The sequence below is a fragment of the Protopterus annectens genome, chromosome 10.part0, assembly GCF_019279795.1.
Source record: "Protopterus annectens isolate FY-2018-M chromosome 10.part0, PAN1.0, whole genome shotgun sequence".
Lineage (NCBI taxonomy): Eukaryota > Metazoa > Chordata > Ceratodontiformes > Protopteridae > Protopterus > Protopterus annectens.
In genome coordinates, this window is record NC_056744.1 from 76,913,872 (window position 1) to 76,985,960 (window position 72,089).

The window sequence follows — 72,089 nt, forward strand, 5'->3', positions numbered from 1 at the left end:
CTTGAGAAAGAAATACTGAAGAAGCGGAGGGATGAACACAGAAGGTATTACAAAGCAGTAAGATATACATAATCCTTTTGGAGGTGATACCACAGACCAAGGAAGGGTATGATTTATGATTACAATGCCTGAAAGTAGGTTGATATATCAGGATTTGGACTCATGGTTGACTGCTGCCTGCATGACAAAGAAAATCTCTGTGCCATTGCTGGAGTTCTTCATTATCTGGTTGGGACGTTACAGCTCAGAATGCAAAGATGTATGTCAGAATAATTATATTGTTAAACTGTAGAGAAAGGTAGTTGGAGAACACCAAAATAGGAAAAGAGGAAAGCTCAATGACAAGGCCTAGATAACAGACAAATACAACATGACACTATTCCCCACTTGGGCATAATAGATAAACTCTGTCAACTAGGCATAAATCTATATGTTATCAGATGAGCAACAAACTGGCTCACTGATAGAACCCACCTAATCAAAATAGGGGAAGCCACCTCAAGCAGTAGACCCCCAATGAGCGGCATATCCCAGGGATCAGTCTTGGGGCCTCTGTTATTCAGTATATATTTCTCTGAGGTGCAGGCCAAAACGAGTGGGCTATAGCTGACCAGGTTTGCAGATGACTGCAAGCTGGGCATGGCCATCAATTCCCCAAGTGATGTGGACATCCTTCAAGAGTGTCTCACCCAAACAAATTACTGATGCCAGAAACATGGCCTCAAGCTGAATGTCAAAAAATGCATCATTATCCTCTTTGAGGAGAGTGATGTCCCCACATATTATCACATTAATAACAATGTCTTAAGCATGCAATCAGTCATGATGGATTTTGGGCACCCAGGTTTATAGCAACCTGACTTTTGACCACCATGTTGCTTCCTTTGTACAGAAAGCTTTCTACATGGCCTACCTCATAAGTAAGGGTATCTCATCCAGGGATAAGGAGGTCATGACATCCCTGTATTCTTCCCTTATAGGTTCATAGGTTCATAGGTTCATACTAGGCTATCTGCCCTGGGGCAATTATAAGCCTAGCCCGATTCTGTATGGCTTACGCCACCCCTTGATTTGAGTATACTGTGCCCTTTTTAAGGTTTAGTTTACTGTGCCTCTGTCTAATAGTGACACGGGAGTAATCCCTGGGACAAACCTACAATCCCCCATCCACCTATCGAGATTCTTCTTGAAGAGATTCAGTGAGGTGCTCTGCCTCACATGAACTGGAATTCTATTCCAGAGCGAAGGGAGCCTCTGGGTTATGAACCTGTCCCTCCAGCAAGTTCTATTTATTTCTATGCTGAGGTTCAAGTCCCTCGAGCATGTGGCTCTAAGGGATTTAGATTTACTGAGGTGGAGCATGTCCATTAATTCTGGATTTGACATAGCTTTGTATGTCAGGCATAGATCGCCTCGAAGTAGGTGGTATGCAATTGAGTAGAGCTGGAGTTTTTTTAACCGAGCAGCATATGGCATCTGTTTGAGACCCTTGATCCTCTTGGTTGGATACTTTTGGGGTCTCTCTAATTGCTGCAGGTGTCGGGTAAGGTACATCCCAAAAGGGGCATTGTATTCTATGATGGGCCTGATGAGGGATGAATAAAGGGGCACGATTACCTCTCTTGATCTAGATGTGAAACCCTTCGTGATGAGGTGGGCTATGTAGAAGGTCTTTCTAACCACTTTGGCAATGTGGTTTTCAAAGGAGAGATTGATATCAACTTATAAGGCCAATTATTGAGCAGAATGTCCCCTTCGGTGTGTACCTGGCAAAGCACATGCAGCAGCTGGAGAGACCACAGAGGTTCCTCAGCAGAAGAATCCAGGGTCTTAAACATCTACCCTACACAGATATGCTAAAATCCCTGTCCTTTTACTCAGTTTCATATAGACTCCTCAGAGGCAACCTCTGTCTGGCATATAATGCTATCTCAGACCCCGCCTTGATGGGACTGCTGCATATCTGCAAGTCAAGCTCCACTCAAGTAACCCACACGTGCAATATCAACCTGGTCTGTGACATCAATAGGACTTGTTGGCAGGACAGATTTGTGTCCCAGAGACTCCCCCATCTGTGGAATAGACTCCCTCTCTACATCAAGCAGGGTACCTCATTATCCCTTTTAAGCGCAACCTGGACAACTGGATGGGAGACAGAAAATACACCCTGGGATTCCACTTGTGTCCCTGCTGGACAGAGGCTTTGGGTGCTGACTTGTGTAAACATGGGCTAAACTCTTGGTTAGGCTTATAAGGGCCTCAGGGCCAATAGCCTAGTAACTTTCATTAATCCTATGATCCTATGATGCTATGATGGGTTAAGAGAAGACAAATGATAAGGAAAAGTATTTTTGTAGATAATTGTAGTAAAAAGGAATGAAGTTTAAATAGTAACTGAAAGGGCATTGATAGAAAGAAATAAACCTTGGTGGTGTGACCAAGGATGAGAGAGATTAATAAAAATTAGTACATTTAGTTATGGCTTTCTGTAGGAGGCTGCAGTGTTTTTTAGAGTTAGCTAAAACATTTAGAGGAAGTCAGTGTTTTATTGTTAGGATAAGAATGTTTGTGGAAATACAATACCTGACATTAGCAGAAAGAAGATGACTAATTATGTACAACAGCTTAAACTGGGGAAGAACTCTAGAGACAACACCTTCAGTGTGTTCCAAGAAACTGAAGCTAGGATCACCTTAGTATTTAAAAATGAAAACTTGTCCAATGATCTTATTGATGGAGTCAATAATATTTAAAATGTGACAGATGTTTGTCTATAGTTTTAGAAGAAGCTGTTATATGTGATTTGTATCCCTATATCTATTCTAAATACCTGTCCTACTGTTTGTTGTTACATTATACTCTGTATTGTTACAAAAAATGCAATACTGAAATCATGCAAAATCGTATATGTGATTCTTATCTCTATAGCTAATCTAACACCTTGCCCTTTTGTCTAACGAAACTTTGTAATACCATTGTAAGTGTTTCTGTCATGTTTTTTGTGGAGCTTATCTCCCCGGTCCTCTGCTGAAAAAGGACAAAATGACAACTTGTCCAGTCGGACTTTGCCAGTAAATAATAATAATAATAATAATAATAATAATAATAATAATAATAAATAAAAACTTTATTGAGGTCATCCTGAATATTATTCTGATGAGTTTTAAAATCCTTGGAGGAGTTGGTTAAAAGGATTTCATCAATAGAAAATGTCATATTGATTTATGAAACAATGTATGTAAAGAATCAACAAATAAAGAAAATAAAATGGGCCAAGAACTGAATCTTAGGGGACAGCAGACGTAAAAAGAGCTCTTGAAAATGCAACTTAGGAAATTTGACTTGGAAAGATCTGTTATGAAGATAGTTCTTAGCTAAAGCCAGCAGTTATATCTTAATTCAGGTTAAGGTGGATTGAGAATCAGAAGGGGAGGACTGGCAGCATCAAAGTTTTTTTATTAAATCAACAGACTGTAGCAGTAAGATGTCCAAGGAGCCATTCATTCACATTCTCTCTGACTGCCATTCGGTCAAATATTAATTGCAAAAAATACATTCAATGATCACTGAGGTTGTACTTTTCCCCACTGTTGTATGACTAAGGAGCTAATATGCATAAGATGTGGAAGCCTCATGGGGGTTGCAGGGGTGCTTGCTCCTGCAAAAACTTAAACCTTGTTCTTTGTTCTTTAAAAGTGGTTTTCAAATATTAGTGTTCAACTGAATGACATTTAGAGAATATATATTTAATAGCCTGACATGATTCTGAAGTCATTTGACTAAATTAAAACGTTAGCAGCAAAGATACTGCAAATGGAGAAAAAAAATCATGCTGTCTGAGAGACATAATATATTTTTCTTGAACAAACTGCAAAAACTCTTTATACAAAATGTTTTGCAAAATGTTTGTAGTAGCTGAAACTTCGTCAGGTTGAGTCAGGTTAGCGGATTTAGGAACAAGAATAATAGATGAATTTTTCAGCTCTGTTGGAATAATACCTATAGAAGGACCAATGGATTGCAGGTATTATATCCTGATCTAGCCCATGTTAAGTGTACTGTGGAGTGGGTGTTGTCAGTATTGTGTATTGTGTATTGTTATTGTACCATGGTGACATTGCATTCTAAATATACTATACAAATACTCAGTGGTATTTGCTATATGCTAAGGTTTTCTTCATTGTATTCAGCTTCTGCTAAGTTATATGGAGTTTTTGCAAACTGTCCCTGTATGATTTTGAATCATTAACTTAAGCAAATCATACTTCAGTGTTGCCTCTGAAAAGAGACATTTGTGCAAAGTGAGAATATCCAGTTATCAAAAAAATAAATAAAACAAATGATTTAAGTGTAATATTGCAAAAAGAAAACTAGGGCAATGTTGCAAATCTTTTTGGTAAGTGTGTTAGTATGGTCATGCTTGCTTCTGCTTGTTCTGTTTTAACAATCTCACATTCATCTTTTTCATGTATGTATGAAAAACAGTGAAACACAGAGGTTTTATAAGAGGGCTACTTGAGTTTTTGGACTAAAAGGAACCTTTTTTCAGAAGAATAACTGCAACTAACTAGAACCAACCAACTCAAATACTTTAGTACTGAAAGACCCCTTAAATTCCAGCCTTAGATACAAATATTCTTTAATAACTATATAGCACACATCAAAAATATTAATATAGAGCATCTTATCAAGTTGCTCAGGTCAAATATAAGCTACCATTTTTATGTAGAATACATCATTACTGAACTTTATTCATCAACATTGTGCATAACTGCATAGGACAGGTACTCCTTAGAATAAATATACCAGACCCATATGCATTTCACAATCTCCCAGTGAATACAGAGTATTGCTGACAGTCACATATAAGATACGTACTGTTTGGCGTACATGTGTTAATAGGAGCAGGCATGATTCATTAACATTACTAACACTGTTGCACAAGTATCTCCTACTGGACATACTTGCAGTCATGCAAATGCATACTGACCACATTTAAGAACAAACTACAGCAAGTAATCAGTCATCAAAAATTATGTGTGGCCCAGAATAATGCAGCCAAGTAACATTGACAGCTTTTGAAGGACTGGTAATACATGTATGACATATCATAATCCATACCTAACTGAAGCACATCACTGCCATAATACAGTGAAGATAAGCGCTCTACTATAAGCACAACCAAGCCACATATCAAAAGGGGGCATCCAGGAGACCCAATAATAAGATGTAACATAGGACTAGTTTTTCCTGTGTGCTTCAGCTGCTCTATTCTGTTTACATGAGCGATAATGAAATGTCTGAAAGCCACATCTGCTCATTCCTGCACAGCATCAGTACTACAAAGAGCACAGTACTATTCACAGGAGGTTGTCTCTGTTTTACATATGATTGAGCATTACTGTCTTTAGTCTCCTTATTGCGTTTTGTCTGTTGCTATGTTTGTTTAAAAAATCATAGTGCTTTCTCATATGATTCCATTCTGAACAGCAGTTAAATGTTCTCTGCAGCTGGGTAAAAGATAGAAAGTATGTTTATTAGAAGCTTCCACAGAGGTCATGAACATGACTTCTTACAAACAATGAAGCTATCAACATCATCACATTATCGTGTGTGTGTGTGTGTCTGTGTGTATCATGTGAGTTTATCCTGTGTGTGTGTGTGTTTATTTTGTGTGTGTGTGTGTGTGTGTGTGTGTGTGTGTGTGTGTGTGTGTGTGTGTGTGTGTGTGTGTGTGTGTGTGTGTGTGTGTGTGCATGTGTGTGTGTGTGTGTGTGTGTGTGTGCGCATGTGTGTGCGTGTGTGTGTGTGTGTGTGTCATCGTGCACACATTTGCATGTATGTGTGTGTGTGTGTGTGTGTGTGTGTGTGTGTGTGTGTGCATGTGTACATGTATGCATATGTGTGTGTGTGTGTGTGTGTGTATATGTGTGTGCATGCACATATGTGTGCATATGTGTGTGCACGTGTGTGTATGTATGTATATGTTTGTGTATGTGTATAGTTGAGGGTGTGCCTGTACATGTGTATGTGTGTCCTGAGAGGAAAGGGGTGGACAGTTGCATTGTATAAGCTTAATACTGACCTTCAGAACTGTCTAGTACAGAAAACCTGCAGGAACAATTGTATTTGTCTATGGGATTTGCTGGTGCAGTGGATTGGCCTGCATTTTTAAGCAGTTGTTTTTCCTGTGAATTTGTTCAGTATATAAACTTTGTCATATTTGCATGCATATTATCTGATTCAATTACTTGCTGTGAAGGTAGACATTTGGTTGAAGCTGATGTGACCTCTTCTGGTCACATTGATTAATTCAAATTTTAAGTAGAAATGCTTGATATTTGATCTACATATTGACAAGTAATGGAAACCTAGCCTGTCAGCATGAAAAGGTTTAAGATCATGAAACAAAATAAAGAAAGATTCCAGCTTGATAAACATTTCTTCTGTAATATATACAGTAGATTATGGCAAACCGTATGTGAATATAAAATAAGATACTAAGACATAAATACCTGAATGGATTGGGGAGTGTGTCATTTCCATAGGTATACGCAGACTATATGCTGTCTGTACAAACAGGCTCCTGGCACTTGTGGAGAAGGGATGGATATGCATGAGCAGGCATTAGAAGGATACTAATGACCAGGTCAGGTACTATCCATATTTTGTACTTCACCTGTATACCATGGCACTATGTTTATGAATAGCCTGGCTTTGTCTATCAGAAATGCAGAACAAAACAGCTTTAGCAGGACTGCCTGGGACTGCACTTTTTTAAAATTGCCCATTTCTATTGCATTTAATAGTATTCTGAAGTTTCATAGCTGCTATACAAATTAGTTGCAGTTATATGGAAAGAAGATGGCATCATGCATTACTGCTGCACATGCATATGTTAGAGGTTCTTTTGTAAATTTCACAAGCTACAAAAGTTTTTGCCCTCATGATATCACCAAAAAGAGGACTAGAGGCCCAGTGTGACTTTAAATGGCCAGCAAAAATAAAATAAATTGTCAAATAAATTTACAGTGAATAGTTCCTCCTGTTTTCCCCGCTATAGAACATGACTGGCTTACTCAAACTGCAAGCATGAAAGCTATTTAAAACTATGTGCCTTTCTTTAATTTCCCCGATATTTCTGCATATAAAATCTGCAGACTTATTTCTGTATGACTACTCACAGACTCTTTGAATTATTAAAGGGACAGCATCTTCAAAGAGGTCTACAAGGTCTGATACAAGCCCTGCTTCAAAAAATAACTTTGCTGCAAATGTTTTATTTCTTGTTATCAAAACAGTGCTTGAGTTGACAATGTGGGATATAGTTACAGTAGTACCTCTACCTTAAAACTACTCTTGCTCTATCTCCAAAGGCAGTCAACCATCAGAGAGGGAAAGCCTTAGTCTATGGCAGCAATAATCCTGGCTCAATATGTGACCTAGGAATCACACAGACATCTAAATGGAGGAGGATTCGAACAGCCCTAGGTGAGTTTTCCTTCATCAGAGACAGTGTAAATTTTATCCAGAGAAGCAACTTCCAGTGGAAACAAGAAGCTTTACTTAAAAGACAAAACAAAAGGGCTGTGGGGGATGTTTTGCAGAATGCTTTGGTTTGCTGCTTGGTATAATGTCCCAAAATGCACTGAATGCACACAAATACTTTCAGTCCAGGTTGTGGGAGCCAGTGTGCAAGAAAATATCCTGTAAACTGCTGCAGTGTGATGGCTACAGATTTATTTCTTACCATTGGATAGACCGATCAAAAGAGATAAAATAAGCTGACAGTGATCTATAGTCAGCAGACATTCTGGGGTCTACCATATATACACACTTGCACACGTGTGTGTGTGTGTGTGTGTGTGTGTGTGTGTGTGTGTGTGTGTGTGTGTGTGTGTGTGTGTGTGTGTGCCTAAATCATTTACCATCTCATATTTAACCATGCCCAATCTATGTGGCTGTAATTCTCATCAAACAGATACTCTCAAAAAGGAAAAAAAGGTATATAAGAGAAAATAAGATATAAAGAAAATGTAATTTTATGAGATCACCACAAATCCCAGTACTCTAAACTTAAACTGCGAGTAGAATAAATATTTCCATTTCAAACTGGTTATAAAATATTTTTCCTATATTGCATTATAATTTGTGACAGTGAAAAAAAATATGCAACTGAAAGATAATACCTGCTATTAACATTTCAGGAATACAAATAAGGGCAGATGAGTACAGCAGATACCCTTATTTAGCTGCATTGTGCCTACTGAATTTCGAAAACATTATTTTTATTTTTTGCACTCCTGTAAACAACTGAAACATGCGAAGATTAACATTTTGAAGCTTATACTTCTGTCTCTCCTTACAATGACTTCAGTTCTAATTACTAAACTGCTAGGTAGAAAGTTTACAGTATATTCAAATCACCATGGAAAGCAAAACAAAAGCCAATAAAGCTTTTATGTGCTAAAAGTTTACTTCTAGTCTTTTGATGTCAATAAGTCAACAGGGAAAGTGAAAATTTAAATCTCTCATTTGTCATCCATCAAGAATACTAAAACAAAATTAGGAAGGTATTTGTCAAGTAGTAACCCAATACAATGAAAATCAGTTTCCGCCAACTCCTTTTTGGCTAACTCAATCAATGTACTTCGTGATGCTGGCAAAAACATTAAGAAAAACAAATTAAATAATAACACATCTTAGAATTCATTGCCGTGTGACAACCTTTTCAAATCCATTTCATACAATGACAAATTCTATCAAACGTAATTCTGGGGAATCCTTATATGAAGAGAATATAAAAAGAATTGAAAATATCTACCTGTAAATAATAGTTTAACTATACTTGTCTGTCCGTGGAATAATGTGGATTTTCATGGAAACAAGCAAGAGTGACAATATAAAATATTAAATGATACTTAGAAGTGTAAGGTTTCAAATAAACTACATTATATTACAATAAACACTGACACTAGTGACAGGTTTCATCGACAGTATACAAATCAGTCTTAAAGTAAGTTTTACTATAAGATTGAAAAACTTTGACATTTTACCAGCAATGTGAAATGTGCATCCATAAGATGTGATTCTATCCAATTATGTATTATCCAGAAATAACTTCAGGCTGTAGGAAAACATGATTTACATAAAGTTCAGATGCAATTAAACTTTGTGGATCTTATATTCATACATACTTAATTATATATTCATACATACTTAACAATTGTCATAAAATGTTAAGCATCTGACAATACCAAATGATGCCTGGTATTATTAGTGGAGATCAACAATAAAGTGATAGGGGGATTCAATAAAGCCTATGCAATAAATTTGACCATGTGCTCATCACAGTGCAATGCATACACGGCTGTGAAAAGTTTTAGATTCAGTAAACTCCACATAGTGGCACACACTCACACGCAAACATGCAAATTACAACAAGTAGCTGAATTGTATGCTAATGAAGTAAATCTACATGGTGGAGTGATTCAACAAGTGGTAAGTAACCATGTAGACTCCATGCTTGTGTTGGCCATGTATTCAAAAATTTTCCAAATACAGCAACGCAAAGGAGTCTGCACAGAAACTAGAGTACGTAATCGTGCATACATTTGTACAGAACAGACCCCAACATGTAACCCCACACACATCATGTCATTCCCAGACATGTTGAATGCTAGAAAATTATATTAACAATAGGAACAACTCCTTATTAAGTGCCATGACATAAATACAGCTTTGGATCCCACCTCCAATGAACAGTGTAATCATAACTAATGTAGACAGCTAAAAGTGTAAACCCCATGAAACATAGATTTCAAAACCTTCATTCCTCTGTACAGATATATACCCAAGTAATATCCTCCATTGATCATTGGGCTCCCCTTCAGTTTCTTGCCTATATGGTTAGCAACCATGTAGATTCAGGGCAGTCAGCACAGTGAATATGCAAATGAGGCCAAACTCATTAGAACTGCTAAATCCCAAAACTTGTAACCGTGTAGGGATGTTCACTTCATGCAGGCACTTTCACAGTGTTCATGTTGAATGCATGGCAACAGTGAATGATGACATCAGGGGTGTGTGCCAGGTTACAATTAGAGGTGTACATGTAGGTCTGTGAAGTGTACAAGTGCATGTAAGCAGTGCTCAGTTCACTAGTTCTGTGTCATTCTCTTATCTGTCTGCATTAAGTTAAAATTTATTTTTTAATTTTCCTCCTTGTTTGCATGATGCAGTGCTTAGCACAACCTTAGGGAATGGAGCAAGGAATGGCAGGTCTCTTGGTGCTTGTCACATAATTATTGCTGTGGCAGCATGTGTATGTGTAGGACTAGAGTATAGAAGGTATTGGATTCTACTACAGGGTCTGCAACCTTTCCTCAACATTTTGAGATGCATGTTTGCACAACATCACAGGCATGGACAAAAGTAATAAGATCCCCTGTGTTCACCTTATGTCAGTATATGTAGTAGCATGTAGGTGTGCATCATGCACTAATGGGCACCAACACAGTTCATATATTCAGTAAAGTAGCAGATGTTTTTCAAAGGTGCTAATTACAGCATAAGTAGGTTATTTTCAGTATGGTGAACCTATTTGACAAGCTATAAAGCATCCACAAAGCCTACATTCTGTATTTCCTGCATACTTCAATACCATGGGAGTAAAGACAAGGACATTTTAGGCCTGAAATAAAATTGTCTTAACAGCTGCATTTGCAAGGTAAGTCCTGCACCCAGTATGTATTCTGCAATAATATTATGGCATATCCTTGTATAGCTTAACTTCGTGCAGTGATGAAGTAAATAGTCGTAGATTTGTACAGAAAGTACCTTAACATGTGGCAGCAGACACTTATTTAACTTATGTGTCCATTACTAAGGCTTTCTTTCTTATTCCTCTCATTTTCAGTTCCACTTTTTGCATGATGCGCCGCATAGCGCAAATAGCATAAGCAGGTAATAGCTGTGTTTATCTGGTTTGCGTGAAGTGCAGGAGACCACCTATGAAGTAGACATCCAGAAATAGTAAATGGATACATTCAATTAATTTCCTTGGCCATTGTGAAAATCCAGCCTGGAGTACAGATGGCACTGGGTTCTTGGTCAGACTGTGCAACCTTTGTTTTACTACTGTGATATTGGAGTTTATAGCAATGAAATGTAACATAGGCAAGTGTTTCAACATTCTTGTGGCAACAGGTGTAATTGTAGGACTGCCATACACATGGTCCTGGGTTCAAATATGCTATATGCTATATAGTATTAGTTTTACTGACATTAGCAATGCAGCTCATGTTTGCACATCACTTACCAAAGTGCAAACAGGTGCAAGCTGCATGTGTGTACACTTTGTTCACCATCGCACAAATCTGATGTTCACTATGCTATGGAACTGTATATACAATGCTTTCCTATTGGTGTTTATTGTCCATTTCTTTTGTATAACATAAAACTACATGTAGAAACAATGCAAATTCATGGCAAATTCTAATTATATGTCATATATTCCCAAGACATATATGTGTTGTCCCCCACCCCCTACAACTAGTACAACTCTGGGGGCTCAGTATTTTTCCACACATATATCAACCACACTACAAAGTGTAATATGTAATGTTGTGAGCTCCCACATGGACAGGGCCAGTTGCTGGTGCTGACAACCTTATTCTGCTAAACTCAAACATAGAACTATGCTCAGTATAAGGGTGCTTGTGTTTTTATACAGCTTGGCCACACTCTACAGCTTGGCTACTGGCCTCCTATAAACCTATGAATGTATATGCCTATGCAAGCCTCCCAAACTGCTGTGCCCCACGTGGCCTGCTGATGTCATCTACCATACATTAACCTGCAGCCATATAAAAGTCAGACTTGTGTTGTGGTGCTTGTGTAAAGTACAGAGTTCTGTAGTCTGTATTCTTAGGTAGGAGTTCTGTTCTCAAAGCAGTCAAATGTGTATGTGTGTGTGTGTGTGTGTGTGTGTGTGTGTGTGTGTGTGTGTGTGTGTCTAGCCAGAAGACCAAGTGCCCAACCCCATAAATTGACAGTATTTTGATACTTGCACCTGCCTAAACTCCATTTCAGACAGGCCTCCCACCTTCTTCTCACCAACATGCACTGCTGATGTCATCCACTATAAGTTGACCTGCAGATGTGTAAAAGTCAGACTTGTGCCATGGTGCTTGTGTAGAGTGCTGTGTTCTATAGTCTGTGTACTTAGGTAGAGGGTCTGTTCTAAATGCAGTTAACTGTGTGTGTGTGGGTGTGTGTGGGTGTGTGTGGGTGCATGTGGGTACATGTGGGTGTGTGTGGTTGTGTGTGTGTGTGTGTGTGTGTGTGTGTGTGTGTGTGTGTGTGTGTGTGTGTGTGTGTGTGTGTGTGTGTGTATGTGTATGTGTGTCTTTACTCAGCAGAGTAGATGTGCTATCCTACAGTTACTTCTCCAATGGCATGGCTTGCTAGTCTTTTGATACTTGCACAAGTGTACATATTCATTTCATACAGTCCTACCAACCTCTTCTTTTCCGCATGGCCTACTGATGTAATCCATTATAAGTTGACTTGTAGACATGTAAAAGTCAGACTTGTGCTGTGGCACTTGCATATAGTGCTGTGTTATGCAGTCTGTGTACTTAGGTAGGGATTTTGTTCTCACTGCAGTCAATTGTGTGTGTGTGTGTGTGTGTGTGTGTGTGTGTGTGTGTGTGTGTGTGTGTGTGTGTGTGTGTGTGTGTGTGTGTGTGTGTGTGTGTGTGTGTGTGTGTGTGTGTTACCTGACATTACAGAGAGCCTTTTATACTAGCATGTGGGACACAGTTATCACCATATGCTCAACAGACAATGCTGATATACCACAATATGCTCAACAGACAATGCTAATATAATCAGCTATATCAGATTATTGCATATGCAACCATCCCACCAGAACAGGATCAGAAACTGGCCTAGACCCCAGGCAGACATCACCGTAGGTTCATAGGAGTTTACTAGGCTATTAGCCCTAGGGCTTTTATAAGCCTGGCCATGTTATACTATTGTTGTCTTATTGACCAAATTGCATGTTCTATACTTCCAGTGCAAGTGTATGATCAGCTCCAACTGCCTTATCCAAGAGGGACATGGGTGACACATCTGGGGTATGGTCTCCCATCCAGCTGTCTAAATTATGTTTATATAGAGTCATTGAGGAGCTCTGTTTTATGTGAATTGGAAGTTTGTTTCAGAAGAGTGGCAATCTCTGGGAGACATATCAGTTCCTCCAGCATGTCCTGTTAAAGTTCACAGTCTAGGTTAAGATTCCTAGAGTGAGTGAATCTTGTCCCATATGACTTGTGGATGCGCAGCAATTCCATTAGGCCAGGGTCTGTGACTACTCTGTAGGCCAGACACAAGTTGCCTTTTAGTAGTCTATAACATACAGACTACAGTGACGGGGCCTTCAGTCTGTCCACAGAGGTCATGTGTTGCAGGCCCTGAATTGTGTTGGTGAGAAGCCTCTGAGATCTCTCCAGCTGCTGCAGGTGTTTGATGAGGTACATACAGAAGGGAACATTGTACTCTGTTAGCGGTCTGATGAGGGATGAATACATGGAGTTGTAATATCCTTAGCTCTGGATATGATGTTCTAACTTATGAGATGTGCAACATAGGAGACCTTCTTTACCACTGTGGACACAGGATGATCAAAGTCAACATTGCTATTAACCTGTGTTCTAAAATCTCTCACCACAGGGTTTCAGCTAAGGGGGTACTGTTAATATTGTAATGTACAGGTACTTCCCCTTTGCAGAAAGGGATTATATATCATTATTTTGTGTTTATTTTGACCCCATGGCTTTGGCACCAATCATTTGCTTGTGTAAGGCCTTTTGTAGTATGTCATAATTGTTTGGGGAACTCAATGATTGCATCCAGTTTGCAATCATTGGTGACATGGTAAGCCACAGGCCATTTCTTTTCCCCTGGACTTCTGAGAAATACATTCTAAACAGTAGAGGGACCAGCACAGGTCCTTGTGGTACACCAGTGGTAACTGATCTGCTGCTAGAGGTGGGATCCCCAACTTTGACTGTATGTGTTGTGATGGTGATCCAGTTGGCTAACCATCTAGTGACGTATGGGTTAATTCCCAACTGTGAGAGTTTCTCAATGATGCATGAGTGGGAGATTGTGTCAAAAGCCTTGGCTAAGTCAAGATAGGCTGTATGTAGTGTTTTACCTTCATCCAGGGCTTAGGTGACATCCCCGAAGAAGTCCACAAGGTTTAATAAGCATGATTTACCCATAACAAAGCCAAATTGTGTTGTGTCAAGAGTATGAAAGTCACCTATGTCTTTGTTGCTCAGGTCATGATTATTCTTTCCATGACTTGGCAAATAAGGCTGGTTAGGCTTATGGGTCTATAGTTCTCAGGTCAGTTGATGGACCCCTTTTACACAAGGAAATTAATGTTGCTGTATTCCAGTCTGTTGGGACAAAGCCAGTACTTAGACTGTTGTTGAAGAAAGTGCCAACTGCCCTCTAGGCCCTGTTTCAGACCATTTAGTAGGCCTGAGATGTTATCCGGTCCCATAGAGGCTGTGTTTTTGGCCATGGAGAGTGCTGTTATGACCTGCTCTTTGGAGATACTAGGTAGAGAGCTGGTGACAGGTATGCTTTGGGGTATGTCTAGTGGGGAAATGGAGGGGTGAAGTTTGGCCAAATTTGTCTGTAGCAGGTTAGCAATGGCCTCTGGGTCAGTATGAGTGGTACCGTCCACTACTAGTTCTCACAAAGCTGGTCCTTCCCTTTTAGATTTTTGATGTAGCTAAAACATATCTCCTGACTATCTTAGCTAGAGGTGCTAGTTTAGCTTCTTACTTGGCGTTAGAGGACTTTACAAGAGAGCTAATTTACTTATTCAATCATTGGCGGATGTCCTTCCTCTGTAGAGCCAATTCCCTCTTTTTTTTAGACATTACTTTCTTCCACTTGTTTTATAACCTATTCATGCTTGATGCCCACCAAGGTGGCTTGTTTTTCTGTGAGGACTTTGTTTTGACCATTACAGGTTCAGACAACTTGATACATTTGGATAGGTGTTTATACAGGTCATCTGTGTACACCTTTGTATAGCAGTCATTGCTGACAGTGGTAGCAGGGAGATTGAAAATATTTATAGTATTGCTTAGGAGACTATAGTTTCCTTTGGAGAAATATTTCATCCTTCCTGCTCTTGAGGGGGGTGTCAGGTATAGTCATTAATTCAAATTCTGATACAACCTGATACAACCTGACCAGGGAGGGCAACACACAGGGGTTAGTGCAGAGACCCCCTATGCCAGTGACTACTAAGTCCAGGACATTTGAGCCCCTTGTCGGGGTCCAGACTATTAATTACAGAGCATGTGTATTAACAAAGTCCAGTAACCTTAGGGCAAGACTGTCTGTGCTCATGTATGACTCCCAATTAATGGAAGCATAGTTGAAATCACACATGACCAAGATGTTTGGCTGTATAGTGAGTAACTCAAGTATGTCCATGTAGGCATAGTGGTTCTTGAGGTTCATGGTGGGCGACCTATAGCTAACAATGATATGGAAGGGGGGGTTACCTACAGTTAGTTGGATTTCTAGTAGCACCACGCGCTAATACAGTTTGACTAGTCTTGAGGTGTATTTGTCTTTAATGAAGACATATACACCTCCACCTTTGGTTCTTTCATGCTTATTTTGCTGTCTAAATGTGTGGAAGGCATTGTAACATTGCAAGGCCATGGGTTGTCTGTGGCCTTGAACCATGTCTCTGTGACTGCACAGACATGGACATCTTCCAAGGTAAGGAGTGCATCTAGTGAGTGCAGTTTCTGATTTACACTCCTTGCATTAAGCAGCATGACCTTAAATTTGTCTATAGTGGATATTTTATGCTGCAAATGTAATTGTTCTGACATTGCCTAAAAAGGCCACTATGGAAAGGCAAGTACTTTTTTCCAGTAACTGAAAGTCAAGAAGTGACAGGTGAAGACCATCTGTGGCAATGCAGAGTGGTCTGTTGACCATATCTTCCTAGGCTGACAGATACTGGATCCCCCTGGATTGACAACAGAAGCTAAGCCAATTGTTGAAGTCAATCATGTTTTGTTTATAATGAGGCATCATCCTGGGTAAAGGTGGTATGCTGCTTAGGTTTAGGGACATACTTGCCAGGGAGAGAGAATCTCAGAGCTCAGTCATGCTTCTTTTCATATAGTACAGTGAAGCAAGTTTCCAGTCATTCACTGCAACATGGACTATGACAGAGTCATAATGGTACTTATTGAGAGACTTGAGTGCGTGTATGATCTGACAGACCCTAGTATCTGACAGGCAGATGATTGTGACCCTCTCCTTCTCAGCCTGGTGAGATGGATATCTATGTGTTTCACTATGGAGTCACTTATGACCAAGACATTTGGTTTTGATGTGTTTTGCTTTAGGGGCTTATTGGCTGAGACACTGTTGTGTGTATTTTTATGTGTAGTGGATTTTGTTGGGTCTATAATGTGTGCAGTAGGTTTGTGCTTGTGAGGTCTCTGATCTTTAGATAGGCTTGCAGTGAGTGCCTCCACATATGTGGGTTTATGTATTATGAGCTTGTTATGTGCAAGAGGTGAAGTGTGTGTGCTGGCAACATTTTTGATATCTAGTTTGTTGTTATGTGAGAGAATTGATTCCAGATTCATAGCATAGATACACCTCTCTCATGTTTTATTTGTTTTAGCAGTAAGTGGTTATCAGTATAAATCAGGCAATTACAACATTGCCTCAGGATGCCCATGTCAATCAGGCTGCTTAGAGAAATTGTGGGAAAGAGTCCATCCATTATGGAATGCCTATACATCCATATTGTAGTAACTAGTGGGGAGTGGGCTAAATGGGCCAGCTTTTGCTGTAAGACTAACAAAAAGTGTCTCTTCTATGGAGAGCTAGAGGTAGAAAAATGTGTCAATATTTCACATGCACAACCAAGTTGCTCGCAGTGCAACAGTGCACGCTCTGAGCAGCTCCAATAAACTGAGTGCAAACCCAGGCAAACATGTTGCTGAAACACAAGCAGCATTAAATGATTTTAAACAATTAAACAAAGGGAAAGGCCAAGACTAAGCCATGGCAACCCCAACTCAGATGGGTCCTTGGCTGCACATTTCTGCCACAAGGGTGCAAGGGGGCTTTCTTATGTAAGAGGGCTCGTTTTTGTGTTCAAATGATGCCAAACAATGTAGATTCAGTAAGTCTGAACTAAGCCTATGGTATAAAATGCAGAAGTACTAGAAATTCAAAATGTCGACAATTGCAATCACAACAGCAGAAAAATAGTTTATAGAATACTCCAACAAGAGTGAAGGCAGCAAACGTTCCTAGTGTGAAATAAGTGGTCTGGAACCCAAATGCTTAAACCAGAACTAAGATACTTTCAGAATAACAGTAACAGACACAATAAGCCTTCAACCAGCAATTCCCAGCTTGAAGGGTGTAGGTTACCCTCTCCTGCCACAAGAGTCTACATTACAAACCTTTCTAATATAAAATAACTGTTTTGGAGGCCAAGTGCTTAAAATATAACAAAGACACTTAGAACAACAGGCACAAAAGGCATGTGACCAGTAATTCCCAGCTCAGAAGGGTAGAGGCTACCATCTCCTTCCACAAGAGTATAGACTACAAACCTTCTTAATGTAAGACAACTGGCCTGAATCCCAAGTGCTTAAACCAAAAGTAAGAGGCTTACAATAACAGCTACAATTTAATGTGACACCAGAGAGATGACAGTGACATGTCTTTTAATCTACCTACATACATCATGTCATGGTTAGCAGGCCCTGCGTTATCTTAATGAGAAAGCCCCGTGGTCTGTCCAGCTGCTGCATGTATTTGGTGAGTTTCATACAAAAGAGACCATTATACTGTATTACTGTTCTGATGAGTCTGACTACAGTGTTGTCTTACAATCCTGAGAAGATCTGCATGTGATGGGATGTCTTATGATGTGCACCATACATATGTACTGGAAAACATTAAAGAGAAAAGTTAATAAAGTAAGAAGACACATTGCAGTTCTTGACTTCACAACCCTCACAAGATAATACAGTAGAAAGTACTGACATGATGATGCTATCCACTGTATAATTTGGCAAGGCAAATATGTGGCATGTACAATTATCAGTTCAACAGCATGAATGCAGATATACTACACACTAATGTAGCTATACACCCTGTGCATCAGACACAAAGCTTTTGTATCTCTGAATGCAAAAGAGAGAAAACAGGGATATGGCACAGTTATCATCAATTGCACAGTGTGCTGGGTGGGCAGGAAGCCTAGGTTTACATAAAAGGTCAGTGAGTGTGTGTGAGGGGAAAAAGGAAAGCAGGCAGGCTGTGTATGTGTGTCTGTGGGGGTCCTCCGTGTGAACGTGGTGTGTGAGAGTCTGCATGAACACAGCCAAGCTCTTTGCTAGCTCTACATCTTGGTATGTTGGGCAGGTTTGAGCTGTGCATGGTAGAGGTGGAAGTTCATCATTGTCACCCCCAACCATGGGAACTGGCTCTGCCAGGAGTTGCACTGGCACCTCCGCGCCCAAGGTCAGACGCAGTGCTGCTACCTGAGCTTGACCAATGTATGCTGGATCTGGATCACAGGAATGCCCAGGACCATGACCCCAGCCTACCATGTCCAGGTGTGGACAGCACACTCACTGATGCACCAGAGGAGATGCTGCCATTATAGGATCAATGTTAGGGCATGACCACATTGACTATCAGCAGATGTTGTGGCTAACCTACGCCTACAAGGACGCCATTCCCCTCCCAGCAGACATTCTATCACAGACCCTGCTTGTTCCATGACAGAATCCCCTCATTCCATCACAGACACACCTTATTCCAATGTGTTCATTCATCCACTCCAGTAAATCAGTGACACGGTGGAGGCAGTCACGCATGTCAGACTGGGCAACATCCACAATCCTGAGCATTAGTCTGGAACACCTTTCTGAATGTGCCAGTGCCTCCATGATAACCTTAAACATATGTTGTGTGACATGGGAAGAGACACCTGCACCAGGTGAAGGAGAGACAACAGGCCACCTCAGAGCACCCCTATCAACCCTCCTGCATGGTACCTCACCAACACTTTGGCTATGGCCTGACTCAAAAGGCACTGAAGCCATAGTAGTCACACTTCTCTGCTCAATGTCCTCACCCTCCACCTGTCCTATATCTGTGGGCTCAGTGGACTGGGTAGGTGTAGGCCTACTGGCTGTGTCCAGGGAAAAAGAATGGGGTGGCTGGATGTCAACCTCTGTGTCAGATTCAAACTCTGCACCCCACAGACTGTGCCTCAGTTTCACTACTATTGTCATCAGTGTCTGATGAGGCACTGACATCAGCTGTCACAGAGCCCACACTCCCCCTGATATAATCACCTGTGATGAAAAGGGAGAAACACAGGCATACATTTATACCTGCACTACTATGGTGCAATATATGCTAAACAACTAACAGTGCTACCACTATTACAGACAGTACAGCAATACACACAACAGACCTAAAATAATATTTTTATAAATTGATCTGCAGTAGTGAAATAACTTTATTTGGCTTATCATCTACAGGAAGCATACATCTCTGGATTCTTGGTCTTGAAATAAGTTAAGCAAAAGATAAGGACAACATCATCACATTTATCAGTAAGAAGGGAAGTGAGAATATATCTGCATTAATTTTACATTCAATGAGAATATCCCTGACAACTCCAAACTGAGGCTTATCACTGTACTAATCTTCAACCCCACCCAAAAAATACATGTTTTACTATACAACAGTATTCAACTGGTCATATAGAAAAGCCTACCTGGAAGCTGTTCCTGGGACTAAGAAGGAGTGGCACACATGTCAATGACATGTTGTGGGACACTCTGCTGTGAGTTGTCCCGTTGTAGAAGAGTTGTCAGGAAATACTTATTGGGAGTGAGAGGGGGTTCTGCAGCAGGCCCACCCACAGATACTCTTTGCTCTTGGGCAACAGCAGCTACACGCCATTGTGCAGAGGTGATTATGTCAGTAGACCTGTGGTGCAGCTGCTCATATGTCCAGCTGTGGCTGCACATGGAATTTAAGTTGGTAATGATCTGCTGCCATAGTCTCAGCCTCTCTGGCATGTTGGATGACCCCTTCCCAGAAGATAAGTCCCATGTTGATGAAGCACATCAACAATTATATTATTCTTGGCCTCACTGAAGGGGGGTTTGCACCTCAATGAGATTTTCTGCCCCAAAAGACAACAGAATGATAATATGCATAAGTATCACATGACTCCTAAGTAACTGCGACCAGATAAAACAATTAAGGTAGGAAGTCAGTAGTACCCACTGAAAAAAGCATAAAACATTCTAGAGATGTGAAATACTAACAACAGGCCGTATGCAAAACAAGGAGAGTAGCAAGAGCAGCATATCCTTGTATGTGCCATAGCAGTAACTCAACTGTGCTCCCTCTCAAACTAACACTCCATTTTAGTTTGTGACATACCAGTAACTCTTCTAGGCTACCCCCACCCACAAAAGAACAGGCACATGAACCATTTTGCTAATAAAATGCATTTGAAATGCTAAACATGCATTCAAAGGACCTGACCCTGAAAATGTGTGCATATGTATCACACAGCTTACTATTTTCATGTATGTCAACCACTTGTACCTCTGAAATGCTTGACAAACATGGCCATGCCATCAGTACACTTCTAACGAATGCATATAGATAACAGTGTAAAAGATTTTTCTTCACATTATTCATTAATACATGCCAGCGTATGCATTATGTAGGTAACAAAATAACAGCATACCTACTACTCCTCTGTAAAGATAGCTTTGGAAATATTTTGCTTTTCTGAACATGTAGCACGTATTCTCACCATCAGTTTGGCTAGCTGCACATTTGCCTTATTTTAATGTAGTAGATTATTAATGGGTTGCATCTCTCTATGCTGTTTCAGAGATGCTAATTACAGCATAAGCAGCAAAACTGCATGATGATAAACCTATCTAGTGGAGTTATTCAACAAGTTATAAAGCAACCATGTAGATTTCTTGCTGTTTTTTCCTGTGGATTTCAAAAGTAATGGAGTACAGACACAGAAAGTCTACACAGACAGAATGTTAGGAGCTGCTGTGCTTAACTCCATTTGTATGTGCTACAGGCTGAAGCCAATGCTGCTGCTGCTTCCAGTAGGCCTAGGCTGAGGCAGAGAAGAGTTTTCAGGCCACATTTAACTTATCACAACTTACACTACATGACATTGACATTGTAGAGTACCACAGAGTGGACAGAGACTCAGTAGAAGAATGCTGCAACCTTTGCCAGCCTCAACTCAGAATCACAGGGCTTTATCTCCCCATATCTTGGCTGTGTACTGTTTGCATCACAGTCAACCCTGAACTAACACTATGGCAACTGCTGTATTTACAAGGTAAGCCCTGAACATGTACTGTATTTATAATAATATTATGACATGCCCTTGTATTTCATCACTTGGTACAGTAAGCAACTACAAGGTGGGAGATTTGTACAGAAATTAATTTAACATGTGACAACAGAGAGTTATTTGACTTGTGTGTCCATTGGCAAGTAGTAGGCCTCAGGTCTAAAAGATTAACACATTGATACCTCCCTAAAGTAATAATGATCACTGCGAGCCCTCAGTTTAGCACCATACATTTGTAATGGGAAATCATAACAGAGAGAAGTTAGAAAGTAATGAGACACATAGTAGTTTCCAGCTTCACCGCTGTCACAAGATCAAAGAGGCAGTATGCAAAACATGGAGAGTAACAAGAGCAAGATATCCTTGTTTGTGCCAGCATAACAGAAGCTCAGTTTCCGTCTATCCCCTCAAAAGAAAATTATACCTTTGCATGTGTCATGTCAAGAACCCACCTTTGCTCCCCACCTCCAAAACAGCAGTCTATGGTTATTTATGCCATCCAACCTTCCATTAATTTGATGGCAACTGCATATCATAGTGTTCACAGTTAATATCCTCACACATTTTAAGGTAAATGACATAGGCTGGTTTATACACTGCATGTCTCTGAGAACTAATCAGATAACTGATGAATGACCAAGAAACACAGAAAGGTAGGACACAGCTGTATATATTTTGAACAAATACATTACTTATGTGATATCAATGTGTTTTATCCTTCTCTGTTTTATGTCACATTGGATTATGATTCCCAAGCCTACAAATCCACAAAAAAGCTCATTTTAATGATGCTGATAATAAGGTAATCATCCAGGCTCTGAAATGCCATGGAGCCTTCCTACTTGAGATAGACTGGGGATATGGCTCTCAGAAAGAAGATTTGGAACCAGTTAGTCGCTGATGAAAATGCAGTTGGTGGTTGCAACTGCAATTATGATCAGATGCAGCATAGGGCTACTGATATGATTTCATCAGCATGGAGGAGTGCAGCTGCAGTTGCCCAAGAACAGCTGGCTATGGGGTGTTGTCCTGTTACTGAACCACCACTGACAGCAAATGAGGAGTTCCTGTCCACTGTCAGAGATCCTGACAGCTCAGGGGAACCTTTGCACCATATGACTGATGTCAGTGCTGATTTGGTTGGGAGGCCAAGTGTGTACCAGGAGCAGATGGCAACATGATATTGGCTTTTAGATTAATACATAATTTGGCTGCCACTGTTGTGATACATGTTTTTTTCTATCTGTACCTATTGACAAGTCATAGTTATACAACACAGTTGCTCAATAGAAGTGGGTGTGGGTGATAGCTCAGACAAGTTTAGAGTTATTTCTTGCAGGGTATATAGCCAATTGTGTATTCACTGTCCCTGTGATATTCCCATTGTGATGTCTAATTGCTGTCCTTTCATGGTTTCTTCCAGGCCCATCCTCCCTGCTAAGTGTTGAGACATATGCACATGGTAAGCAATTTTTTTGTTTTTGTTTTTGTTTTTGTTCTTACTAAGCATTATTTAAGGGTGTAGTAAGTGTTTACATTGCTGTAGCATCTGCAAATGTGTGACCAGTGTTACTTTTTGTTCACATATTTTAGGTTTATATTGAGGGGTGTAGTAATTTCATTCCTTTGTTTGTAGCTTATTATCACAGGTGATTCTAACAGTGGAAGTGTAGGACTCCTACCACTTGATGTTGGAGTACCAGTAGGTACTGATGATGATGGTGGCAAAATGGAGGCACAGTCAGAGGGTGCAGAGGTTAAACCTGACACTGAGACTGTGACTCACACATACTCCGGATTTTGTTCAGACTTAGTTGGTATGCCTACTTATACCCATTCCACTAAGCCGTCACATAATGGACAGACTGAGGGTGACACTGTTAATAAGTGTAGTATGTTTTTTGTGATTTCAGAGCTGGTTGACTCTGGCTGTATACAAAGTGGGGTTGAGGTACTTTGCAGGAGGATTGGTAGAGGTGCTCCCAAGAGACAAGGTGTCTGCCCTCCACCTCATGCTGGTGTGTCATTTCATGCCACTCGATGTATGCTTAGGGCCATTTTGGAGGCACAGACATGTTCCACTACCACCTCTGAGGACATGCTTGGAGTTCTAGGTGTGGCACAAGCTGATGAGTATGACTGCCTCCACTGTGTGGCTGATTCAATAGATTGGAAGAATACCGCAATGGAATGGGTAGTGTCTGTGATGTAAAATCTCCTGGGAAGGGGGCAGCATCCACATGGCTGTATGGCTGCAACATCATTTGGTGTTAGCAAATGTGGCTGTTCCTGATACCACTTCTGTAGTGGCAGCACTTCCACTGCTCCATCAGTGGCTGCAGTTCCGACACTTAGACATGGTAGGCCATGGGATCGTAGACCTGGGCACAGTTGTGATGAGAGCTCATCCAGCAGAAATCTCTCATGTTCAGGTAGCACTAGCATATCTGACCATGGCCATGGAAATGTCAGTGCAGCTCCTAGCAGAGCCAGTTCTCAGGGTTGGGGGGGTGATGACGATGAACTGATATCTCAACCATGCACAGCTCACACCTGTCCAACATGCCAGGATGCAGTGCTTGCACAGAGCTTGGCTGTGTTCATGCAGACGCTCACACACACATTTCACAGTGAATGCCCATATGCACACCCACTCACACAAGCTAAATGAATGTCTCAGTGGCAATTTGCTGTTATCTACATTTCTGCCTGCCTGTGTTTCTTACTCATACACACTCACTACTTTGGTGTCAGCCTAGGTGCCCTACACCCCCAACTCTCACCATGTGCAAATGATGATAACTGGACCATCACCTTGTTTCTATCTTTTGGATTCAGGGTTATATATGTATAGTGTCTGATGCACAGGGTGGATAGCTAACTGAGTGCTTAGGATATGTATTGGTGACGTTATTTGGGATTTTTTACTGATTTTTACAGCATTTTAGTGTTGTGATTCCTACCTTGAAATCATTGATATAACAATCATACTTATTGCTCCACTTGTGAGAATGGAGGGATAGTTAGAGTTTGGACTGATTTTTCTATACTGGGTATTTGAAATGCATGAGTCATGTTAGTTGATAAACTGCATAAATATATATATTACATAAGCCAGTCATGTCATGAACTGCTGTCATTGCTAGACAAGTCACACATTCTGCTTAGGTACATTTGCAAGTAAAAGTATGCGGGTATCTGCTATTCATTTATGTTCTTACACAATTTTTTTCTATTACAGGTTCAAATGTTACCTTGATAGGCCTGCAGTTGCAAATGTCATTCGGGGCTGACTCTGTCTGATGTTAGCAGTGCACAGCCATTACATTGGTAAGTAAAGGTTTTGAATGTTGCCTGGTATCAATTTTACTCTATGTATGTGCATATGATGAAAGTTGTACCCTTTAGGTGGTGAGCAAGTGTACTATCTGTTGTCTCTTGGCTAGGGTGAGAGCACATTGTGCATGCCTATGTCAACCTACAGCCATGGCAGCTGGGGGTTCCCCCTCTGAGTCCTCACCTAAGTGTGGATGTGGTGACCTGGCCAGTGGTGGTGGAATGTTTGGTCCTAGCTCTTGGTGTTCCTGCTGCAGCTGTTTTCACAGGATGGTATTGTGTAGGATAGCACAGACTGTGATAAGTTGAGAACAAGTACTGGGATCATACTGCAGAGCCCCACTGATTTATCTAGGCACCAAAACCATGACTTGAACAGCTCAAATACCTGCTCTATGATATTTCTTGTTTGAGCATGTGACTCATTATAGCATTCCTCTGTGAATGTGTATGCATTCCTAACAGGCATCATCAGCCATCATTCAAGTGCATACCATACACCCCCAATAAATGGCCTTGTGGGACATCACCCCTGGAAATCCTGTGGTAGGACTGTGAGGTGTGCCAGATATGGGAGTCATGGTAACTTCCAGGGCTGCCAGCTCATACATTCATACAATGAATTCCCTAGAATTACACATGACCTGGCAGTTAATGGAGTGGAAGCTGTTTCTGTTGATGTAAACCCTTCCCTGTGGTGCATTGATCTCAATCTGTGTGCAGTCAATGGCAATAAATATTTCAGGGAAGTATGCTATGGGTTAGAAATCTTGCATAGTTCTAGCTCTATCCTTGAGTGTATGGCAGAAATTTTATTTATTTTATTTATTTATCTTACATTTGTTGACCGGGATAGTCCGACTGGATGCATGTCCATTTTCAGCGGAGGCCAGGGGAGAAAAGCTCCAAGGGTAAGCAGATACAGCATTACATAATACCAGCATTACATATTACAAACAGACTATTTACAGAGATTACATAAGTAAGCAGGTTAAACAAGTTCCACAGGTTAGAGTTAATCCTGAGCGCAAGTCAGGATTAAATTAAAATACACAGTTAACTGGTTAAAAGATTTTTACACATTCTATAGAGAGTTAGCCAAGCTTGATACATTGACATAGCCAGTTAAGTGACAAATGTTGTTTGAGTCTAGTTTTAAATTGACCAAAGGTGGAAAGTAAGCTAATATCAGCTGGAAGAGAGTTCCAGGATCTACTTACAGAGTTTGCAAAGAGAGCGGCACCGGCTGTGTTATTAATTTTGCTAGTCTGAATTAGTAGTTTGATAGAGGATCGAAGCAGTCTAGGATTGTTATAGGGGGTGATAATATTTTTAAGTGCAGGAGTATTGTCCAGATTATAGATGATTTTATAGGCCATAATCAGTTGGTTATACTGGATTAGGCTGGGTAGTACAAGCCACCCAAGCTGATTTAGATTGATGCAATGATGTGTCCTAAAAGGCAGCCCAGTGGCAAACCTGGCAATGTGGTTGTAGCAAATTGAGAGTTTTTTAAGGACAGTCTTGTAATAAATAAAACATGAAATATATGTAGTCACTGGCATGTTGTAGCATAGCATTCAGGAATTGATATAGGATTCTGGATACTGATGCATGTGACATCCACAGCATGTCCCATGTGGGTCATTGAAAGGTTCCTGTAGATATTATTTTAAGTGCTTCATATACCTACGTTGTAGAGTTCCCGGAGTGTGTCTCTATCCACCCTATAGACATTTATTTTTATTTATTTTACATTTGTTTACGGGCAAAGTCCGACAGGGCCAATAGCTCATTTTCAGCTGAGGTCAGGGGAGAAAAACTCAAATATAATAAACATTACAAGAAGATAATATACATCTAAGAAATAGAAACACATTATAAAAAAATAGCAACAATGCAATTACAGTTATTCAGTAGCATTACATAGATCAAGTAAGTAGAATGTTATTATCATAGGAAGTATGTGTGTAAATGAGCATTCTTTGCAGAGCAAGACAAGCTGTACAGATTGGTAGCATGTCTAATAAGAACACTGATTAAATGACATGGCAGATCAATAGTTAGATATTTTTTACATCGGTGGTAAAAATACAAAAAATAACAGCTGATTATTAATCATGTACGGCTGATTATTAGTCCTGTTTAGGCAAAAAATAAAGGACTTATTTGTGAGTTATTATGTAGAGAATATATAGCCTGGTGCATGAAGGGAGAGATGGACAGCAGAGGAGGAAGCTGAGAAATAATTATATATACATTGGATTATAAGATGGTAGAGATAGCAAGGTTATTAGGCCAAGGAGGTAAGAAAAATGTAAGATATGTACAATGAGAATATTGTCAATGGGCTGAGGAAAATAGTGACAGTATCCAAGGGGGTAAGAAAAGGTATAACATGTACTATAAGAATATAAAAAGTGTGGGGGGGGCATGGCCAAGATGGTGACTTGGTAACAGCTTACTTCTCTAGCTCTCTGACCTGAAATTTATTTCTGACAGGAATTTTATGTCATAAATGATTTTAGACTGGTTATTTTAGCTTCATTCTACTACTAAACTGCCCAGAGTCTTACAGAAGAATGTTTTATTGTCAAAATTCAAAACACTCCTGTCATATTAAACTGAATAAGAAAAATTCTCTCAGCTCTTCAGAATGAGTAATATGAAGACTTCAACACAGGAATCTTCTCTTAAAAAGGAACTGCATGCTTTCCTGTCAAATATGAAGGATTTATCATTGAAAATCAATAAAGGTGACAATAAGCTGGATTATTTTGAAGATAAACGGTCTAAACAAATTGAACAATTACAGGAAATTATTATGCAGCATCTTCTTCTGGCTTTTCCCGGTTAGGGGACACCACAGTAGATCACCTGTCCGCTCATGATTGGCAGTGGAGTTTTACAGTGTTGAGTTGCCAACCCAGTGCCCAACCTTCCACAGGACGTGCACACTCACACCTAGGGCCAATTTGGAGTGTCCAGTCCACCTACAGCATGTCTTTGGGATGAGGGAGGAAACCGGAGCACCCAGAGGAAATCCACACGACCACATGGAGGACATACAGACTCCACACAGAAGGCACCCCAGCCTAGGATCTAACCGGAGAACCTCTTGCTGTGAGGCGGCAACACTGACCGCTGCACCACCGTGGCCAACCAAAATTATTATGCAGCATAAGTCTTAGATTTCAGTCATAGAACAATCCCTTTATGACATGGAGAGCAGACTTGCCAAGGAGGAACATCAGACAGAATTTTTATCTAAGGGGCAAGCGTCTAACCAGACAATTATATTTTCATTCATATTCCAAATTCTTAACAAAATGTGGCTCTCTAAGGTTTCTAACTACCAGCTACTAATGTTTCATAAAGAGCAATAAAAGCATCCTAAGAACATCTAGAGCAAAATATATGCATTTAATGTTTTCATATGTTGAAATGTATCTTGTTACATTATTATATTGAAAACATATTGAAACTACTCTTTGTCAAATATACATATGACTTTCAATATAATTGATTATTAATAGAATGAAAGTAAAGTACTTGAAAGGTTATATTTATAGAACTTTCAGTATTATGCTTTCTATCAATGTTCTGGTTGCATACGAGTTGTTTTTGTAATGGTTCCATTTCTTTCCTTTGTTATGTATCTTTGTAAGACATAAGCCTACTCTTTGAAATATATAAGTATTGTTTAATTCACTTTTTCACCTGACTTGATCTATAATTTAAATACCATTTAACTTCTATCATAAGCTTAATTTTCAGTTTTTAAAAACTATAATCTTTTATATACACATAACCTTTAGGCAGAGAGCTCTTAACTGTATATACTAGTTATGGATAGAGGGATTGCTTGGGTGGTTTCTGCATACAGGCAAGAGGTTATAGGTGCATAGGTAGGTACTAGGCTATTGGCCCTAGGGCCTATATAAGCTTAGCCAAAAGGGTACCCTGGCTTTCGCCACCCAAGAAAATTATTTTCCTGTGCCCCTGTTGAGCAGAGCCACAGAAGTAATCCCCAGGGTGAATTTCCTATCTCCCATCCAATCATCCAGATTTTTATTGAAGAGTGCTAATGAGGAGCTTTGTTTGATATAGGTAGGTAGTTTGTTCCAGAGTATGGGAAGTCTCTAGGACAGGAATCTATCCCTCCAGCATATTCTGTTTATTGTGGCGACAAGGTTTAGGTCCATAGAGCATGTAGCTTGGAGAGATTGGGATTTCTTTAAGTGGAGCATGTCCAACAGCTCTGGGTTTGACAAAGCTTTGTATGTTAGGCAGAGATCGCCTCTGAGTAGGTGATATGTGACGGAGTAAAGCTGGAGTTATTTGAGACGGTCTGCTTGGGCATCTGTTTGAGGCCAGTAATCCTCTTTGTGAGGTATTTCTGCAGCCTTTCCAGTTGTTGTAGATGTCTTGTGAGGTACATAACAAAAGGGGTGCTGTACTCTATTATGGTTCGAATGAGTGATGAGTAGAGGGGAACAATGACCTTTGTTTTCCTGGATAAGAAACCTTTTGTGATGAGATCTGCAACGTAGAAGCATTTCCTGACTACTGTGGTGATGTGATTATCAAAGGAGAGACTACTGTCCACCCAAGGTCTCTTATCACACTTTCAGTGTTAAGTAGACTACCACCTATGTTGTTGTTCATGGGGACAGAGTTTTTACCAAAAGGGATGACAATGCAGTTTTTGGCATTGAGCTTGAGGCTGTGGCTTTGACACCAGGCATCTGTCTCAGTGAGGCCCTTTTGTAGGATGTCCACATCGTTAGGAGTTTCAATTATGGCACCTAGTTTGCAGTCATCTGTAAACTTCATTAGCCAAAGAACTTCTGTGTTAGCCTGTACTTCAGAGAAGTAGATACCAAACAGGAGGGGACCCAGGACTGAACCCTTTGGTACTCCACTTGTCACTGGTCTGAAGTCAGATTTGGTGTCTGCTACTTTCACAGTGTGGGTTCTGTCAGTGAGTTGGCAACCCATCTTGTGACATAGGGATTTATAGCTAGTTTAATGAGTTTATCTATAATTCCAGAGTGGGGAATGTTGTCAAAAGCCTTGTCGAGATCTAGATAGGCTGTGTGAACCACCTTACCCTCATCTACGGCTTTGGTGACTGCTTCAAAGAAGTCTATCAGGTTTAGGAGACATGATCTACCTTTACAATCCTGAACTGGGTGTGGTCCAAAGCTTGGAGATTACCAGTGTCATTGTTTATAAGTTCTATGATGATACATTCCATAACCTTGCAGACCAGGCTCATCAGTCTAATTGGGTGGTAGATCCTTGGGTCCATGGTGTCTCCCCATTTGTGGAGTGGAATAACCGTCACTGTGCTCCATTCAGTGGGCATAGAGCCTGAGGTGAGGCTATGATTGAACATGGTACTTAGATGGGGTGCCAGTTCATTCTGTAGTTCATGTAGAATACAGCCTGGGATGTTGTCAGGTCCCATGGGTGCTGTGTTCTTGACTTTGGAGAGTGTGGTGTTTACCTGTGCAGCTGTGATTATAGAAACTTTGCATTCTTTTGGTATAGAGATGGGCTCTTTAGGGGGTGAGAGTGAGGTAAAGTTAGCACTGAACCTATCTGTCAGGATGTTTGCATTATTATTTGGTTCTGTATATTTAGTGCCAATGTGCTGTACCTCAGAGCAGATCTGAGTGTTACCATTGAAATTATTGGCATAGCTATAGAATGCTTTGTGGTTGTCTTTAGAATCAGTGACAATTTTGTTTTCGTAACTGGCTTTGGAGGATTTTATGAGGGATTTCAGCTTCTTACTGAGGTTGACCAGGAAATTCCTCCAATCATGGGATTTTACTCTTTTTTGCAACAGTTTCTTTCTTCTGTTGTAGAGTTTGTTTATGTCAGGGGACCACCAGATTGGCTTCCTTTTTTGGAGGATAGCATCTTGGTTCTGTTAGGGTTTGCACGATCCATGCACTCATGTAAGTGCTTATAAAGTGCATGTGTGTAGGATTCAGCAATCGTACCTCTATTGTCCATCTACATGGGTGTCATGAAGTTTGCCACTTCTGTCTTAAGAAGTGTGAAGTTGGCTTTGGAGAATTATTTTAAGGTGGCTTTCCTAATGAGGGGTGGGGTTGGAATGTGGATGCCTAGGGTGATTAGCTTGTGGTCAGATCTGACCACTTAGGAATTGACCTCTGGTGTGGAACACTGGGTGCCCATGTTAGTATGACCAGTTCTAGGATATTGCTGCCCCTGGTGGGGGTGTGGATATGTTGATCCAAGGAATTAGAATTTATGAATTCTAGAAAAAGTTGAGTAAAAGAGTTGGTACACGAGTAGTTTTCCCAGTTAATGGTGGGGTAATTGAAATTGCCAATTATTAGGGTAATAGGCTGTACCCTAATATTTTCCAGTGTATCAAGAAATGAGGAGTGGGAATCCTGGGGCATGGTGGGGGATCTGTAGAAAGCTACAAATTGGATTGCAGTCTTGCCCAGAGTTAGTTGCATTTGGATAGTCTCAGATGCATTATGCTGAGCAACTAGCCTGGAGGTGTGGATATCCTTAATGAATATGGACACGCCTCTGCCTTTAGTGTTTCAGTCCAGGTTAGGTGACCGAAAAGTGTGGTATGAATTACAGCCTGGTAATGCAGGAGAGTTCTCTGTAGCCTTGAACCAGGTCTCTGTCACTGCACAGATGTCGATGTTCTCCATTTTAAGGAGTGCCTCGAGTGAGTGCATTTTGAGGTTTAGACTTCTAGCATTGAGTAGCATTACCCTCAGATTTTGCTTCCTTGTACCTGTTACGGTGGTGAATTTGTCATTTGAACCTTACCTAAACAAGGCACTATAGGGGTGGCAAGAGCCTTAGCCAGTATCCAGAATCCCAAGAACGATAGGTGCAGGCCATCTCTGGCAAAGCGTTGTGGTTTGTTGATCATGTCATCCCAGGCAGACAGATACTGGATTCCCTTAGAATGACACCAGAAGCTTAGCCAATTGTTGAATTCAATCATTTTGTCCTTGTACTGTGGTATCATTGTGTGTGATGGAAGGATGCTACTCAGGGCTAGGGTAATACGTGCCTAGGCTACAAGATCGGACAGCTCCTCCATGTCTCTTTTCATGTAGTCCAGGGAGGTATGTCTCAGGTCATTCACACCAACATGGACAATGACAGAGTCATATTTGTACTTGGTGTGGCGTGACCTGAGTGAGTGCATTATGTGGTGGATCGGCACCCAACAGGCAGCTGACAGAAACTTTCTCCTTGTTTAGATTGGTGAGTGGAACATCAGTGTGCCTGACTGAAATCACCTATGACTAGAGTGTTGGGTACGTTGTTATGCCTTATTGGCTGCGGTTGAGTGGCACACTGAGTTTGTGGGCTATGTGTCATTTGGGTTGTGTTCGGGGGGTGGAGGTCGCTTGCGTTTCTGCTTTGGAGGTCTCTGTTGCTTGGGCAGGTTTTTATTGAGAGCATCCACGAATATAGGTGTGTGCTTTGTGTTTCTATGTGTGTGTTTTGGTGGTGTAGATTTTGAGGAACTATGTGATGAGTGTGGTGTGGTGCAAGCATTTACCTTCTCCTCTTGACTGTCTAGTCCAGACTTGGGTGAAGAGAGCTTTGCTTCCAGTTTGCCTATATAAGTGCATCTCTTACATGTTGTAGTGTGGGTGGTAGGAGGAGAGGGTTGGCTGTTTACATGAGGCAATTTTTGCATTGCCAGGAGAAAACACCGGGAGTTGTCCCTTGGATGTGCCTGGATAGGTGCTTATTTATTAAGTGCTAAAAACTGTTTTCCTCTAGACAAGTGAGGACATTTGAGTGTTGTAGTAATTTGTAGCTTATTTAGTGCTTACAATGAGTTCTTAACAAGTGCTGGGTCAAAGAAAGAGATTTGAGTGCTAAAACTAAAAACTGGCTAGTTTTGATAATGAGGATAATATTCAAGGTATACAGATTACCAATGCTTTAAACTTGAAACTTCAACTGTATGCAGATATATTTCTGACTTTGTCCAATACAAATCATTCCCTACAAGCATTATTTACCTCCATAATTAACATCAAAAACATTTCTGGCCTACCCTTTAATGAAGATAAAACAAAAAAATTGTATTATATTCTAAAAAAAAAAATATCTTAAGTAACAAATTTTCCAAATATAAAGTAATTGATGGCAGAGTTCACTATTTAGGTGTTTATTTAACAGAAGATCTAAATGACACACTCCTACTTAATTATAATAATATATTAAATAAAAATGAATTAATGATGTCTAATTGGAACAAACATCTATTTATAATGGAGGATAAATTATATTTGATCAAATTGATTATATTTCCCAAGATATTGTATCGTACACAAGTCTTTTCTCTTCCCCCACCTAAACATATTTTTCAAAAATATAATACATTGATATTAACTTTCTTATGGTTTCCAAGTAAACCTCAAATTGCTCTAAACAATCACTTGGCAAGCTGGGAAGATGGAGGAATCAATCTTTCAGATATAGAGACATATGCCCTATCTGCCATTATTAAAAACATTACATTCTGGCTTAACTCATCTTATTCTTCTATATGGAAACAATTACATGAACAGATTTGTTTAGAATCTATACAGAATCAAATCCATGATAATTTATCTTTTCTATCAAACACCTTTTATTGGATCCTAAAAATATATATCTTAGAAAATAAAAATATTAAACTTCTATCACACTACATACATTTTGCAGTATCTATATTTAAACAATTTGTGAACATCAATTCTACTACTAAGTCTTGGATATTTTTAGTTTTTCCTTTTGCCTTTACCTCTAATAATTTTGAAACTTTTTAAATTAATAAGGTGGATACCCTAAAAAAGGGAATTTGTTATACTGGCATCAACTAATGGAACTTGGTAAGCTCCTTTCTATTAACTATCTTATAGACACATATAATATATACAATGATATGTGGCTAACATTTCAATCTCTGAGACAATTTTTCATAAATAAAGTAGAAATAAATAAATTATCATGGATTTGATAATTGTTATGGCTAGGCTTGTATAGGCCCTAGGGCTGATAGCCTAGTACCAACCTATGAACCTATGAACCTATGAAGAAGTAATGCAAATCTTAATCAGACATGCCATTCCCAAATTCATTGAATATATTATATTTATCACAAATCAATTTTTTCAGGGAAACAGATATTTGTCTAGCATCTATAAAATTATTAAGAAAACAAATATATCATAAAGAATCTTTTTGGGACTATTTTACATCAGTAAATGGACATCCCCCAATAGATGATGAGAAATGCATTCTTAAATCTTCAAAACACACTACATTGACACTTCCTTGGCAACTGTTCTCATGGAGATTTTTACACAGAAGTTTTCTTACTCCTCATAATCTAACACTGATGTTTGCCACTGAAGATGTGTGTTGAAGATGTAGGGAAAAATTAAAAGCAGATTGCATACATGTCTTTTATGATTTCAAAAATCTTGAAGTTAACTGGAGTAATATTAATTATTTTTTTCAGACTTTCTTTAACAACAATTTCAAATTAACCAAATTGCTGGTTTTCTTTAACTCCCCTATTCCCTAATGTATTTCAAAAAGAAAATTATAAATTCTTTGGACTTTACTAAAAATAGCATGAAATATTATTACCATCAATTGGAAAAAGGCATCTTCTCCTTCTTTTAATGAATTCAAGAAACTTACTCTGTTGGTCAATTGGGCATCAATAATTTAAAGAACAGAACCAATAGAATAGCATCATACTACAATACCTGGATGACAGTAATGGAAATACTGGAGAAAATGGACAATATTATTTGTTAATGTGATTTATTTACAATTTAAAAATAAATGATTTACTCATGTTGGTTGGACACCTATGTAAATAGTTTTATTGTATTTGATATGTTATTATTCATACTGTTTTATGTTTCATTTCTTTCATTTTCCTTTTCTGTACATATGATTCACGACATTATATATTTTTGTAATTTTTATTACTTGTTTTAAAATTGTATCTTCATTTGAAAATTAATAAAAAATTTAAAGGAAGAATATTAAGACTAGGTTGAGGGAAAATAAAAGAGTGACTGTATCCACTAAGAATACCTAGGAGGATACAGTTAGGTTAATTTAGATTGAGTTAGGTTGCTAGGTAATTGAGATGGATTGCTTAACCTAGGTTAAGCAATCCAATTAAATATGCACTATTAAATATGTACTTAGCATAAGAATAATATGAATGGGTGAGGGAAAATAAAAGTGACAGTTCCCATTAAGAATTGATAGGAAAACTGAGTTAAGTTGCTAGTTATTTAGGTATTTGACATGAGATGCTTAACCATGGTCAGAGCATGCGCAAATCGATGAACTAGTAAAATGGGATTTGAGTAGCTTTTTGAAGATTATTTTGTTGGTTGTAGACCTAATGTTAAGAGGAAAATTGTTCTACATTTTAGCAATGTAGTTTGAAAATAGGGAGTCACCTGCACTGTTCTTACTTCTGGTTATGTTGAATAGTGATTTGTTGCTGGATCTTAGTGTATGATTGTTTGAATAGTCATTTATTAGGACATTTAGGGATGGTGTTTTTTTCAGGCTGGTGAAGTATGTGGTGGGCCATTGTAAGTTAGTTAAGGGTGACTAGATTTGGTAGTTCAAACCAAGATAGTTGGTTAAGGGCATGGCAGTGATGAGATCTATAAGCTGAATCATTTGCTATTTTGTTATAATAGCTATTCAGTTTAGCTAAGCCTGATTTGTTAAGGTTTGTGAATATGACTGTTGCATAGAGAAGTGTAGGTTCTAGCAATAATGGTCTTAGTATTACTGGCAAGGTATTTTTTACATCTGTGTAGGGTTCCAAGTTTTGTATGTACTTTCTTTATAGTTTGGGGAATTTGTAGGTCAAATTTCATGTTTTGATCAATGATAACTTCTAGAAGTTTGGTTTGGGTGTCTGGTGTAAAGGAGGTATTGTCACTTGCTACTTGAAGTAATTACGAATAGGGTGGTGGGAATAGTGGCTTTGGTGGGTTAAGTATGAGCTGAGCATTGGATAGCCAGGCTTCTACTGCAGTAAAGGATTCTTGTGTTATTTTTTTAAGCTGCTGGAATGATGGGGCAGAACAGATTAGGGCTGAATCATCTGCATATTATTCTATAGTGGCATGTAAGGTGACAGTGTGAAGGTTGTTAGTAAATATGGTAAAAAGTATAGACCCTTGTGGAACTCCTAAGGTAATGGGCAGCAGGGTAGATAGGTTGTTTTGCCTTTTATCTGCCTGATTGTGACCTGATAGTGTTGGAACCATGAAATAGTGGAGAAGCTTAGATTAAGTTCAAAGAGTGCAAATAAGAGTTTATTGTGGGGAAACTGTGTTGAAACCTTTTGAAAGATCCAGAAGTATAGAAGAAACAAAGTTACTTTCTTTACGATGATGATTAATGGTATTAGTAAGCTGATATGGGCTGTGTTAATGCTGTGATAAGGGCAAAAACCATGCTGAGTGTTATCCAAAAACTGGATGTCTAAGAGGGAGTTTAGAATTTGTAAATGTATGCATCTTTCAAGAATTTTTGCTAAAGGTGATAAAATGGCAATAGCATGGTAGTTTGATGGCTCCATAGAGTTCCCTCCTTTGTGTAGTGGAATTATATGAGATATTTCCCAGAGGGCAGGGATATTGAGTTCTGAGACGGACTAATTGATTCATATGGAGACTGGGAGTGAAATGGCTTCTGCTGCTATTTTGAGGAATTCAGCAGGTAGTTTATCCACTGCAGGGTTCTGTGTTTGAGTTTATTTAGGATTTTCTTTATAGTTTTTGTTTGGACTGGGTGTAGGGAGAAGGATTTGTTATTCTGAGTTGGGATGGGAGGTTTGGAGGAGATGAGAGTTAGTTGTATGCGAGGGATAGGATAGATTCTGTAAAGTATCTATTAAACTGTGCAGCAATATCAGTGTAGTTGGTGGTTGATGGGAAAGGAGTACCAATTTTACCTGGTTTTAGGATTTTATTGATAGCAGACCAGAACATTTGTGGGTTATTTTTGTGCTTTGTTTGAGTGTTGGTGTAATTTTTTTAGCATGCCTGATTTGTTTTTTTGGCTTTATTTCTTAGTTTAAGGTATTTACATCGATTAGTTGATGTTTTATTGTGAAGTCATGTTCCTCAGGCTTTATCACTTTGTTTTGGAAGTGATCTAGTCTCTTTGGTGAGCCAAAGGCCATAGCTGGATTTTATTCTAATTGTTCTGGTTGGGACTAATTGATGTAGGATACTTAGAAAGGTAGTATTGAAGTGTTTGACTACATTGTCTAAAGGGAAGGATTTGAATGGATTCCAATAGCAGAGTTTGAGTAATGATACAAAATCTTGAGAGTTGAAGTTTTTTGTGTAGTGGATTTCTTGGAATGATGTTACTTTTGTTGGGTTTGTTTGGTGTCGGAGAATGTAAGTGGTGAGGTGGTCACTAAGAGTGTCTGGGAGGCACCCAGAGTGATGTGATAGTTCAGGTCGGTTGGTAAGGCTCCAGTGTAGGATGGATGCCTTTGTTGATACTTTATTCTAGTTGCAGTTTGAATTAATTGAGTAAAGCCATGTAGGTTGATATATTCAGTAGGGTGTGATGAGTTACAGGTGAGCCAATTGATGTTAAAGTCTCCTATTATGACTGTTTCCTGTGGGAAGGTATTTACTGTCCAGTGTAGGATAGACTTTAATCTCTCAATATTATTGATGGGGAGGATATACGCTTTGATTATATTTAGGTTTCTTTGTGAGTTGATTTTAAATCTGGTGAATGGGATCTCTGCATTGCTGAAAGCTGGAGGGATATGGTTGATAATGTTATCTCCACATCACGCAGACTATGATAAGTTAAACATAGTCTAAATACCCAAAAAATAAAATGCACATAGGTTACACACAGCAGATATATTTATTAAACTTTTAAAATAACAAAACTAGTAAGCGCTTTCATGGACTCATTCCGCTTCATCAGAATGAGTCCGTGAAAGTGCTTACTAGTTTTGTTACTAAATATATCTGCTGTGTGTAACCTATGTGCATTTTGGTTTCTGGATATATTCTTACTCGTTTGGTTACTTCATCCAGTACAGAGGGATTTTTCTTATTTTGGATAGTCTAAATACCCTTCTCCTCTGTGCCTGAGGTCTATCAGGACCAGCAGCAGCATAGGCTTGAGTCTGTTGCGCATACACATGCAGAAGAGCAGCAGCAGACACTAACACTGGTTTCCTCCAGTGTAGTTTCAGTGGCTGCATTCCAACAGGTTTTGGAGTACAAGGCAAAAGTATACACAATTACTTTATAACTTGTTGAATAACTCTGCCATCTTGAATTGGTTGATTAGCATACAATTTAGCTGCTTATGCAGTAATTAGTATGCCACGACGTTTACTGTGTTTGCATGGCCATAGACATCATGTAGAGCTGCTTACTGAATGCAAATCAGTGCTATGCACATATGGATTTATTCATGTAGGGTTTATTGATCCTATATTCCTCTGGGTCAGTAAAGTAGTTACTGTTCACACTTGTTGACCATCTGTTCTGTCGACCGACATATGTCGACAAAACAAATGTTAACTTTAAAGAAAGTTGATTTACTTAATGTCCACTATATCTATCTACAGATATATATATATATATATATATATATATATATATATATATATATATATATATATTTATATATATTTATATAAAGCACACATATGCACACACACATACGCGTGTGTGGGGTTTACTATAACTTTACTGATCGCACTTCATGCGAGGTATCATTACACCGAACCGGATAACTTAAAAGAAAAACACTTACCATCACAAACAGCAAACGCAGAAGTGGAGTGTGTTGAAGTCGACGCAATTTGAAGAATCTCTAAACTTCCACAACTGCTATAACTCTGGAACACACACTAAACAATATTATTGCAGGGGAGCAACCCCCCCTGGCACCCCCTGCTATATATATATATATATATATATATATATATATATATATATATATATATATATATATACACACACAAACTCCAAGATCGGACTACAGTGAAGGAAAGGGTACATTTCCTGATCCCCACTATAGTACGATCTGCATTAAAATGTTGAAAGTCACAACAGTGAATGTTGTAGTGCACTCGCTGTTGAGCATTTCAGCATTTCATTTTTCTTTCTTGTGATACTATCGAATTAGACGTTTGGACTAAAATAAATCAAACAAAGTCCTATCGCCCATTTGATAGTAAACCTATATATAAAAATGCAAGTACACACATACGTGCACACACACACACACACACACACACACACACACACACACACACACACACACACGCGCTTATGTAAAGCTCATATCCCCTAGATACAAATGGACAGATGGTATAGACAGTATTACTCTTTGTTAGGTTGATTTTGAAAGGGACATGGAACATGGCAGAATCCCATACTTTTTGGCATCTATTACTGAATATTAAACCCAAGTGAGATGAAATTATAAGTACATAAGAAATAACAATGATCAAATTAGAATTTGGTAAAATTCCAAAATCTACTCATTCCTCTGTATTGAGTCAGAACTCTGAAAAGCCATCTCCTGCCTGGAACATTCTTGAGTGCTGCTTCCTAATGAATGGTTCATATAGGATGTACAATAGGGAAGAGGTGCACAGTACTGCCTGATTGTATGTTTTGCATAACAATGTAACTCCCCAGGACATCTTGTATACTATTTCATTGCAGGATCTGCACTGCTACACCCTGCTGTACTCCATAAGCATAGTGTAGTCCCCCTACCTACACACAGCTCCTTGTGTGTTGTACAATCTAGTAGTAGCAGTACGTCTGCCTCTGTCTATAGCAAAAACAGGTAACCCTATGACCTTCCAACCAGCATCATTGTGGAGTCCTGAGTAATTCTTTCCATCACCCCTTGCATGTTATATGCCTCTAAGTTCACTTATAGTGATAACGACTATGATAAGAACTGATGTATAAAAATAAAATGCCTTCTAAGTCAATGTCATATGCTGTCTACTAATGGATACAGAACCTATACTTGTATTCTTACTTCTAAAACTGCAATTTCTCTTTGAACTTGGACAACACCTTCCATACAATGTGCATATGTCTGTTTAGAATCGGAGACATGCATGTCTAAGCATACCGGCTATTCAATGAGCACACAACCTTCAATGCTGTACTATATCTTAGTATGAGGAAGCTGCCTTCACTGAGCAACCATAGCCCTAGAGATCTCTGGGGCACACAGTGAAACTTTACTGTGCTCGTTACTGTCTTGTCTTACTACATGCCCACCCCAGTCATTTTGTAGAGCAGATGAGTGTTCATATCACAGTGCACCTCTACAGTCCACCACTGAATACAATTAAGTCAGCCTTTAGCCACAGTGCATAGGTGGACAGAAGCATAACAGCTGACTTTCACTAATTCTTCGGTTGAGCCAAAGCACCCCTGGTGTAAAGTATCATGTGGGAAGATTATTAAATAGTGACAAAAACGAAAAGGATTTGGAGTCATTATCACACTAGGATGGAATCACGGGTAAGTAGGGCCATAACTAGAATTACTGGAATTGTATGTCAGATGACAGAATGAAGTCCCTTCTGTTCATAAGTATAAATCTTCTGTATTCCAAGCATTTAAAATTTAAGGACAGCATATAATTTCAGTACTGAAAAATCCTTTGTCCCTGTCCTCTTCAGTAATACACAATGACACCAAATGACCTTTGACAACCTTTAATAATTTCACACATAACTTTAATACATTATTTTAAATATTAATTGTAACAGGAATGACCTTGTAACCGCAACATGGAAATCTTTATAACATACTTCAGGGTCACATGCCCACTCACCCTGGCCAAATAAGAAGCATCCACACCTCCACTCACTTATTCTTAACAATCAAGCAGGGTCCTACAGCTCAATTTCATCCCGAAACCTCATTGCATCAAACCAAGAAGGGGAACAGAAGAGGGACAAGCCTGCCCCTCTTTTCTATCCAATACCTACCTCATAACCATACCAAACAAATTAACCAAAAGAAAAAATAGGAGGGAGAGTAGGTTGCAAGTTCAAGCCAACTGTGATTCCCTTTCCCAGTTACAGCACTATAAAACCTAAGTCCCACCCTACAACTACCTCACTTCCTCTAAAGTTCCATTAACAATTAACCCATCCCTTCCCAACGTCTAGTCAAACCTAACTCTTTACTTTAATCTCAACTCCTTTCCGTAAAAAAACTCTCACCTCCCATCCCCATTTAACTTACTCTAACCCTCAATAAAGATGTCCCTGGACAAACTGATTTCTTCTCAAACCTCATTATCCTGGTCCCCTTCAATAATACACAGTGACATCAAATGACCTTTGATGACCTTTATTAATTTGACACATAACTTTAATACAACATTTCAAATAGTAATTGTAACAGGAATTACCTTGTAACCACAGCATGGAAATCTTTATAGCATACATCAGGGCAATATACCTGCTCACCCTGTTTGAATAAGCTGCATCTATACCTCCACTCACTTATTCTTATAAATCAACCAGCATCAGACCAAGAGGGGGGAACAGAAGAGGGTCAAGCCTGCCCCTCTGCTCCACCAACTAGACTGACCATGGACTGTTCCAACTCGTTTACAAAAGTACTTTCACCAAACCTTCTAAAAATAAACATAAGTGTACATTAAACAAACCTAAACCAAACTCATTCAAATGCATCCCATCAGATCTAAACCAAACTGGGTCCCTGCCATCAAAGTCCCTATGGTCTATCAACCACACCAGCCTATGGTTAATAAAGCTCCATGCATGCTCCAAAGCCTTAAAACTAGCAGCACTCTTCCAACACAGATGTGGGACTATCTCTGACCATACAATGCACATGAGTGGTTGTCTGCAACACAAACAATTCCTCCCTTATCTTATCCACCAACTGCTTCTTATGAATTATCCCCAAATCATTACTGGCCAAATGTATCACCAATATTCGAGGAAGCCCCATCCATAGCTGTATCACTTCAAATTAATCCATAAGCTGAGTCCACCTAAGACCGCTAATCCCATGCCAACTAGCTGTCCACCCCAATCGATGCCAACACAAATCCTTTCCATCCATCCAAACAGCTGCCCTCTTTGCAACCTAATTGATATATGAATGGCCAAATATGACACTTTCCTTTCCTGAAAAAAAAAAAAAATAACACATACATTAATTATCAGTTGAATCCATTACTTAATATGAGATAAAATGGCATTGGAAGGTCACCTCCCCGCTCTCTGGATGACCTCAATGGATCTGCCTTCCATTTCCTTAATACAAAAATAATGAGTAGAGAACCCCAACAGACCTCCACCATACAAAACAATTTCCTTCTTATTTACATGTACAAACTACTCACTCTGGGTACTATACCCTCAACCTAAAAAAAAATCGTGAGGGCTCTCTGCATGAGTCCGCATCATTTCCACAGCTGAACAATTTATTAACAAACTCTGCAAAACTAACTTATGTTAATCCGACAACAATTTAGATTGCGCAGTCTTTGCTTGCAAAACATGCACTACCTCCATATTATCTGAATTAAAAAGTACCCACTTTCTCTTCAATCACTCTTGCCACACTATTGATACAACCCAGATTGGCATTAACTCCAAAAAGGCAACATCCCTTTCCACTCTTCCTTTCAGTCTGCCAGCCAATGAGCCGCAAACCATTCCCCACCAAAACATGCACCCATTCCAATACCTCCAGCTGAATCGATGAACAATTTCAGTTCCTCTTGACTAACCCAATCCATCTGCCAAAAAGAGACAGCATTAAATCACTCCAGAAATGACAACCAAAGACCCATATTGGCCTGCACCAATGTGTTAATTAATCCTGACCCAATGATGTTTGCTCGTTCCCCCTTTTAAAAAGAAGGCCATTGACCTACAAAAGTATGCCTTGAATGAACTGCCCAACATGCAAAATTTAGAAGCCCTAAAAGCTCCATAACTTCCATAATCCATACCTTATCCTTGCACACCACCCGGCCAACTTCCTCCTTCAGTTGAGCTATCTTATCAGTCAGCAAGCAAAACAAACCATGTTCTGTATCCATCCACAAACCCAAGAAATCCAAAGCCTTAGCTGAGCCTTCCAACTTCTGCCTAGCCAATGGGACTCCCAAGTCATCACGCATCCCCAAAAACTCTCACAAACCTTCAAACACTCCCTCAGACCCTTCACCTACTATCAATAAATCATCCAATTAATCTACCCACTGCTGCCAAACCCAATGTAGTACAGTACTAAATTTGTAAAAAGTAGCACAGGCTACTCTGCATCCCATTGGCACAGCGCAAGCAAAGTACAATTTCTTCCCAATGACCATGCCTAATAATGGCCACTCCTCCTCCCATACTGGTAAATTCCCAACGACCATGCCTAATAATGGCCACTCCTCCTCCCATACTGGTAAAAGGCAAAAAGCAAATTCAGTGTCCACTTTCACTAACCACGGATCCTTGAACCCCTGAATAGCCTTCACGGTCACATCCAAAGACACATAACTGACCTTAACATACTTAACTGAAATGAAGTTATTAACAAAACTCCCTTCTGGGTATGACAAATGGTGAATCATTCTGAACTCACTTAGGAACCAAACCCAGTGGTGAAATCTTAAAACTCTGAAATGTGTGTGTGTGTGTGTGTGGGGGGGGGGGGCTATCAAAAGGACCCAACAACCTACCCACCTGTTGTTCCTTTTCTTCCAAACCCTCCAAAATGTCCTCCTTCTCCTATACAGAATGCAAATTCTTACATACTACCCCATCTATCACCACCCTTGATTTAATAGAAAATCCCTGAGGAAAGTTCTTCCTTAAGAGAAAAATCAGGAAATTGTTAAAGCATCCCCTGCAATGCATCCACCTTAATCAGAGAATGTGTCCTGGCTGTCCCCTTGCCCCCTAAAAGACACCTTTCCATGTAACCCTCAAAAATTCCCCTTACCTCAGAGATTCTGAAACCCCTGAAAAAAAGAAGGGAAAACACACCCATCAGTTGAAAGCAACCCGAAGTCACCAAATTAACCTTGTGCTGACCACACTGCACCACTGGGTGGATCTCCACACACTTAGAACATGTATGCAAGAACGTACACCCTACCCACAAGGCACATCCCTCATTAAAAGCCCAATATACATCCCCCTTTTCTCCCTACCTTCCCCCCGCTAGTAACCCCCCAAAGCTAAACATCATAGTGGCTAGCCATATGTCTGGATACCTAACCCAACAGAGAATATGATCAACTGCTTTCTGTTTCCAAAACCTCTGGTCATATCATAACAAAGCAGTTGCCAACTGCAAACGCTGGGCCTCCAGAATCATAAGAAAGTAGGCAAAGAGTGGCAAAGCTAAAGAAGTATCCTTCAAAACCAAACCGCCATATAGTAAAAAAAAACTACCACCCAATTATCCCACATTCTAGGTTGCAACCTACCAACTACCACCCTCCTCCCCAAAGCTGCTAACACTAGCAAAAGGTCCTTGCTATTCACCATCTCCGATTCCACCAGTCACTGCACCCTTTCCACATTAATTAATGAAAAAAATCCACATAATCCCCCTTCCATATATTTTCCTTAACTGAGGATGGAATGTGAGTGGTCAGGAAAACTGTCCATGTCCCCTACACCAAAGCCTGCGTAGCTAACCAATCCCCTGGCCATGGGTCAAAATCAGACCCAACTTCAGGAAATGATCCTACCCCACCCAAGGATGACCCCAAGCTCACCATAGATGACCCTATGCTAGCCTCCCCACTGCTTTCTTCACCCTGTCCCAGCACCTGGTACCACTACATACCCCCATAGACCCTCCAGCTTCACCTGACCCCCAATAGACCTCATCCCCAGCTAGTCCCCACAGACACTTTAATCCTGCTTCTCTAACAGTCCTCCCAACAGGATAATATTACCTGTGGCTTTGTCCTGAGCCACTCCAGTTGCTGGAGGATCCACTGCAACCACATCTCACAACTGCAGTGCCTGCTTCTCACAAACCTCTGACCTGGTCCTCTGCATCAGATGTTGTCTCTTTTGACTGGAATCACCTGCATCATCTGCTGGCCTGGACTCAGCATTAGGCACCTCCTGGAACAGTTCCTCTGCCTGCATCACAATGGCCTCCCACTTCTGCCATAAATTCTGCATATTCTCCATCTATAATAAAAGAGAACACATTAAGACTCCAGGGGAAAAAATTGCCTTTAAACTGGCCCCAGCCACCTCAGAACCCAGCAAATATTCCTTAATACCCAATTCTGTCCCCTCACACACAGCCAGACTTTATGCCATCTAAAGATTATGACCCTGAAAATGCTCACTAAAATGCAGACAAATGCTCTGTGAAACTAATACCATTTCTTCCTCTGTTAATTCTTTTTTTCTTTTAATATACTCATCTACATCTCAAAGACAGGTGCACTTGCACAAGTGTTCACCCTCCAAGTAACATTACAACTTGCTTTCAAAGTCACTCATTTTGCATATAAAAAGGAGGGGGACAGGAGCTTTAAGCATTTCTCTTTTTACCCATGCATAAATGTAAACTGTACTTGACAATATTAAGCACATCTCATACCTCTCCACCTCTTACAGTAAGAAATCTGGACAAAGTATAAATAAAAGTGGGACAAAGGCTCAAAAATAGGGACAATTTTGTTTTAAACATTGCTCTTACAAACTTAGAATGTTGATAGAAAACAGGTTTTGCACTGGCATAACCTTGCATAAGGGTATGACATCTGATACTCAAATGTCTGTCATTATTTTCTAACTTCAGTCTTAAATTATTTGCCACTAATTTGCCAGAAAAACCACAATTTTATTCAAAACTTACCAAAAATATAAGGCAAAATCTGGACATTCTGCAAAAATCTGTACAGTTGAGAGGTATGTTTATGCAGGATGCTTGCATCCCTGTATGTCTGTGCTAACTTAATGATCAAAAACATTACTAACCATACTATGCATCATTTAGGCTATACACCAGATGACTTAGACAAATTACTTGTCATTTAACCCCTCATTGACCCTCTTCCACAGATTCAGTGCAAAACAGAGATCGAGGTATGGAAAGGGCTCCCTCAACTGCTAGTCACCCTACATGCATGTACCACCAGCAGCCATCACTCACTGGCATCTCACAGCCCAAGAAACCCACACCTTTATACTGGAGAAAACAACAAAGCCATGAACAAACATTCCTGCTACACCATCACCATCAATGAGGTAATGGTTAAAGATGTTCAAAAAACACAAACCATTCTGTCAGCCAAGAAAATAAAGAAAGACAAAAAGCAGCAAAGAGATACTATGTGTGACCCAACCATGAGGCAACCAACCGAAGCCATTAACAACCCAAGGCATTATAAAACCCACAACCTGCGTATTGAAACAATTAAACTAAACTCTACAACCAGCTCACCCCTACTGAATAACAATCTCAGCAATCAAGCCCTACCCCCAAGCACACTCCCAATATGCCAAGTCAATGAGCAGACAGTTGGAAAAAAAAGATTAATTCATTCACCCAGTACCACCATGCCCCACTATTTCCCAAGAACTACCTGTTCTCTAGAATATCGACAGGTTGTCTTGGATGTAACCTTGTCTTGCAAGTTCACATCAACTGTGATTCCCCTTCCCAGTTACAACCCTATGAAACCTATGTCCCACCCTACAACTACCTCACTTCCAGTAGAGTCCCCTTAACAATTAACCCATCCCTTCCCAAAGCCTAGTCAAAACTAACTCTTCACTTAATCTCAACCCTTTTCCCTAACAAAGCTTCCACCCCGTACCTTCAAGTAACTTGCTCTAACCCTCACCAAAGATGTCCCTGAACAAATTGGCTTGTTCCCAAACCTCATTAAATGACTGGCTTGGGCAAAATCTCATTTAGACAACCAGAGTTTCTGAAAAAAAGGGCCATTTAGCAAATAAATATCCACAAAGCATGATAAATTTGTCAGTGTTCTTATTTACATTTTAATATATCTTATTGTATGAAGTATTTTTAAAAAGTGTAACCCCGAGCATGCATAGTATATGCCTGGATACACACATGCTGTGAGTAGAGTGGAAAAAATACTGCTTTGCATCTGAAGGCTGACTAGACTCCAGAAGTTGAAAAGTAATGTTTGCACTCCGCTGAGCCCTAATTGGTCTAAATCCTGAGCACTGTATGCAGTTTAAGGGTCATACCGTGCAGGAGACATAACTGTTGAAAACAGTCCAGTGTTATGTTACCAGAAGACTACGGGTGATGGGCCAAAAGGGGTATGACCAGAATTTAAAGGAGCTATGGTTATTCTCAGTCAGGTTCAGAAAAGATGGGAGTATAACCCGCTGGTATACAAAATTATATCAAGGATTTGTAAACTGTTCAATATGAAAAGAAAAACAGGAAAGATGCAATGCAGGCAGGAAGCTTTATGGGCCAACGACTGAAGTTGCATACTATTTCTCTTGACTGGCCTTACAAAGGCATTTAACACTATTAAAAATAGGATGACTGACAAATTAAAAGCATTAAATTGTCATTTCATAGGCTACTCAGTAGGAAAAAAGTGCTGGATAAACAAGAGGAAACAGTCGGTAAAGGTAGAGTTTATTTTTCTATCCTGAATGAGGTTCCCAATGCTTTTCCTCAGAGTTCCAAACAGACGTTACTTCCTCCTGCGTTATTTTTTTTCAGGTATAAGAGTGGCTAATGTGATATAGATATCCAAATATGCAGATGACTTCCAAGCATGATAACATGGTTACTTTGATAAACAATGCTGAAGTTCAGCAAAATGAGCAATAAAATACATGCCTGCATCAAATGGAATGACCTCACCTTCCTTGATGTCAAGAAATACAGCAATATGACACTTGGCAAAAAAAAGGATATAATCATGACTGCAAAATAAATGGCAACACTATAAGAATGACACCGTCATTACTGATCTAAGTATAATTGTAGATGACAATTTAAACTTTGACTAATAGTGTGCATGTGCCAGAATTATTACTTGTGAAATTATTTCTCATGAGAGGAAAATAAAATCTGAGCAGTTGATATCTATATGATATACATTCCATTCATTATCTGCCATTTATTTGTAAATATATATATATATGTGTGTGTGTGTGTGTGTGTGTGTGTGTGTGTGTATGTGTGTGTATGACATTTCCACAAAATGTCAAATTACAGAACCATAAATTGTCAAACTCAAATGTTCAATCCTCAAAACATGAACAATTAAACAATAACAAGAAAAGACCAAAAACAGGAGGGCTGCACCCCCCTACACCCTCACACTCCCTGCTAAATGTATATACCAACTCTTAAGACTTCACTACAGTGAAGAAAAAGCAAATTTCTCAATTACTGCTGTTCCACAATCTTGGTCAGGAAAAGCCAGTAATATTCAAGCAGCTGAATTGTTGATCTGATGTTCCAGCTTTTCCAATGTTCAATTAAACTTCTCTAGGAAAAAAATATGCACGTAGATAGATAGATAGATAGATAGATAGATAGATAGATAGATAGATAGATAGATAGATAGAAAAATGTTTATGCATCATAAACATTTAGTAGGAAATCTGAGTTTAAAACCTATAAAACACACAAGTCACTTGTCTGAAATTTCATGGCAGTAGACATTATGATATTGTGATGCAATAAGGCAAAAGATTATTAACTTCACCCCTAATGTGTTTTAATTGGATACTGTTAAAATATATTAAAATACATTTGTGTGGATCTTTATTTCAGTACATCAAAACATGTTGCCAAACATAATGCTCAGCTTTAAATTATGCCATTAATTTCAGAAAACTGGTATGCATATGTCACCTCATGTAATGCCTGAAAATGTTCTACTTCATTCTTATCATGTGTATACAACTACATAAGTGTGTGTGTGTGTGTGTGTGTGTGTGTGTGTGTGTGTGTGTGTGTGTGTGTGTGTGTGTGTGTGTGTGTGTGAATACATACATACGATATATGAGTGTATCAGATACTAGTAAATGCTTAAAGGAGCATTCAAAAAATGGTTGATCTAAAAAGACAGATTACTGAAAAAAAACAAAAAAATAAAAACAGTGACTCCCCAGCTAATTATATATACCAAGTCTGAGATTGCACTACAATGGGGAATGAACAAATCCCCAGACCCTGCTGTGTCCCATTCTCATTCAAAGAGCTTCTGACAAGTGAAATAACAAGATGAGTGCTTACTCATACTGATTATAACCATATCTATATCTATATCTATATTTATATATACACATAGATAGAGAGATATATATGTAAAACTATATAACTGCATTGTGTGTGGTACATTTCTCTTCCCTAATTAAATTATTACTATTATTACTATCAGTATTATTAAAACTGCTCTTGTTATTATGCAGCATTAATACAGTGTCTTTTTTTGTTTTCCCCAGTCCTTTTTATAGGTCTAACAGACAAATAAAGCACATAACTCTTTTTGCCAGAAAATCATGTGCACATGCGCACACACATTCATACACACACAACACTGTCTTTAAGACATTTAGCATTTACCCACTCTTTTTCTAAAGTCTATTAGACACTGCATTGTTTATTTAAAGTTCTCTTGTTGTCTGTCTATAATACATAAAAAATCCAGAGTGAACTCTAGTGCTGAGGACACACAAAACTTTAATAAATAAAATACACATAAAAATAAAAAAAGATAAAAAAATAAGGTGAGCGCTTTCGCAGTCTACTAGCTGCTTCTTTAGACCTACTAGCGCAGTACATTTGAATTAATTATATACACACCTACCATCGGTTAATCAATTACATAGTAAAAACTTGTCCTTCCCTTAAAGTAATAGCCAAATGTCTATCTCTAGTAAAGCTTATAAAAAATACATATACATATATAAACACAGTGATTAGTGTAAAAGTGAACGTGTCTTAAGCCCAGGTTTTAAAGTAACATGCTCATTTAAGCCAGGAGGCTTATCTGCGTTTAGAAGCACTATCTATTCTTGTTCTCTCTGTTCTGTGAAAGTTTTAAAAACACACAAAAATTTTTAAAAAAATAAAAGCTCCAAGGTCACTAACAAGTACTGCTAATGTACATTTCATTTTTTTATGTCTTACATCATTAACATGTTTTAGTACCATTTCTCTATGTGTCCTGTTAGTGTTCCCCCTTTATAACATAAAAATTAAACACATAATAAATAAAAATGCCAGTATTGTTTTTTTGTCTGCAATATATAATGTCTTATGTCATCCTGGAAACCTTTAAAGGATATAAATAAAGACTCCTCCTGTGAACACTTACAGGCCTTGCAATGCTTACAGGGTAATGTCCCCTGCCTTTGTGATGGTGGTTTAAAGCCTTCCCTCATGTTCTTATAACATAGTTATCTTTTTAAAGATAGGTTATTCTTAAAACTAAAACTTGGTGTTTGTCTCACAACTGTACTTATCTTGTCATCTGCTTGCAAAACAGCCCATTTTTTCTTGACTATATCACAGACTGTGTTAACATTACTACTGTAAGTCAATACCAGTCTGGGTTTACCCTCTTCTCTAACATCATTCTCCTCCCTTCTCTACCTAAAATCTCCTGAGAAATAGGGTTTCCCTCATGTGTGTCTAGCTGATCTCAATTCATTAATACACTCATCTAACTCTCTTTCCATATAGCCTCTCTGTAAAAAATTCCTTTTCAGTTCTGACAAGGCATCCTCTAACATGGCATCATCATTATACAGCCTCATCACCCTTAATACCTGACCCTTCACTACATTACTGGGTATGTGACGAGGGTGCAGACTTGTTTTATGTAAGGTAGTATTTTTCTTACATTTCTTTTTAAAAATGGATGTCTTCAATTCCCCTAGAACTTCTCTAGTCAATTTGACATCTAAAAACTCTGTACACTCTCTAGAAGCTGTGTATTTAAACCTCATATAGACTCACAAAGCTGTCTCCAAAAATGTTGTGGTCAAATGTAAATAATTAATAAATTCATTTATCAAACCAATTGGTCCCTTCCATAAAATAAATTCATCATTCACAAAATCATTGTACCACAGTCCATGTTCTATAAAACCATTGTTCCTCATGATACAATCATATTCCCATTGTGCCAATGTCAGGCTGGCGTAGCTATTGGCACATGCTGTCCCCATAGCTATGCCAACCATCTGTAAATAAAACATATCATTAAACAAAAAAAATATTTTCTAACACTAACTCTAAAAGTGTACAAATCAATTCTGTCTTCTCATAATTATGCCTCATTAGTAGTGACCTGATTTTCTCCGCTCCCCATAAGTTGGGAATCATTGTAAAAAGGGATGTTACATCAAGGATCATGAACACCAAATCTTCCTCCTCAATAAAATTGCTCATAATCAGATGCAACTCTCTTAAAAAAAACTTTTGTGTCTTTCAACACTTTTTCTCCCACATCTATAATGGAATGCAAACCTTCTCAATAAAAATTGAGAGGGGTTCTGTGGCCCACCCCTTACTAGAAACTATTGGTCTCATTGGAGGGTTAACAATGTCTTTATGCACCTTTGGAGGTCCATACAACACTGGTATTAATGGCTGGTCTACATTAAAATATTTAAACAAACTGCCTGTAATCATCCGAGTTATTAGAAAGTCAAACACGAAAAAAGGCTGTCTTTCCATGATAGCTTTAACCTGGGTATCTGACAATTCTTGATACACATCCCCATCACTTAACATAGTAAACATGCTATCTAGATAAAAAGTTTTATCTAAAATCACAATCCCTCCCCTTATCAGTGGGGCAGATTTATATAGATGTCATAGCTTTCAGTTCATGTAGTGCTCTCATTTCACCAGGAGAAAGATTAAAGAATTTTTTTACTGTCCTCTTTCTGCAGTGCTTCCCGTATTTCTTTCTCACATACTGAGAGAAAATTTCTGCTAAGGGATTAGTCTCTGGTATAAATGTACTTGATTTTTTAAAAACATTTCAGCTCTGCTCAGTCTCTGTAAACTGTAGTTTTAAACAAATATTTCGAGCAAACAACCTCAGATCAATAATTACATCTGCCAAATCAGACTCCCATGCAGGGTTAAAATTCCTTAACAGTCTATATTGCTCATTAGTCAATGAAATGGAAAATAAGTTAATAACTACTTCATCATTCCTTTGCTGTGAGTTATTACCTTGTTCTGTTGTACATCCGTTGATTGTATCCTCTGCTTGAGGCGCCCATGCCTCAACTGATTCTTGGATCTCCCTTTCTTGAAGTCCTTTGGTAAAGGGAGTAGCTTGGACAGAGAATAAGACACTGTCTGTTCATAATCAGTCTGTTAATGACACTGGAAACATCTGCTCCATCTCTGCTTGTTGTTGCAACTTCCTCTGAGCTGCTTCCTGCAGGTTCAACTTCTCTTAAAGGGACATTTACATCCACTGGAGTATCATACTTTTATTGTTAGAACCAGCTTCTTTTGGCCATGAAAAAACATGACCCTTACTAAAATCAGAAAGATCTCACTGAAGTTTTTTTTAGTTTCTGCAACCGGAGTCTATTTTCAAAATTAGACATACTTTCATACAGTCTCACAAAGCTGTCTCCAATCACCCCTACTGTAAAGTTCCAGGTGATTGTGGACTAGAAAAATGTTATGTCTTCAATAATGCTTCTTCTGAGGGCTTGAAGTAGTCAATTAGCAGTGGCATATATTCGAAGATTGTGTTTAAATCTAAATCCCACCAGCATTTGAGCAGGTTGGGATAAGTCTTTCCAAAAGCTGGCATCTTAAAGATCCTTAATCCCATCAGTAGTACTTTATGAAACAGTGAGGCTTCAAAATGCAGTCTCTGCCACTATAGACATGTCAGCCTGTATATTTTACTTTCCAATTGTTTATAACTTGTCAGAAATTTGTTTTGTACCTCTACATTCTCTTCAGGAACAGTTCCATCACTTCTAGCTACACAGTTAATCAAGGGATTTGTTTCTGTTTGTAACAACCTTAACAGTCTCTCTGTATGGTTGTTGGAAATCACAGCAGGACTGTAATCCAGTTTGAAAGGCAGTCCCTCAGCCATGTCTAATCTGCTGAGCCAAAATTCACAAATGTAGAAACCAACTAAAAAGCCAGCAGATAAGTATTGTACATTCCAGCGGACCAAACACTTCAAATAATACGTAAAAATCCAGAGTGAACTCCAGTGCTGAGGACACGCAAAACATTAATAAATAAAATACGCACAAAGATAAAAAAAGATAAAAAACAAGAAGGTGAGCACTTTCACAGTCTACTAGCTACTTCTTCAGACCTACTAGCACAGTGCATCTAAATTAATTATACACACACGTGACATCATTACATAGTAAAAACTTGTCCTTCTCTTAAAGTAATAGCCAATGTCTATCTCTAGTAAAGGAAGTACATATACATATAAAACATAATGATTAGTGTAAAAGTGGATGTGTCTTAAGCACAGGTTTTAAAGTAACACACTCATTTAAGCCAGGAGGCTTATCTGCATTCAGACGCACTATCCACTCTTGTTCCCACTGTTCTGTGAAATTTTTAAAATCACTCCCCCTTAATACACTCTAAAACCTCTAACACAAAAAACATAAAACCATGACTAGCTCCAAGGTCACTAACATGTACTGCTAATGCACTTCTCATTTCTTTATGCTCCTCATGAAAAAACAACTCCAGTTTTGCATGTCCTCAGCACTGGAGTTCTCTCTGGATTTTTTATGTATTATTTGAATTGTTTGGTCCACTGGAGTGTACAGTACTTACCTGCTGGCTTTTTTGTTGATTTCTATGTCTGTCTATCTATGAGCAAACAATCATGTGCACACACACACACACACACACACACACACACACACACACACACACACACACACACACACACACACACACACACACACACACACACCAAGTAAAAGGGAGTTTATACACACACTATCTTGATTTCAGATTCTGCTATTTTAGGACATCATTTGAATCCTTTGTTTACTTTTCTTGACAAACATCCTTGTTTTCCTCATTATTATTTAAAGCAGGAATGTTTTCAAAAATAGTGGGATAAATTGAGAGAATTTTACAAGATAGTCAAGTTTGGAGGTGGATAGCATTCACCACAAGTTGAATGGAAGTAGTTAAAATGGGAAATGAAACAGATGGCATGTGACAGATGACTTACTGGATAGAAAATATGCATTTCGGTATGAATCACTTATGGATAATTTGTTTAGTACTCTCTGGAATATCAGGGGATGCTGGCAGTCAAATTATGATAGCAGAAGTCTCAGAAGATTATTTTAGGATTGAATTAAAGAAGTGGGAATACTATGCACAGAGTCCAGTTAGTAATTATAGAGATTTTTGGGAAATATTATGCAAATACTGTATAGGGCAGAGACAAAATGTGATGACTATGAGAAGGATATTCAAGATTATTTTTGGGTAGATGGCATTGTTTTATACTTGATAAATCCAGAAAGAGACATTTTGGTGTTGAACATTTTTAGACAGCTTTTTGGGATATAAACTTAATGAAGATAAAAACAAAGCTATAGCATTAAATTATGTACCCATGCATGAACTGATTTAGCAACACCCATATTAATGAGGATATGATAAGATGAAGCATTTATGTGTTTGGATTAAAAATTATTCTGTTATGGCAGATAAGGATATGTGGGGATAGACTAAACAAAATATCATTCAAAAGTGAAAACCTGGAAGCTCTTGATTATTGATATTGATAGTAAAAAGCAAACAATGACAATGTTTTCAGTTATTTTAATTTTATATACAGGCCAGCCATATTGTGTCACCCAGAGGAGAAGTTGTGCATGATAATTAATAAAGAGCTGAAGGAATTTATTCGGGAGGAGAAGAGGGCAATGGTCAAGTAGGCCATGTTGATCATCATCATAGAAAAAAGGTGGTTTAGGATTATTTGATCTGAATGGATATTTTAGAGCTACCAAGCTAAGGCTTGTATGTATAACACAGATAGGAGGTTATTAAATAAGGTGAAATGGATGATGATGAAGCAGGAGGAAATGTGAGAAATAAGGAGAATGCAGATCCTTAAGAAGAATAACAACAACCACATATAATAGATTATATTCATAAAATAGCACAAATTATTCTAACAGCTGATACATGAATGGAACAAGAAGATTTTGCCAATAGGATGACTGCAAGTAGGGATACAGAAAACAGCAAAAGGGGCTAGAATTTACTACAGAAAATTGCAAAGGAACCAAGGTATTGGGAGCAAGTAGTTAGATAAAGAAAATGGTTACAGAGTAGAATGAGACCAAGCAGAAGTTTAGATTGCAGGTTAGAGATGGTTGTCTCTCCTATGGACTGATACCAAAATATAGGCAAAGAGAAAAGGATGTTGAAGTACTAAATGAAAGTCCAGCTCTGATAAAGTTTTAGTCAAGTGTAGAACAACAACTCTTTTAAAAATAGGATAATTATTAGAACATATACATTATTGTATGATAACCATAAGACTCAATCAAGAGGATAGAAAAGACCAGGAAGAGAAACTAGAAAGGCAATTTACAAAGGCACAATCAAAAGACAATTTTGTAGTTTCTAAGTATGCAACAAATCTGGAAGGTTTAGGATTTGTTCTTGGAGGTGTTTGCATAGGTGTTTTTATACTCCAAGCAGACTTCAAAGATGTTTTTCCTTGGGTAGATACAAATAATGGAGCTGTGAAGGGAAACAGAGAGGTAAATGGGGATATGTTTTGTGGGAGTGTAATGAGTTGACAGATTTTTAAAATTCCTTCCAGACAGACTACTCTTTCAGACATAGTGGGGGGTAGCTAGCTATAACTAAGAAAATGATTCTCTTGAGCTGGGACAGAGGATCTGAATTATCTACACATAGTAAGGCTTTACTAGCTGTGAAAAAAAACAATTACTAGAAAATTAAAATCAGCACATAAACAAAATGAACTTGAACTGCTGAATATAGTTAACTAAATAAAGGAATAGGAAGTGGGATCTTTAGAAAATGAAAAGATCAAATTACATTGAAATAAATGGAATTTGTGGAAACAATTCATGCAAAATAATGTTTATGAGAAGGAGTGAGATTTAAAGGAAGGCAGGAACTGAGCAATGTATGTAATGCTGGGATGAATGACGTTTATAAAGAAAAACATGCATAATGCATGTAAATGAAAATGTTAAAGTCATTGATTTGCTTTTATGTTAATGTATGTGTGCCTATGTCTTAAGTCATCATTTAATAAAGCTGTTTAAAAAAAGATTATTTGTGGGTGTTAGAGTTAAAGGAGATCATAGGAGAGCAGGATACTTATGTAATGAATTCTGTCACAGTCGATGAAATATTGGACATTATAACAAGACAGGCAGTGCAGAAAACTCCAAGTAGCAATGATTTGCCTTTAAAACGGCAAAGGAGTGCTCAGGAGCAGGTTTCTTCTTTAATTAGATTGTTTACTGGCATTACAGTAACTAAGGCAATGTCTTCTTCATATAAGCAGACAGTGGTTGCAGTTTTATCTAAGGAAGGTAATGACCCTGACCTAACATCCTTTTATAGACTATCACTTCTTTATTTCTGCACATAACCATGGTTATACATTGTTCATTAATACAATTTTAATAACTTGAATTTTAAAATTTGAAAATGTTTAACTGTTGAAGGACTAGAAGGAAAAATTGGTAAAACACTGATAGAGCTGATATTGCTTGATGAGCATTTTGTTAGCTTTTGGGTTTTCAAATTTTTTATTCACTTGATACTAGTGATTTATGTAGATTCACCAGTAAATAATGACTCACCAATTTATCATTATATTTATTGTTATCAAGGACAGCACATCAAAGTCTACTGTTATCCCCAGTACTATATTCATTATACCTTACACTATCAGCTGCAATAATTTAAGGGGTGCACATTCAAAGGTAGATGAAAGATAAAGGTAGGGAAAAAGTTCATTGTTTGCCGATGATATTTTAATCTTTGTCATGAGACATGGGCAGGATTTCTGTAGTCTCTTTTGACATCTTGAGATGTATAGTTCTTTTTCTTGGGTATAAGATGAAAGAGACCAGACCTTGTGCATTTGTGCTGAATAACAAAACGTCTCAATGGTTATCCCGAGTGTTTGCTTTGCTTTGCTAAACTTCACATATTATGTTTTGTGATCCAACTATGGAATTTTTGATAAATGAGGTTTGGAACAGACCATTTTGTCCAGGGACATCTTCAAGGTGGGGGGTTATTTAGAGTAGCAGGATTTTGGAGGATAGGGTAAGGATAGGGTTAAATAGGAATGGATGAGGTTTGGGAGGAAGTGAGGTAGGGGTAGGGAGGGGCTTAGAGGATGTTAGGCAAGTGTAACTGGAATAGGAGTCACAATTTGGCGTGAACTTGCTGAGGCAGGTTTTACATCCGAGATGACCTGTAGGTATTCCTGTGGAGCAGGTAAGCCTTTCGGTTCCTGGGGGGTTTTCATTGTAGGAAGCAGGTGGTCTGGAAATATATTTAATTTATAATATATATATATATATATATATATATATATATATATATATATAATTTTTTGGGGGGGCTTTCACTGGCTAGGCTTGGCAGTCAGTGGGGTCGGGTTTGGCTTCTGTTTAAGATAACATGGTTACACTACACACTGATCCCTACAGGGACAATACAAGATTAACTGAAGATATTTTCTACTGTGCAGGAGGTCGGGAAAAAATTTCACTATCTAAGAGGGTAAGACTTCATTATATAACAGGAATCATGGGGTCAAATCAACAGAATGGGCATCTGCTGCTTGGAGAAATCACCAACTAGGAGAGCAAACTTCACAGCATTTATTGTGCAGGAGGTCAATTGGTATAATGGTTAAATGCTTGGCTTCAGCTACAGAGTTGGTGCTTGCCTCTGTTTATTGCATTGGAGCCTCTAACAGTTATGGGGAGAGGAAGAGTTTGGCGCATTTTCTTCCTTATGTGGTAGCTCATGGTTGGCGCTATCAAGTTTTCAATGACACTCTGACCCTGTAATTGTAAAGGGGGAGTGAGGCTCATATGATCTCGTTTGGTGTGATCCAAGGCAAAACTGGTGCAATTTTAAAGGAGAGCAGGGAGAGACCAGGACTGTTTTTTGGGAAGGAACAAAGTAGTACAGAATGGATGTTGACAGTTTATTTTCCCAAGCATATTATGGGAATGGACCGTACATTAACAACATCCATTGTCAGGGATTTGTAAAATTGACTGCAGACAATATTTTGTGTGCGTGGTGCATAACGCCATCAGAGATGGGTGGGCACTGAATCACCTTTGGTGATCTGAAGGAAATGCCTTTGAAAGGTGAAGGCACAGGTAATGGTTGCTGTCTCCATTGATAGAATGGTGCACAAAGGAGCCCAAGGGGAGGGCAAAGTGAACAACAATTGATGGCCTGCAGGAAGTGGTGAAAGGTATTTGATTCTGTTGGGGTGGATGTTCCGGTTGCTTGAGTTTGGCACAATGAGATCACAGGTGATATTATTATATTTGGAGTTCATTAAGACACATCAGAATTGGTGTGGTTTGGGGTAGTGAGTGGGCAAGTGATGAGGGAGAATGTTGGGGTTGGGGAAAGCAGGGTTGGGGAATTTTATGGGGGGGTCAGGGGTTCCCAGGTAGGGTGGACATGCAACAATCATAGGTGTAGGAATTTACGTGGTTAATGGTTCTAGGGTCCTTACAAGATAGTGTCAAGTATTTTTCATACATGCAGCATCTGTTGTCCTTGTCCAAGAGAGGCAGGGGTGGAACCCCTGGGGTGAATTTAGGGCTACCTAGCTAGTCATTCTGAATTGTTGAAGGAGTGTTTCTGTTGGGTAGTGATAGTGTTGCCTCATGGACTTAAGGAGGATGTTAGTTATTGATAGGGGGTCACAATGTTGGCAAGCATGAAAGAGAAGTGGTGAGTATGTAATTTGTCTTTTTATTTTACAGATGCACAGAGGACATCAGTTGGTGGACTGCAGGAAGCTCTTGTGAGAGATGATGGATGCTAATCCTACTTTAGTTAGTACTCATTGGATATGTCAGACTTGGTGCAAGGTGTGGTGAAAGGTAACTAAAATTAATTTTCAGGTAGGGTGAAGCAGGACTGGTGGTGTTTAAAGGGAGTTGGGGTTGTCCATTAAGGGGTGGAATTATTATGATGTGTTGGGGTATGCTCTGTGAACTATGGAAGGCTTTGGGGGGCAGGTTGTCTTCAAATGTGTTTGTATTTCAGATGATTTGTGGTTAAGCAGAAGTGGGAAGCCTTATGCAAGGCTTGTTCTTAAGGTAGGCTTATGGCAGGGCATTGATGGTTTGGTTTAATTGGTGTTGCAGGGGCCTGGAGCTCCCTTTATATGGATGGCTTATTGTAGGGCATTGCCATAGGGATTAAATTTGTGTTGCAGTTGCCCTGTGTAGGAGCTGGTGAGAAAGATTGGGTATTTGTCTGCTTTGGGATCAAGGCTGAGCAGTTCATTCGGTCAATGAGATGTTAGCTGTGAGTAGTATAGTTACACAGGTGATAATGGTACGCAAACTTAATCTGGGTTAGGGGTTTCATTGGTATGTAGGGTCAGGGTAGGTTTAATAAGGTGAGGATTAAATGATGGTGGCCATTGACAGGATTGTTTGTGTGTCGAGGATTGATGTAGGTAATGAAAGCTAATGGGCTACAGTTCATGTGGTGTGTTTTTCTTTGTAATGGGTGTATTGACATCATTCATAGGGTGTTTTTGTTGATCAGCAAATGCTATACTGACATTAAATGTTTCTTCATTACATTTGGTAGTTGGTGTGGTTGAATTGCTAATAAAATTGCTTTTGAAAAGGAAATTTCATATGGATATTATGTCTGTTGAGCAGTAAAACAGGGCTTCAGTAGGCTTGATAGTGGGCAATTGTTCTTGAATTTGCTTTTGTGTGGCTTTGAGTTCAGTGTTTGGGTGGTACATTTGGAGGGTAACAATTTGGAATCATTATAAGCTACTATGGGTTCTTAGGTGAGTGCCAATTTAGTTAATATATACAGGTTTGGCAAGGTTATGATTGGTTATTTTAGCACTGGAGTGGGATTAGTGTTATAATTTCAGCAGTTTATGTAGTTGGCTAATTTGGCTAGTTATGTTAGAGTTTTGGTGGCCTGTTTGTCACTTTGGCTATGTATGTGATAAGGTTTATAAGCCGGGAGGTTAAGTCAGTGGCTTGCGTGAGGGAGGATGATTGATGGGACATGGAGTATTTTTTTACTTTGGTGTTTGTGTTAGTTGGTGTAGGAGGTTCATTGGGGTTGTTGGAGGATTATGGTTTGTTTCCAGTTGCCAATATGGAACTTACAGGGCTGATGGTGGTTGGGCTGATAACAATGCCATGATGGTTGTTAACCATTTCATGTTATAAAGGCTGGTTGGTTTAATGTCTGGATTGATATTGCACCTGTGTTAGAGATATCTCATTGGTATGATGGTATGCAATTGGGTTTAATAATGAAATGGTATGGTTTGTTTTGCTGAGTTGCTAGAATGCCATGATGGCTGTTGAGCTATTTTATGGGGGTGGCTTGTTGGTCTAGGGGTATGATTCTTGCTTTGGGTGCAAGAGGTCCTGAGTTCAGATCCTGGACAAGCCCTGCATTTTATAAAAAAAAATGCTTATAAGAGATAGTGTGATGGCAGGATTCTTAGACAATGGGAGTTTAATGATACTATTTTGGTTGGTAATGATGGGGGAGTCATTAGAATTGTTATTGCTCTGGCATTAAGGAGATCTCATTTGTTATTATTATATTGGATGGTAAATGGGATTGGAATGTGGCATGATGGCAAGTAGTTGATTCTGCGTGTTTTTTATAATGCCCTTGAAGCCATTGCGGAGCTGCCATTGGTCATGAAGTGAGGATTATTTAGCTAATGTGCAGTATGATTCTAGGTTATCTTAGCATAGGTGAAGAGTCAGTGTTTTTGTTTTCATCTGTTTATTTTGCTATGTGATAGGGATTTAGGAGTTAACTCTACCCACCTTGGTTAGTGAGGACAGGGTACACCGAATGATTTTTGGCCGGATGCATTAATGGTGTTTAGTTTGCTGGAAGTGTGCTGCAGAGAGGGGGAACAGCCTGGTCAGGCTGGTGGGTGGGGAAGAGGGACAGGCTTGCCATCTTTTGTTCCCCCTCTGGTGCTGAATGGTCAATTCAATAAGTTTGGAAAGGAAATTGAGCAGTTATGCTGCTTGAGTACATAAGTAAGCAGAGGAAGCTGCTTGTTTGGTTGATGGTATAATACAATAAATGGTAATGAAAGTGAGCAGTTACGCTGCTTGATAAGTATATAAGCAAGCAGGTGAAGCTGCTTATTGGATTGATGGTATAATGCAATAAATGGTAATGAAAGTGAGCGGTTACACTGCTTGATAATTACTGATAAAGGGTAATGGAAGTGAGTGGGTACGCTGCTTCATAAGTAGGTGAGTGGAGGTACAGACACTGCTTACTGATCAGGATGAGCAGGTTTACGCTGTCCTGTCCTAAGTTAACTTTACATGGATGTTATTTTACCTGTATCATGTTTGGTTGAAATGAATAAATATTGATTATCATTTATGTTTATGGAAATTTAATAAAGGTCATCAAATGTCATTTGGTGTAATGTGTTTCTTGAAGGGGACCTGGACAAATGAGGTTTGGAACAGACCATTTTGTCCAGGGACATCTTCAAGGTGGGGGGTTAGTTAGGGTAGCAGGATTTTGGAGGATAGGGTGAGGATAGGGTTAAATAGAAATGGATGAGGTTTGGGAGGAAGTGAGGTAGAGGTAGGGAGGGGCTTAGAGGATGTTAGGCAAGTGTAACTGGAATAGGAGTCACATTTTGGCATGAACTTGCTACCCGCCCTCCCTCCCTCTTTTATTAGTGGGGATATAGTTATGTTTAGTTTGGACAGGGCGGAGAAGAGGGTAGGCTTGCCCTCTTCTGTTCCCCCTCTGGTGCTGGATGGTCAATTCAATAAGTTTGGAAAGGAAAGTGAGCAGTTACGCTGCTTGAGTACATAAGTAAGCGGAGGAAGCTGCTTATTTGGTTGATGGTATAATGCAATAAATGGTAATGAACGTGAGCAGTTAGGCTGCTTCATAAGTAAGTGAGTGGAGGTACGGACACTGCTTACTGATTAGGATGAGCAGGTTTATCCTGTCCTGTCCTAAGATAATTTTACATTTATATTATTTCACCTGTATCATGTTTGGTTGAAATGAATGAACATTGATTAACATTTATGTTTATGGAAATTTAATAAAGGTCGTCAAATGTCATTCGGTATAATGTGTCTCTTGAAGGGGACCTGGACAAAAAAAATCAGTTTATAAGGCGCGTTAATAGTTCTTTAACTTTTTAATTGAGTCTATGATGGGGTTTGAATTAGATTAGAGTGTACATGGTTTACTTTTTTTATTGCCCTTATTTTTGTATGCATTCAAGTGGATAATCTTAATTTATTAAAGGCAGTAAAAAATTTGGTGACAAACTTCATATAGGATGTGGGCAAAGCCTCAATGTCCTAGGAACATTGGGTTATACAAAATAAGTTACTGAGTTTAAATGTTTTTAGCTTTACTTAAATCATACTGCATTTCAGGTAAAATTAATGTATTTGTTCCAACTGTATAATTATGAAGGAAAGTTAAAAAATATTTATAATTTTGAGATGTTTTCTGCTTGATTATATGGAAATAGAAAGCCATTGCTCCCCTTCCCTATTTTCTGAAGTAGGTGTTGAGGACTTTAAAGCAATGTTTTATTGGTGCAGAAGGTTAGACCTTGAATTAACTTGAGTTTGCCTTTTGGCAATGATAAAATGGATTTGACGGAATTAGGAGGTATTGGATTAAATTAGTACAATGAGTGAAGAACTAATGCAATTTATTTGTGACATACAAATATTATTAACACATGGGCTTTTTGTACTGGCTAATTATATGTATTTCTCAGTCTAGATGTCTCAACAGCTCTCCTCACTTCATGTATTGTTGTTTCTTTATAGGTGCTGACATAATGTTTTTGTTTATTTTCCTGCATATGCTCTGTATATTACTCGCACTGTACATTTCTTCCCAGATGACATTTGAATTACCTTGGTTATTGCCACTTTTTCCCCAGTTGTTTCTGTTTATGCAACAATGTTTTCCTCTGTGTGCCAATGTCCTTCTCTATTGATTACCATTCAGCATTTGACACAACGTACATGACTTTGACTTGGCCTGCAGCAGTACCTACCAATTGTTTATGAATCCTGTCTCTAATCTCCTGTAACACTATTTGCATCATATTTAAAACTACTGTATAATACTCTAACTGCATCTTATACTGACTGCCCCTGAGTATCACTTGTATATTTGTGATTTATTTGTTCATATCAAATGGAGTACCACTTTTATTGACGATACAGTGCCATCTTTGTATGTCCTAATATCCTGAACCTGTCTTATGTTTTCTATATAAAAAACATATAATACCACTGTTTAGTTTAAGCCATGTAGTATTAATATCATGCCAAAAATTAAAGTATAACTGTCAATGTATTAATATTATATATAAGATTTTTCCTGAAGGGTTATTTGCTTACTGTTGGTTCATACCCATTTCTTCATTGTCAAGGTGTGCTATATATATCTCTTCCTATATACTCATTTCTCAGTTTGTAGAAAATAGATTTCTATTGTATAGTTCTTTTTAGGAAATCCTGTGTATCTGGATTGTTATCTCTGAGGGTTCTATTGTAAACAAGCTTTGCCCAGTTAGACGTAATGGTCTCCAGACAAAAACAAACGTATAAATTAACTGCCTAGCTTCCATGCTAGAATTCATTTTGAGTCACTTGTATACTAGATGAAAAACACCAAGTGCAGAATTGTCTCAGTCTCAGAAAAAAAAAACAGTGAAGTTAACTGCAGTGTGATCAGCTTTCTGCTCTAAGAAAGATAAAAGAAAATTTTAACATGATCTTCATAAAGACAATTATAGAACTGCTTTCTTTTCAGCAAGTATATTGGCTATATAATAAAGCATCAATGCATTAAAAATACAATTACCAAATAAAGATTTGTTGTTGCTGCTTAAGTGATATACTAATAACTACATTCCCTGTAAAAATGGCATACTATGCATCTCTTGAGTATTAAAAAATAAAGAAACAACTCTTGGCTGCTCAGAATTATATCTTACTTTTAGAAAGAAACAAATAATAGTAGTGGGCATTTTTTAAATGATTACTGTTATATGTCCTGTGAGTCTACAGATGTGGCATGTTTTAAGTCCTGCTGCAACACTTAACTTTCAATATGTTGATGTATATCTCATCAGTAAAGCTACATAACTATTTCGATGCTGTTTTTTCCATACTTAATTAATTTAATAGATATGTGCTATTTTCCATGATGGCACAGTAAATTGCAAAAGTGGAAGCAACCTTCAACATTCTGAAGCTGCTGTGAGCTTGTGATGTCTTGACAAGTTTCATCTCCGTTGATGGATGACATCCTATCCTGCTAATACAGTAGTGGGTACAACATTAGTTCATTAACAAGTCTGAAAATGTAATTATTGTAATCTGTATTAGATATTGTTACAACTGTCTTTCAGAATCAGACAGATAGAAAAATGTATAAACATGTAGATGCAGATAATGTTTTAGGGTGGTATTCATAGTCTGGCAGTTCGTAGCTACTTAGTAGTTATTAAAGAGGAGCACTGCTACATGTATATGCAAATAACCAAAGCACACATTATTAGGCTTTGTGATGGCGGCCAGTCTAGCTAGCTGGAATTTTGTAAATAATCCTATGTCATTTGTAAATATTAATATGATCCATAGGCCTGTCTTACAAATGTAAGTAAACTATATGCTATGTACTGAGCTTCAAGAATGTAAACACAATGTACCCTACTGGGAAAGAACAGAAATGGTTGTAAACTATATGCCTGTGCATGTATATATTTTAAGAGTAGTAGCTGGAACATACAGAGTTAACTTGCAAACCCTCAGGAAAATAAGCTGAAATTGTTTACGATTGTGTTATCTCTCAGTTTCAGCAAGAAGGCAGCTAGAGTTTGTTTCTATTGCATTAATACAGAAATAATTATTAAGTTTAAAATGTAAAAGAGTTAATTGCTTAATGACTTCCAGTGTCAGGCAAGCTTCTAAGAGATAAGTGTCAGCTTCTAAGAGTTAAGTATTTTTCATAGAGACATGTTAAATGTTAAGTTCCTGTTGGCCTGCAAACTAGTGATGTCATCTAGCTAACTCAGCAGTAGTGTGTATTATTAATTTAAGAACTATCTCAGAGAGAATGTCTGTGCCTTTTGTATTTGGCACTGGACCTGTAAATATCTCACCAGCACTTGCCTTGCTCTGCAAGTAAGACTTAGATCATAATATCTCTCTTAGAGATATATAGGAATATAGTAAGATCAGTCTAGATGTTTTCTGTATTTATGTGAGACTGTCTTGCATGTTATTTGAAAATATTTCCTGTGATTCTGAACTCTGCTGTCACTGTGCTGAGTTACTGAGTATTGTCTTGTTCTTCTATCATTTATTAAATATATTTAAACTTTTAATTGTGGCTAATTTTGTTTAGAGATATTTAAGCTTTTAAAGTACTTGCATGTATTTGGTAACACTGTACAGGCCACTATTAAATAGCCTTAGTCTTGGACACACTTACCATTTGGATAATAGTAACATTACACAGTAAGATTGGGCATCCTTTGGTAAGATCCTTTATAGTAGCTGATAAGCAGTGGTTGGTGGCAGTGGGGCATAGCTAGTAACCTGTGCCAGCCTTCCCCAGAAGTGTCTGTCTGTTTGTATATAAATCAAATCTCAAAGTGTGTGTGTGTGTGTGTGTGTGTGTGTGTGTGTGTGTGTGTGTGTGTGTGTGTGTGTGTGTGTGTGTGTGTCAGTTACTTCGGCAGGGACACGAAGCACTGGTTCGACAGAGAGTGTGCTGGAGGTTTTGGCTTGACCACTTGTCTGAGGTTTTAACCCTATATCTGTGCCAGTGGGGAGTCTTACTGCAGATCTGGAGAGAGAGGAAGAAACCAGCCAAAGACTGACTGTGATCTCTGTGTGCTCTTAAGGAGAATTGTAATTTACTGTGTCTGTACTTGTCATCCTCCCAATATGTACATCCCTCACTGGTGTTAGAGGTGAGGATTGAGGCTCCTTGATTACTGGGCCAGTGCAAGGGCATCACATATTAATTATTTGGCAGAGATGGGATAGCCACATCACATATTAATTGGCTTTTAGTGGTGTGGAAGTTGCATTCCTGTAGATTATGTACAGTGGTCACTGAAGGTGCTTGTACTGTTAATCAGCCATGCAGTGAACATTCAGAGTTCATATCACAATATTTTTATTTTTTGTTAGCTTAGTTAGTCATGGAGAGTAGGCAAGCATGTCAGCAGAGGAGTATGGCAAGCTGACAAGGAGCCAGTTGGCTGAGATGTGCCAGGCTAAAGGACTGGTGCATGCCAACCTGACAAAAGCAGACATCATTTCAGCTTTGGTCACAGCTGTATCAGAGAATAGCAATCAAGAGGACAATCAGACTGGCCATGGAGATGTACAACTCTCAGATAATAGACAGCTCAACCTTTCCACAGAGGACTTAGAAATCCATCTGGAGTTAAAGAGACTTGAGTTGGAGGTGAAGCATTTGGAAATGGAAGCAACAGAGAGACTGAGGTGTCTAGAGACTGTGGAAAATGAGAAGCTGCTATGCCTGGATGCTGAGAAGAAGGAGAGGCAGAGGGAACATGAAAAGGAGATCCTGACTATTCACCAGAGTCATGGAGGTAATGGGGAAGGGATTAGCTGAACCCTAGAAGCAACAAAGGTCAGTAAATTTCTTCCACAATTTATAGAGGGGGATCATTTTGATAGTTTCATTCATATGTTTGAGAGGGTATGTAAACAGTATAATGATGACCAAGGGCTCTGGGTATGGTTCCTGACTCCTTTACTCCATGGTGAAGCTATAACTGTTCTGTCCAAACTGTCTGATAATGACTGTCTTAATTATAATATTGTAAAGAATTGTTTGCTAGAATTTTTTAAGTTAACACCTGAAGCTTATAGGAAAAAGATTTGTGAGCATAGATGCAAGACAAATGAAAGTGGGTGTGAATATGTTGCTGAACTAAGCACTTATTTGCATAGGTGGGTAAGTGGATGTCAGTTTACCACTTTTGAAGGGCTGACAGACCTTTTGGTGAGGGAACAAGCCCTTAGCTCTTTGCATGAGGACATGAGAATCTGGTTAGCTGATAGACAATACCTTACTGTAGATGTGTTGGGGAAGAAGGGAGACCTATACCTAGCAAGTAGGGCATCACTGCACAGGAAAAGGACACCCAGTGCTGCTCATGCATCTATGGGATCCCATGCTGGAAAGCCCAGACTGCCCCAACAGAGTCTGTCAGTAGCAGGGGAAGTCATCAGTCCAGGTACACATCCAGGACCAAGGGTTAAATGTTTTAAATGCAACCAGTGGGGCCGTGTAGCATATAGATGTCCATGGAGGCAAGGTGGGGAACAAAAGGTGAGAGAACCAGTAAGTGGGAGTAACAAAATGCCAACAGCAAGTTGTCTCAAGCTAACAAAAGTACCAAACTATCACAAGAGGTTATATCCTAGCTTAGTGAATGGCAAAGAGACAATTGCTAAGAGAAATGTAACCTCTGACATAACCATTGTGAAGCCTGCAATGGTTACAGAGGACCACTACTTGCCTGGGCAGTATACTTCAGTTAGAGCTTTAGGAGGGACCACATTGCAAACACCTTTGGCTGGGGTTCACCTTGACTGGGAGGGTGGAAATGGAAGCCAGCAAGTAGGTGTGTTTGAGGATATCCCTGCAGATGTCCTGATAGGGAATGACTTTGATAATGCAGTACCATGAGTTCATGCAGTTACAGGAAGGCGTGGAGACAAGCAGGAGGATCTGGCAGCCTGGGGGAGACCCAGACAGACTTCACACCTGCAGCCAGGACTGGTGAGGTGGTTACTTCAGGAAGGGAGCTACACTGTAGCAGTGAGACTGAAGGTGAGCCACAGCTGCTTGTTGGTACTGATGTTCCCTTGGACAGAGTCACTGCATGGGCAGAGGTGAGTAGTGGTACCCAGGCTGACAGTGAGGCACCACTGTCAGAGGATACCAGACTTCCTGTGGAATGGGAGCTGAGAAGGGTTACAAAGAGAGATAGTTGAGACAGGCTCAGCTCTCAGACCCTACATTACAAGGCCTGAGAGAGGTAGCTAATGAGGTGTCTGAGTCTCAGTGGAAGGAGGAATCTGTATACCGGGACAAAGGGTTGCCGTATAGAGAATGGACCCCTCAGGCAGTGCTAGAGGGTGAGAGAATACAGCAGTTGGTAGTGCCCAGAGCCTACTATCTGGCACTTCTAGCCATAGCCCATGATATTCTCTTTGCAGGTCATATGAGCATAAAACATATGAAGAGACATATTATGCAGAACTTCTATTTGCCTTGGATTTCCAGAGATGTAACAGGGTACTGCAAGACCTGTGAACAGTGCCAAAAGGTAGGCAAGACAGGAGACAAGATGAAAGCTCCTTTGATGCCTTTGCCTGTGATTGAGGAGCCAATTCAGATGGTAGCAATATATATTGTGGGGCCTCTGTGTACCCCAAGTTCCACAGGGAAATGTATATCCTAGTGGTAGTAGATTATGCTAACAGATACCCTGAGGCAGTGACTCTGTCCTCCATTGAGGCAGAAAAGATGACAAATGCTTTGTTAGAGATTTTCACCATGGTAGGTTTCCCAAAAGAAATACTGACTGACAGAGGTGTCAACTTCATGTCAGACCTGCTGGCTTGTCTGTGGAAGTACTGTGGGGTGAAGCACCTAAAGACAACCCCCTACCACCCCAGACTAATAGCCTTGTTGAGAAGTTAAACTCTACACTCAAGTCCATGCTACAAGCATTAGCAGACCAGTTTAAGAGGGACTGGGACAAATATTTGCCCCATCTGTTGTTTGCTTTCAAAGAGGTTCCCCAGGAATCACAGGTTTTCACACTTTGAGTTTTTGTATGGGCATAGGGTGAGGGGGCCTCTAGATTAATTTGAGATTAGTGGGAGGGAGAGTGTGAATCCCACAAGGAGTCTGTTGTGGTATATGTCCTAAACCTCAGGACAAGGCTCAGGGAACCTATAGGCTTAGTCCAGGAGAACCTGGCAGAAGCCCAACAGCAGAAAAAGGTATGTTATGGCAGAAATGCTCAAGCTAGAGAGTATGCTGTAAGGCAGCAGGTAATGGTTCTCATTGCTGTCATACACAACAAGCTGCAGACAGCTTGGGAGGGACCCTACAAGGTGGTAAGGAAGATCAGTGATGTTAACTACATGGTGGAACGGCTTGGCAGGTGACAGAGGCATTATAGGGATGCCCTTGTGCTGAGCAGTTGCAGTAGATTGTGGGAGGAGTCTGAAGAAGATCTGGTGACTGATCTCCTCAGTGAGGCTTGGACTGACACCTCAATGGAAGGGGTAGCAATGTCCCAGCAGCTATCCCTTACCCAGGTTTGAGAATTCCGAGCAGTGTTACAGGAGTTTCGGGACATGTTCACTGGGAAACCATGGTGCACCCACCTGGTGCAGCACCATGTGGATACAGGACCCCAAATGCCTATTAAGCAGGCCCTTTATAGACAGACTATGAGAGAGGAGATACAGGAAATGTTGAAATTAGGGGTAATTCAGGAGTCCAGCAGTCCCTGGGCCTCCCCAGTTGCACTGGTGCCAAAGAAGGATGGCAGCACCAGGTTCTGTGTGGGCTACATGAAATTAAATAGTCACACAGAGTCGGATGCTTACCCCATGCCTAGGACAGATGAAGCCATAGAGCAGCTGGGTGGGGTTAAGTATCTTACCACCACTGATCTTACCAAGGGTTACTGGCAGGTGCCCTTGACTCCCAGTGCTAGAGAGAGAGGTCAGCCTTTGTGACTCCTTTTGGCTTTTATGAGTTCACAAAGATGCCCTTTGGGATGAAAAATCCCTCAGCTGAGGCTGGTAGATCAAATCCTGGCAGGAACAGGAGATTTTGCCCTTGCTTACCTAGATGATATTGCCATCTACAGCCATTCATGGCAAGAGCACCTTCAGCATGTCAGGGAGGTGCTGAGCAGACTAAAGAGGGCAGGGTTAACGATTAAGCCCAGCAAATGTCAGTTGGATATGGCAGAGGTCTCCTACCTAGGACATAGAGTGGGGAGTGGTACGATCAGGCCAAAACCTGCCAAAGTGGAAGCCATTCAGGCATGGCCTACACCTGTTACCAAAAAGCAAGTGAGAGCATTTTTAGGGACAGCAGGGTACTACAGAAAGTTTGTCCCCATTTATAGTAAACTAGCTTCTCCCCTCACATTCCTGACAAGGAAAAACAAGCCAGATAAGGTAGTGTGGACCCCAGCGTGTGAGCCGGCTTTCCAGAAGCCTAAAGAAGGTTTGGGAGGACCCCACTGTGTTAGTCAGTCCAGATTACAGCAAGGAATTTGTTATTCAGGTGGATGCTTCAAACCATATGGTGGGTGCCATACTTAGCCAGATTTCTTCAGAGGGAGAAGAGCACTCAGTGGTTTATCTCAGTCATAGGCTTCAACCCAGGGAGGAATGCTGTGCAGCTGTTGAAAAGGAATGTATAGCCATAGTCCGGGCACTGCAGAAATGTCAGCCTTGTCTGTCCAGAAGAAAATTCACTTTAGTTACAGACCACAATCCCTTAACATGGATACATCAAGCCAGCCAGCAAAATGCCAAGTTATTATGGTGGAGCCCAGGGTTGCAAGCATATGATATGACAGTGCAGCACCACAATGGGGTTAGCAATACCAATGCAGATGGGCTGTCAAGACAGGTAATGAGGTAAGGTATTCCCAGATAGGCTCAATGTTTCTCAAGGGTCACTTGAAAAACTGGCTTGAGTTTTTGTGGGGGTCGAGAATTGTAAACGCTGCCAGCCCAGCTAGCTAGAATTTTGTAAATAATCCTATGTCATTTGTAAATATTAATAAGATCCATAGGCCTGTCTTACAAATGTAAGTAAACTGAATGCTATGTACTGAGCTTCAAGAATGTAACCACCGTGTACTCTACTGGGAAAGAACAGAAATGGATGTAAACTTCTGCCTGTGCAAATGTATGTTTTAATAGTAGTAGCTGGAACATACAGAGTTAACTTGCAAACCCTCAAGAAAATAAGCTGAAATTGTTTACAACTGTGTTATCTCTCAATTTCAGCAAGAAGACAGAATGTCTACAGCTAGAGTTTCTTTCTATTGTCTTAAGACAGAAATAATCACTAGGTCTAAAATGTAAAAGTGTTAATTGTTTTATGACTTCCAGTTTCAGGCAAGCTTCTAAGAGATAAGTGTCAGCTTCTAAGAGATAAGTATTTATCATAAAGACATGTTACATTTTAAGTTTCTGTTGGCTTGGAAACTAGCAGCAGGTGTCAAATAGTGATGTCATCTAGCTAACCCAGCATTAATGTGTATTATTAATTTAAGAACTATCTCAGAGAGAAAGTCTGTGTATTTTGTATTTGTCTCTGGACCTGTAAACATCTCACCAGCACTTGCTTTGCTCTGTAAGTAAGACTTAGATCACAGTATCTCCCTTAGAGATAGATAGGAATATAGTAAGATCAGTAGATGTTTTCTGTATTTATGTGAGACTGTCCTGCATGTTGTTTTAAAACCTTTCCTGTGATTCTGAACTCTGCTGTCACTGTGTTGAGTTATTGAGTATTGTCTTCTTCTTTTATTATTTATTATTAAATATATGTAAAACTTTTAATTATGGCTGGTTCTCTTTAGAGATATTTTAGCTCTTAGAGCATACTTGCATGTATTTGGTAACACTGTAGAGGCCACTCTTAAGTAGCCTTAGTCTTGGACACACTTACCATTTGGATAATAGTAACATTACACAGTGAGATTGGGTACCCTTTCATAAAGGCCTTTACAGCAGCTG